Raw genomic sequence first — 72,089 nt, 5'->3', positions numbered from 1 at the left:
AAAGGGCATGCTTAAAATTATAGTCAGATAGAACCCAAAGCATCTTTAAAATGCATCTACAAATATAAACAAACATGGTTTGCAGCTGTTCTCTTCCTCTTTTAGGAATAAATTAAGAGAGAAAGAATTCATGTCCCACTGTGGCCTATAGCATTACAGGCTGTCCCCATCAGGAAATTTTTGTTTGAAGAGTTACGGCCAAGATGGAAGCATAGGTAGAATCTCTTTGCTTCCTCTCACAACTAAAAGGAGGGTAACAACCAACCTAAAATTAATAAATAACCAGAAGTGCCAGAAAATCAAACTGCATGGAACTTTGATACCAAGGAATTAAAGGGAAAATCAACCCGAGCAATCAGATCAGGAAGGCAGCAGACCTTGAGGGCTGGCTGAGAAAAACCATGGCAAGGTGGCAGACCATGCAGGTAGGGCTGGCTTAAGGCAAAACTGAGACTCAGGGTTGACTGTGGACTATGGTTGTCATGGTGGGAGAAACTCCCAGGCTCGCAAAGGAGTCCATTGGAAAGTGTGCTAGAGACAAGCAGGTGAACTGCATTGTTCCCTCTTTGGCTCCTCCATGACAGACAGTGTTGCAGCACAGCAAAGAGGGTTGCCCTGCCCAGGTGAATACCTAAGGCCTCACCCCTTACAATTTATCAGGTACACCAAGACAAAGAAATATAGCCCAAAAGAAAGAACAGAGCAAGACGCAGAAAGAGCACTAAGTAATGAAGAGATAGCCAACCTATCTGATGGAGAATTTAAAACCCTGGTAATCAAAATGCTCATAGATCTGATTGAGCTTGGTCAAAAAATGAAAAAATAAGTGAAAGATACCCAAAATTAAATAAAGCAAAATATTCAGGGAACCAACAGTGACAGGAGGAAAACCAGGACTCAGACAATGATTTGGAACAACAGGAAAAAAATAAACATCCAATCAGAACAGAATGAAGAAACAAGAATTTAAAAAAGTAAAGAGAGTCTTACAAACCTCTGGGACAATCTGAAATATTCCAATATCTGAAGAACAACAGCAAGAAATTGAAAACTTATTTAAATAAATAATGAAGGAAAACTTCCCCAATCTGGTGAAGGAAACAGACTTCCAGGAAGTCCAGGAAGCTCAGAGAGTTCCAAAGAAGATCGAACCAAAGAGGTACACACCAAGCCACATCATCATTAAGTTACCCCAAATTAAAGATAAAAAGAATCCTAAAAGAAGCAAGAGGAAATGAGTTACCTACAAAGGAGTGCCCATTAGACTACAAGCTGATTTCTCAAAAGAAACCTTGCAGGCAAGAACAGGCTAAAAAGAACTATTTGAAGTCATGAAAGGCAAGGACCTACATCCAAGATTGCTCTATTCAGCAAGGCTATTTAGAATGGAAGGGCAGGTAAAATGCTTCCCAGATAAGGTCAATTTAAAGGAGTTCATCATCACCAAGCCATTATTAAATGAAATGTTAAAGGGACTTATCTAAGAAAAAGAAGATAACAAGTATGGACAGTAAAATGACAACAAACTCACTACTATCAACAAATGAACCTAAAAGAAAAGAGAAACAATGAAAACAAAAACTATGCAAAGAATTAGAACAGAAACAGCATCAGAGAAATGGACATCACATGGAGAGATTTCAGTGGGGAGGGGGAAGGGAGGGATGGAGGGAAAGGCACAGGGAAGAAGGAGCATAATTGGTAGGCTTAAAATAGATGGGGGGAAATAAAAAAAATGGTACAGGAAACAGAAGACTCAAAGAACTCATATGTACAACCCATGGACATGAGCTAAGGTGGGGGGAATGTTGGAGGGTGGAAAGTGCAGGGAAGAGGGAGAATAAAGGGGGAAAAATTGGGAAAACTGTAAAAGCATAATCAATAAAAAATACTTAAAGAAAGAAAATTTTTGTTTAAGATGTCTTCCTCCATGAGTGCTCGATTTTCCTGATTATATGATGAGCATTGTTCATCAAAATATTTTTGTAGAAAAAATTTGAGGCTTAAATATGTTATTTTCTTCTGGATATGCTCTTTGCTTTGGTTAGGTACTCCTGGGTACAAGCAATCCTGGTGCTTAATCTAATTCCAGTGGAGTAAGCACCATAATCCAGTTTTTGAGTTTGAGATTTTCTTAGCTACCCAGATGATGTAAAGCTGAAAATGGCTGATGTACTTCTTATTTGCCTGTTCTCCTAGGGTAAGCATCTGGGGTCCAGGTGAGTGGAATAAGTGATTTACCAATTCCCTAATCTTGGTGGCCTTGGATGCCAGAGAGTTGTCAAAAACAATGATTAGCCTTGTAGACTTCTCTTTCAAACAAACAAACATCCCCAAGGCAGTACTGGAAATAGAAATCCTCTTATCTCTTAGATATATATCTTGTAATCATCTTTCTCTTTCTATTTCAGTCTTACCAAGTCCCCTGTACCATAACTTCCCTCTGGACCACTGTAGACTTCTAAGTACTTTGACTGCATTCAGTCTTGACTTTCTACAATCAGTTTTTCATACTGCAATCAGGGATATTTTAAAAGCATAATTTCTATTTCATTCATACTGATTATTTTCTTTTAGGTCCTCTCACTATTCATGGAACCTTTACACAGGTTCTTCCCTCTGATTAGGAGAGGACTTTCAACCTCCCCATTTAGCTCTCAGTTCAATATTCACTGATTTGAATAAGCCTATCCTGATTCATTATAGGTTTTCATAGCACCATTCACATTTCTTCCATAGTAGTCATCACTGCTAAAATGTTATTTAAAGAATAATTTGATCATTGGCCTCTAAAAAGGAAACTCTGTTTCTCTACTACACCAACTAAAGGAAATCTGTTTCCTTTCTACTCAAAACCAACACATCCGGCACCAAATGTGTGTGTGCATTTTCTCCCACACCAACTAATTCTCAAACACCAGCTGGAATGCTAAAATTCAATCTAATTCTGAAACTATTTACGTAGAGTTAATGTCAGATTCCACAAGTTAAGATCTCTGTTCCACAGTACTGCTTCCAGTTTAGAGGCCAATTGCAAGTCTGGGCCTTCTGTACTTCTGATTGACCCACTATAATCTGAGGGTTCCCATGACTCCCTCCTTGGGTTTGATAATTTGCTAGAAGGCTCACAGAACTCAGGAAACAGTTTACTTACTAGATTACTGGTTTATTATAAAAGGATACATATCAGGAATAGCCAAATGGAAGAGATGGACAGGGCAGTGTATATAGAAAGGGATGTGGAGCTTCTATTTTCAGGCATACTACCCTGCCAGCATCTCCATGCATTCACCAACCTAGAAGCTCTGAATTCCTACAGTTGGGAATTTTAAAATAGAGGCTTTATTATGTAGGCATGCACAATCAAATCATTAAACATTGATGACAGAACTCTATCTTCAATTTTTCTTCCATCCTTAGAGTTTGGGATGTGGGGGTTTAGGGAATAGGCAAGATGGGGCTGAAATTCCAAACCTCACATGGTTGTTTTCCTGGCAACTAGCTCACAGCCCAAGGTTATTCAGGAGCCTCTAGCTGCCAGTCCTCTCATTAGTACAAAAGACATACAACTTCAGTGATTCCAAGGATTTGGGGAGTTATGTGCAAGGAAACTGGGAGAAAGACAAACTAATCTTTCTTATATCACAGTATCACAGCCTGTCTCATTAGAATGCAACCACCCTGAGGGCAGAGACCTCTATTTGGCTCACTGCTATATTGTCTGGGTTCAGCAAAGTGCCTGGCACTTAGTGGTGCTTATTTAGTACTGCTGAATGTATGCATGAATGAGTGAATACTTGCCTGAAATGATACAGACACCTCCTTTTCTCCACCACTATAGTCTCTGTATTTGAGAACCTAGTATTTACAGCTCTGGGGGCTGCATGTGGTGAACTTTGATGTGAAAGGTAACTTCCTGACCAATCAAGCTAGTTCAAAAACCCTCAGTCACCACTTTCCTCCCTCTCAAACTTCACCCACTTTGAAGCTCCCCCAACTTCAAGCTTCCCTCTCTGAGGGGGACAAATCTTTTCCTCTGATCATGTTGAGGGGCTTCCACCCTTTCCCCCACCCCATTCTCACTCAGAGAAGGAACTTTCCATCCTTTTATACTGCACCCCCAACATGTGGGTCTCAGATTTTCCCCTCAGCCCTTCACAGTGGGCAATACCTATTTTCTCTCACTGAATGTTTTTTTAAACTTCATCCACTCCATTATGTAATACATTCTGTCAATGTAAGAAACACTCAAATGTGTAGAGAATTTTTGTCAGTTTATTTGAGCCAAATTTATGACAATTTCTGGCAAGATATTCTCAACAGATTAAGAAAATGCTCTTGAAAATGACAGTTTTGTACCTTATTTTATACATTACAACCAAAAGAAAAAACTTAAGTGGGTTACATGAAATCCACTGGTGATAGATTAGGGAGACAGGAGAAAGCAAAGTGGGGGAAACTTGGGGAGTGGATAAAAGTAAAATTATAAACACAATTAAACACAAACTTCTTTTACATAGGTGGCTACAGTATAATTAACATCAACAATTAACAGGATAACAATAACAATGAGAGGATCTGTCTCTGTTCTGTTGCAGAGGTTGTGCCCAGAGGTTTGGAAAAGGGAAGTTACCTTGACATTCCAAAGGTATGTTATCATAGATACAAAAAGACAGGCTCAACTTCCAGCCAAGATGGAGGTATAGGTAGACACACTGTGCCTCCTTGCACAGACAAGATAGGGACAACAACAATTTAGAAACAGAATAACAACCAGAACTGATAGAAAATTGATCTGAATGGAAGTTGGACAACCAAGAAGTTAAAATAGACATGTTCATCCAGACTGGTAGGAGGGGTGGAGTTGGGCAGCCAGGTGCCAGTCGTGGGGCAGAGAGCAGAGAGCATCGGGACCGGGCATGTAAGGCATCCAGGGTGCATAAGAACACAGCAGGTGGACCCTGAGTATGCAAGTGGCAGCTGGCAAACCCCAGCAGAAGGAAAGCAACTGGCAGACCCAGTGAGGTGACTGTGCACAACCCAGGATCCAGGTGCTGGGAAATAGAGCCTTGGGGCACTGATTGAAAACACCTGTAGGCGTTGAGGAGCTGGGAGATACTCCCAGCCCCACAGGAGAGGTCCTTGGAAAGTCACATGGCATGCACAAGCCCACCCACATGGGAATTGGCACCAGAGGAACCCAGTTTGCTCGGGGGAAGCAGCGGAGGGGACTGAGGTATGACAGAGAATGAGCAAGTGCCATAGTTCCCTCTTGGACCCCACCCTCACATACAATGTCACAACCTAGCAACTGAGGTGCTCCGTCCTGGTGAACACCTAAGGCTCTGCCCCTCATATGTAACAGGTGGGACCAGACCAAGGGGGGGAGAAAAAAAGTGGCTCAAATACAATTCAATGCCCCAGAGCCAGTACTTTGAAGCAACCAAGAGATAGCCAACCTATCAGATGCACAGTTCAAAACACTGGTGATCAGGATGCTCACAGAATTGGTTGATTTTGGTCTCAAATTAGATGAAAAAATGAAGGCAACAATAAGTGAAATGAAGAAAAATGCACAGGGAGCCAATAGTGATGGAATGAAAGCTGGGTCTCACATCAATGGAGTGGACCAGAAGGAATTAAAAAACATACAACCAGAAAAGAATGAAGAAATAATTCAAAAAAAATGAGGAGAGGCTTAGGAACCTCCAGGATATCTTTAAACAATCCAACATCTGAATTATAGGGGTACCAGAAGGAGAAGAGGAAAAGCAACAAGTGGAAAACTTATTTGAACAAATAATAAAGGAGAACTTCCCCATTCTGGTAAAGGAAATAGACTTCCAGGAGGTGCAGGAAGCTCAGAGAGTCCCAAAGAAGTTGGACCCAAACAAGCACACACCAAGGCACAGCTTAATTACATTAGTCAAGGTAAAAATGAAGGAGAGAGTCCTAGAAGCAGCAAGAGATAAGGAGACAGTCACCTACAAAGGAGTTCCCATTAGACTGTCAGCTGATTTACCAAAAGAAACCTTACAGGGAAGAAGGGGCTGGAAAGAAGTATTCCAAGTCATGAAAGGCAAGGACCTACATCCAAGATTGCTCTATTCAGCAAAGCTTTCATTTAGAATAGAAGGGCAGATAAAGTGCTTCTCAGATAAGGTCAAGTTAAAGGAATTCATCATCACCAAGCCCTTATTATATGAAATGTTAGAGAGACTTATCTAAGAAGAAGAAGATAAAAACTATGAACAGTAAACAAACAGCAAACTCACAGTTATTAACAACCACACCTAAAACAAAAGCAAACTAAGAAAACAACCAGAACAGGAACAGAACCACAGAAATGGAGATCACATGGAGGGTTAGCAACAGGGAAGTGGGAGGAGGAGAGAGGGGGAAAAGGTACACAGAATAAGTAGCATCGATGGTAGGTAGAAAATAGACAGGGGTCGGGCAAGAATAGTATGGGAAATGTAGAAGCTAAAGAACTTATGACACATGGACATGAACTAAAGGTGGGGAATGTGGGTGGGAGAGGGTGTGCAGGGTGGAGGGGAATGAAGGGGGGAATGGGACAACTGTAATAGCATAATCAATAAAATATATTTAAAAAAGACAGGCTCAATTAAGGTAAAGATTGACTTTTGTCAGGGAAGATTCTAGCTTAGGACAATGACTGCTTGTCATGACCTGCTTTTAGTTAGTAAGTTTTAATTTCAGACCATCCTTTGTGGTTACTTTAGTTTCTGAATTAGTAAGGCTGCCATGAAGTCCTCCCCTGAGCTTATCAGATTTTATGTGTGGCTTCTTTTCATCCACAATGCTTTCTCATTAAAGGTTATATTTTCTTATCCTCACTTGAGGATATTTTTGTTTGCTTTTTTAGAGAGAGGAAGGGAGAGAAGAAGGGAGAGGGTGAAACATCAATGCAAGGGAAATATCAATTGGTAGCCTTTGTATGTACCAGCCTTTGTATCCAGACTGGGGAACTGCACTAGGGCTGGAGATCATAAGTGTCTGGACTGAGGGTCACATGTAGTCATGCCCAGACTGGGGATGAACCTGCAACCTAGGCATGTGCTTTACACGGGAATCAAACTTTTCAGTTAATGGAATGATGCTCTAATCACTGACCCACACTGGCCAGGGCAAGAATATTTTGAAAATGTAAACAAGTAGAAGAAAGCCAAGCCACTTACAATTTCAAGCACCCCCCACCAAAAAAAGTCATGTTGAAATTTTTGTGTATTTTCTTCATACATAGGTATTTGAACTTATATGTATGACCCACAGACATGAACTAAAGGGGGGGAGTGTGAATGGGAGGGGGTGTGCAGGGTGGAGGGGAATAAAGGGGGGAATGTGGGATAACTGTAATAGTATAATCAATAAAATATATTTAAAAAATGAAAAAAATTAACAAGAGAAAAACAAACAGAAGTTCAATAACCTATGTACTTTTTGGCATAAGAAACATCTAAACCTGTAAATAATTTGTATGAGTTTGTATTAGCCAAACTGATAACATATGCTGGGGAGCAAGATTTCAAATGATCCTGAGAATAACAGTTTGCAGTTTCATTTATGCATTTGAGACTAAGGGGGGAATCTGAGAAAGATTACATGAGGTGGGAGAAAGCAAAACAGTGATCGCATTACAAAACAGTTAAGATTATGTGCTGTCTTGCACATAATGTACACTTCCCCAAAGACCTAAGCCACCACTGTGTATACTATTTTCGGCTAAAGACAAAAGAAGGATGTTGAGGAAGAGCCAATTATGGGAGGTTATCAGGGAGGTTACCTTTAGAAGAAAAGGCTGCTGGGGACCCAGCCTCAGCGGGGTGTCAGGGTCCCCGAAGGATGCACGGCTAAGGCAAAGTGAATGAAGCAAGACACCCAGTGGGATGCCAGAGGACAGCCAGGCTTTTTGTGCCCAGTTGACTCACCAAGAAAAATCAATCTTTATTTTTATAGGGGAGGTTATACAATATTCAATGCATAGTGTGATTATTAAAACAGAAATGATTACCATAGAAATAATTTCAAAAAATACAGAAGGTTTTACACATCAATCATGTTAAACAAAAAAAATAATGGAAAAGTACAGGAGGTCCTACAGATAAACCATATTAAACAAAGGTTATTTTAATCAAGAACGTCATTAATCAGAGAGCCAATTAAGCTATATGGGCACAAACTTTCAGGTGCCAATTAGTAACAAAGTGTCTATTAAGATTCTAGGGATTGGTCTGAATTAAAAGGGTGCAAGGGGTGATTTATAGGTTATATAGAAATTAGCTATTGTCCATTAAGATTAGATTTGTCTAGGTTAGGTAACTGGGTTTCTTTTTTTTCATAGGTTTTTTGATTTATACATCTTGGGGGTGGGCATGTTTTGTGTTTGCTCCCATATATTGAGATTATTATTTTCAACTAGAACCCTAGCTTCTTTACACTCCTGTCCAGGGTATGGGAGGGGTAGTGGCTCTGATAAATCTTAAGCTTTTAAGTGGTGACTCCTTAAGAAACATTCCTAGCAATAGCTTCCTTCAGCATTCTGGCAGTTGGTCTGCCCATAGTTTAATTTTGTCCTGAACCTCCCAGGTGAGGGAAACAGGCAGGAATAGGGTTGCTAGGGGTCTCTATTCTGTGGTCAGCAAGTCATTTCATGCAGAATCAGAGGCATCATGCAGATTTTTTGTTATAACACACAGGTATCTAAAAATCCCACCACCTATTGCTAGCAGGTGCAGGCATACAGGAAAGGATAAACAGGAGATCTGGCCACAGTCACCTCCGCTGTGCAAATGTGTCTCATCTGTCCCGATGGTGTCAAGGGTCCACTGTTGGATGGCTCCCAAGAAAAGGCTTAATAGGGGGTGATATAAAGATGTGTTAACTTACAAAAGCCCTGGACTGGATGATTTCACAGGAGAATTCTACAAAGCATTTAAGGAAGAGCTAACCCCTTTCCTTCACAGACTATTCCAAAAAAATCCAAAAAGATGGATTTTTTTGGATTTTGGAAGACTCCCAAACTCTTTTTATGAGGCCAACATCATACTAATCCCAAAACCAGATAAAGACACAACAAAGAAAGAAAACTTCAGGCCCATATTGCTGATGAACATAGGTGCTAAAATCCTCCACAAAATATTGGCAAACCACATCCAACAATACATTAAAAAGATCATACACCATGACCAAGTAGGATTCATCCCAGGGATGCAAGAATGGTACAATATTCACAAATCAGTAAATGTAATACATCACATAAACAAAATCAAAGACAAAAATCACATGATCACATCAATATATGCAGAAAAAGCATTTGATAAGGTACAACACCCATTTATGATAAAAACACTCGGCAAAGTGGGAATAGAGGGAGCATTCCTCAACATAATAAAGGCCATATATGAGAGACCTTCAGCCAACATCATACTCAATGGGCAAAAACTAAAATCTTTTCCACTAAGATCAGGAACAAGACAAGGCTGTCCACTTTCACCACTTCTATTCAACATAGTATTGGAAGTTTTTGCCAATGAAATCAGAAAAGAAAAGGAAATAAAAGGCATCCAAATCAGAAAGGAGGAAACAAAACTGTCATTGTTTGCAGATGATATGATAGTGTACATGGAAAATCCTATAGACTTGGCCAAAAAAAATTGCTTGACCTAATAAATGAATTTGGCAAAACAGTGGGATACAAAGTCAATTTCCAGAAATCAAAGGCATTTTTGTACACCAACAATGAAACAGCAGAAGCAGAAATCAAGAAAAAAAATTCCATTCAATATAGCAAAAAGAAAAATAAAGTACCTAGGAAAAAACCTAACCAAAGAGGTAAAAGACCTGTGTTCAAAAAACTACATAACACTGAAGAAAGAAATCAAGGAAGACAAAAACAAATGGAAACATATAATGTGTTCATGGACTGGAAGAATTAACATCATCAAAATGTCCATACTACCCAAAGCAATTTACACATTCAATGCAATACCTATTAAAGTACCAATGGCATATTTCACAGATAGAAGGAACACTTCAAAAATTTATATGGAGCCATAAATGACCCCGAATAGCTGTTGCAATTTTGAGAGAGAGGAGTAAAGTAGGAGGGATCACAATACCTGATACTAAATTGTATTACAAGGCCACTGTAATCAAAATGGCCTGGTACTGGCATAAAAACAAGCATACAGACCAATGAAACAGAACAGAGAGCCCAGAAATAAACCCAAGTCTCTATGGTCAATTAATATTTGACAAAGGGGGCAGCAACATAAAATAGAGTAACAATAGCTTCTTCAACAAATGGTGTTGGGAGCTCTGGACAGCTACATGCAAAAAAATGAAACTTAAGCACCAACTTACACCATACACAGAAATAAATTCAAGGTGGATAAAAGATTTGAATATAAACCATGACACCATTAAAGTCCTAGAGGAGAACATAGGCAGAAAAATCTCAGATATTTCAAGCAGAAACATTTTTACTGACATGTCCCCTAGACCAGGGGACATAAAGAAAAGAATAAACAAATGAGATCTCATCAAAATAAAAAAGCTTCTCCACAGCTAAAGAAAACAATATTAAAATAAAAAGAGAACCAACTGTATGGGAAAACATATTTGCCAATGATACCTCAGACAAGGGTTTAATCTCCAAAATATATAAAGAATTTACATGACTACACTCTAAAAAGACAAGCAACCCAATTAAAAAATGGGCAAAGGACTTGAACAGACACTTGTCCAAGGAGGACATACAGAAAATCCAAAGACACATGAAACAATGTTCAATATCGCTAGCTATCAGAGAGATGCAAATTAAAACCACAATGAGGTACCACTTCACACTGGTCAGAACAGCCATCATAAACAAAGCAACAAACAACAAATGTTGGAGAGGATGTGGAGAAAAGGGGACCCTAATGCACTGTTGGTGGGATTGCAGACTGGTACAACCACTATGGAAACCAGTATGGAATTTTCTCAGAAAACTGAAAATGGATCTGCCTTTTGACCCAGCAATTCCACTGCTAGGATTATATCCTAAGAAACCTGAAACACCAATCCAAAAGAACCTTTGCACCCCAATGTTCATAGCAGCACAATTTACAATAGCCAAGTGCTGGAAGCAACCTAGGTGCCCATCAGTAAATGAATGGATCAAAAAACTATGGCACATTTATACAATAGAATTCTATGTGGCAGAAAGAAAGAAGGAACTCCTACCCTTGCAACAGCATGGATGGAGCTGGAAAGCATTATGGTAAGCAAAATAAGCCAGGCAGTGAAAGACAAATACCATATGATCTCACCTTTAATGGGAACCTAATCAACAAAACAAACAAACAAGCAAAATATAATCAAAGACACTGAAACTGAGAACAGGGTGACAGTGACCAGAAGGGAGAGGGGAGGGAATTTCAGGGGATAAGGGGGAAGGGTTTGCAAGAACAAGTATAAAGGACACCTGGACAACAAAAAGGAGGGGTGGCAATGGGAGGGAGGTGGGGAGGGTTGGGGGATGGGCTGGTATAGGGGTAAAAAGGCAGAAAACTGTACTTGAACAACAATTAAAATAAATAAGTAAACAAACAAACAAACAAATAGTTTTATTGTTTAAGTACAGCTGTCTACATTTACCCCCCATCACTCCTCCCCCCGATCCCAGCCGTACTCACCTCCCTACCGTGATTCCACCCCTCCTTGGTTTTGTAGTTGTGTCCTTTATAGTTGTTCCTGAAAACCCTTCTCCCCTCCCCCCCATTTTTGTTTTTTGTTCTTTATTCTTTACACTATAAAAGCTCCATGACTTCTGAATGTAAACTCTTTGCTTTATTAAGTGTTAAATAACGTCTGTTTGTGTTATCTAAATTGTTTTCTTTAACCATTTGTTTACACCAAACAAGGCCTAACAACAAGGCCTAATTCTTGTTTTTAATTCTTCTGTACCATATCCTAAGTTGAATTTTGGGAAATGTGAGGGAGGGAAAATTTCTGTCTCTTTGTCTTTGTTCTTATGATTGGTGTTATTGGAGTTCAATGATTAAGTTTTCCTGCCTACATTCTTTGCCCAAAATATCCATGAGCAGGGATTGTAGTAAAGACAGAAATTATTTCATTGGAATTTGTCAATCCAGAGACAGATGAGCTAGTGCTTCCAAATACCTGATTCACTGATAGTATGCAGATTACACATTATATTGGACAAAATCAAACACAATGGACTAGGTGTTCAGACCCATGTTAGGAGCTGATTGGTAAGAGGTAAGATGAGGTAATAAATTATATTTTCATGTTTTTAAAAATATATTTTATTCTTTTAGTTGTTGTTCAAGTATGTTTGTCTCCATTTTTCCCTCACCACTCTCTCCCACCAACCCACCTCTACATCCTACCCTCAATCCCACCTCCTTTTGGCTTTGTCTGTGAGTCCTTTATATATGTTTCTTAACCACCATTCCTCTTCTTTCCCCCAATAATCCCCCTCCACTTTCCCCTCTGGTTACTGCTAGTTTGTACTTTATTTCAATGTCTCTGGTTATATTTTTGGTTGCTTGTTTGTTTTGTTAATTAGGTTCCACTTACAGGTGAGATCATATGGTATTTGCCTTTCACCACCTGGCTTATTTAACTTAGCATAATGTTCTCCAATTCCATCCATGCTGTTGCAAATGGTAGGAGTTCATTCTTTCTGCTCTGTAGTATTCCATTGCGTAAATATATCACCGTTTTTTGATGCACTCACTTAGGGCACTTAGGCTGCTCCCAGCACTGGGCTATTGTAAATCATGCTGCTATGAAAATTGGGGTGCATATGTTCTTTTGGATTGGTATTTTAGAATTCTTAGGGTATAATCCCAGCAGTAAAATTTCCAAGTCAAAAGGCAATTCCATTTTTAGTTTTCTGAGGAAATTCCATACTGTTGTCCACTGTGGCTGCACCACTCTGCATCCCCACCAACAGAGTACTAAGGTTTTTTGTTTTTCTCCACAACCCCACCAGCATTTGTTGTTTGTCGATTTGTTTATGATGGCCATTCTGACCAGTGTGAAGTGGTACCTCATTGTGGCATTGTGGTTTTAATTTGAATCTCTGTGATGGCTAGTGATGCTGAGCATCCTTTCCTATGTCTCTGGACCCTCTGTACATCCTTCTGGGAGAAAGGTCTGTTTGGGTTCTTTGCCCCCCCCACTTTTTTTTGGATTGTTTGTCTCCCTAGTGCAGAGTCATGTGAGTTCTTTATATATTTTGGAGATCAAACCCTTGTCTGAGGTTTCATTGGCAAACATATATTCCCATACAGTAGATTCCCTTTTCATTTTGCTTATGTTTCTTTTAGCCATGCCAAAGATTTTTAATTTGAGGAGGTCTCATTTGTTTATTCTTTCCTTATTATCCCATGCTCTAGGGGACATATTGGTGAAAATATTGCCTCATGGAAAATCTGAAATTTTGCTGCTTATGTTCTCCTCTAGGATTTCATGGTTTTGTTACTTATATTTAAGTCTGTTATCCATCTTGAGTTCATTTTTGTGTATGGTGTAAGCTGCTGGTCAAGTTTCATTTTTTTGCATGAAGCTATCTAGATGTTTTAACATCATTTGTTGAAGAGGCTACTTTTACTCCATTTTATGCTGCTGTTCCTTATTTTGAATATTAATTGACCATAGACACATGGGTTTATTTCCGGGCTGCCTATTTTGTTCCCCTGATTTATGTGTCTGTTCTTATGCCAGTACCAGACTGTTTTTATTACAGTGGCCTTGCATATAGTTTGATATCAGGTATTGTGATCCCTCCTACTTTGTTCTTCTTCTCAAAATTGCTGAGGCTTGCATGGTCATTTACAGTTCCATATAAATGTTTGAAATGTTTGTTTTATATCTGTGAAATATGTCATTGGTATTTTAATAGGGATTGTACTGAATCTAAAAATTTCTTTGAGTAGAATAGACATTTTGATGATGTCAAGTTTTCCAATCCATGACACGGTATATGCTGCTATTACTTTGTGTCTTCCTTAATTTTATTTTCTTCAGTGTCATGTAGTTTTCTTAGTACACGTCTTTTACCTCCTTGGCTAGATTTATTCCTAGGTACTTTATTTTTCTTGTGCTATAGCAAATGATAACTCCCCCTCAATTTCTATATCTGAAATTTTCTTGTGGGTGTACAAAAAATCCGTTCAATTTCTGAACATTAACTTTGTATCCTGCTGTTTGCCAGATTCACTTATTAGGTTGAGTAGGTTTTTGGTGGAAACTAGAGTTTTCTATGTACACTATCATGTCATCTGTAAACAGAGGCAACTTTACTTTTTCCTTTCCAATTTGGATACCTTTTATTTTTTATTTTTAATTTTTTTAATATTTTACTGTAGTTCTGGCCAAGATAGAGTCAAAGGTAGAGACCCTTACCTTCCTTGCACAACCAAAAGAAGGATAACAACCAATCTGAAATCAATAAATAACCAAAAGTGCCAGAAAATCAAACTGCATGAAACCCCAAAAACAAACGAATTAAAGAAATTATCAAGCAGAGAAATCAGACCAGGAAGGCAGTAGACCACATGGGCCAACTCAGAAAAACTGCTGCAATGCAGCAGACCTTGGGGGTGGGGCTGGCTGTGGAGCCTGGTGGGCTCTGTGGGAAGGGCTGACTTAAGGGGACTTGAAGTCGGCTATGCAGTATGCAGTTGTGGCAGTAGGAGAAGCTCCCAGTCTCACACAAGAGTCCATTGAAAAGTATGCTCGAGATGAGCAGGTGAGCCACACTTCCTTCTCTGGCCCCTTCTTCACAGGCAGCGCTGCATTTCAGCAAAGAGGGTTGCCCTGCCAGGATGAATACCTAAGGCTCTGCCCTTACAACCTATCAGCTGCACCAAGACAAAGAAATATGGCCCAAATGAAAGAACAGAGTGAAGCCTCAGAAAGAGAGCTAAGTGAGGAGGAGATCACCAGCCTATCTGATGGAGAATTTAAAGCCCTGGTAATCAAAATGCTCAGAGATCAGATTGATCTTTGTCAAAAAAATGCAAAAATAAAACAAATGAAAGATACCCAAAGTGAAATAAAGCAGAATATTCAGGGAACCAACAGTGACAGGAGGAAACCAGGACTAAAAGCAAAGATTTGGAACAAAAGGAAAAAAATAAACATCCATCCAGAACAAAATGAAGAAATTAGAATTTGAAAAAGTGAAGAGACTCTTACAAATTACGGGGACAACCTGAAATATTCCAACATCTGAATTATAGGGGTGCCAGGAGAAGAGGAAGACCAAGAAATTGAAAATTTATTTGAAGAAATAATGAAGGAAAACTTCCCCAATCTGGTGAAGGAAACAGACTTCCAAGAAGTCCAGGAAGCCCAGAGAGTCCCAGAAGTTGGACCCAAAGAGGAACACACCAAGCCACTTCATCATTAAGTTACCTAAGATTAAATATAAAGAGAGAGTCCTAAAAGAAGCAAGAGGAAAGGAGAGAATTACCCACAAAGGAGTTCCCATTAGACTATCAGCTGATTTCTCAAAAGAAACCTTGCAGCCAAGAACAGGCTAAAAAGAACTATTTGAAGTCATGAAAGGCAAGGACCTACATCCAAGATTACTCTATCAAGAAGAGCTTTCATGTAGAATGGAAGGGCAGGTAAAGTGCTTCCCAGATAAGGCAAAGTTAAAGGAGTTCACCATCACCAAGCCCTTATTATATGAAATGTTAAAGGGACTTATCTAAGAAAAAGAAGATAAAAAGTACAAAAAGTAAAATGACAGCAAACTCACAACTATCAACAGGTGAACCTAAAAGAAAAGAAAAACAATGAAAACAAAAACTAAGCAAATGACTAGAACAGGAACAGAATCAGAGAAATGGACATCATACAGAGGGATTTCAGTAGGGAGGGAGTAGGGAGAAACAGCGGGGAAAAGGTACAAGGAAGAAGGAGCATAATTAGTAGGCATAAGGTAGATGTGGAGAGATAAAAAAATGGTATGGGAAACAGAAGACTCAAAGAAGTTATATGTACAACCCATGGACATGAACTAAGGGCGGAATGCTGGAGGGTTTGGGGGGCAGGGTGGAGTGGGAATATAGGAAGAAAATTGGGAAAACTGTAACAACATAATCAATACAAATATTTTTAAAATTATTGAATTGTTGTTTAATTACAGTTGTCTACATTTACCCCCACCACTGCCCCCGCACCAGCCATCCTCATCCTCCTCCCTTGCTTCCAACCCCCTTGGTTTTGTCCATGTTTCATTTGTAGTTGTTCCTGAAAACCCTTCCCCACTTCCCACCATAATCCCCTCCCACCTCACCTCTGGTTACTGTCAGTTTGTTCTTAATTTCAATGTCTCTGGTTATATTTTGCTTGCTCGTTAATTTTGTTAATTAGGTTCCAGTTAAAGGTGAGATCATATGGTATTTGTTTTTCACCACCTGGCTATTTCACTTAGCATAATGCTCCCCAGTTCCATTCATGCTGTTGCAAAGGGTAGGAACTCCTTCTTTCTGCTGTACAGTATTCCATTGTGTTAATGTACCATAGGTATTTGATCCATTCATTTACTGATGGGCACTTAAGTTGCTCTGAGCACTTGGTTATTGTAAATTGTGCTGCTATGAACATTGGGGTGCATAGTTTCTTCTGGATGGGTGTTTCAGTGTTCTTACAACATAATCCTAGCAGTGGGATTGCTGGATATTTCATTGTTGGTGTACAAAACTGCCTTTGATTTCTGAGCATTGACTTTGTATCCTGCTGATTTGCCAAGTCCACTTATTAGGTTGAGTTGTTTATTGGTGGATTCTATAGGGTTTTCTATGTACACTATGTTGTCAACTGCAAACAATGAAAATTTTGCTTCCTTTCCAATTTGGATGCCTTTTATTTCTTTTTCTTGTCTGATTGCTGTGGCTAGGACCTCCAATACTATGCTGAATAGGAGTGGTGAAAGACAACATCCTTGTCTTGTTCCTGATATTAGTGGGAAAGTTATTGCTTTTTTCCCATTCAGTATGATGTCACCTGTAGGTCTCTTGTATATGGCCTTTATTAAGTCAGGAATGTTCCCTCTATTCCCATTGTCCTGAGTGTTTTTATCATAAATGGGTGGTGTCCTTTATCAAATGCTTTTTCTGCATCTATTGATGTGATCATGTGATTTTTGTCATTCATTTTGTTTATGTGATGTATTACATTTACTGATTTGTGAATATTGTACCATCCTTGCATCCCTGGGATGAATCATACTTGATCATGGTGCATGTTCTTTTTAATGTATTGTTGGATGCGGTTTGCCAATATTTTGTTGAGAATTTTAGCACCTATATTCATCAGTGATATTAGCCTGAAGTTTTCTTTCTTTGTGATGTCTTTATCTGTTTTGGGGATTAGTATGATGCTGGCTTCATAAAAAGAGTTTGGGAGTCTTCTGTCTTCTTGGATTTTTTGGAATAGTCTGTGAAGGAAAGGGGTTAGCTCTTTTTTAAATGCTTTGTAGAATTCCTCTGTGAAACCATCCGGTCCAGGACTTTGGTGTGCTAGGAGTTTTTTAATTACTGCTTCGTGTTTGTTGGCTGTTATTGGTCTGTTCAGGCTTTCTGCTTCTTCTTCATTGAGTTTTGAAAGATTCTATTTTTTCTAGACTTTTGTCCATTTCACCTAGGTTTTCAAATTTCTTGGCATATAGTTGTTCATAGTATTTTCTTACAATCCATTCTACTTCTGTGGTGTCACTTGTAATCTGTCAGCTTTCATTTCTGATTGAGTTTATTTGGGTCTTCTCTCTTTTTTTCTTGATGAGTCTGCTTAAAGGCTTGTCAATTTTGTTTATCTCTTCAAAGAACCAGCTCCTGGATTCATTGATCCTTAGAATTGTGCTTTTAGTCTCTGTGTCGTTTATTTCTGGTCTGATCTTGGTTATTTCCTTCCTTCTACTCTCTCTGGGCTGTCTTTGTTGTTGTTCCTCTAGTTCTTGTAGGTGTAGGGTTAGGTTATTTATTTGAAATGTTTCTATCTTTTTTAGGTAGGTCTGTATCACTATGAACTTCCCTTTCAGGAGTGCCCTAGCTGTCCCATAAGTTTTGGACTGTTGAGAATTCTTTTTCATTTGTTTGCAGAAACTTTTTGATTTCTTCCTTGATCTCATTCTTAACCCATTCATTGTTTAATAGCATTCTATTCAATCTCCATTAGTTTGAGTGTTTTTGAGTCTTTGTATTGGGGTTGGTTTCTAGTGTCAGTCCCTTGTGGTCAGAGAAACTGCTTGATATTTCAATTTTCTTGAATTTTTTTGAGGCTTGTTTTGTGTCCTATCATGTGGTCTATCTTTGAAAATGTTCCATGTGCATTTGAAAAGAATGTGTATTTTTCTTCTTTGGGAGGAAAAGCTCTCTATATATCAATTAAGTCCCTTTGATCTGTGATATTGTTGAATGGTGCATTATCTTTGTTGATAGTTTGTTTGGAAGATTTATCCATTTTTGACAGTGGGGTGTTGAAATCCCCTACTATAATTGTGTTGCTGTCAATATCTTTCTTGAAGTCCTCCAAGAGTTTCTTTATGTATTTTGGTGCTCCTTCAAATCAGCTCTGCAAGAGATGCTATAGAGTCTTCTTTAAGAAAAGGAAAAAATGAGAGAGAAAGGAACACAAATAGGAAAAATGGCACTGAATAAGTACCTATCAATAATAAGCTTACATGTAAACAGATTAATGTTCTTTTGTCTGGGAAACTCCTTCTTTCATTTTCCATTTTAATTGAGAGCTCTGCTGGATAGAGTAATCTCAGTTGAAGGTCTGTGCTTTTCATTGCTTGGAATATATCTTGCCATTCTCTTCTGGCTTGCAGTGTTTCCACTGAGAAGTTAGCTTCTAGCCTTATTGAGGCTCCCTTGTATGTTACTTCCTGTTTCACTCTTGCTGCCATAAGATTCTCTCTTTGTCTTGGAATTTTGCCATTTTAATTTTAATGTCTTGAAGTTGGCCTCTTCGGTTTCCTCTTGATTGGGACACTCTATGTGTCCTGGATTTGTGTGAGTTTTTCTCTCATCAAATTAGGGAAGTTTTCCATCATTACTTTTTCAAACAGGTTTTCTATTCCTTGCTCTTCTTCTTCTCTTTCTGGTATCCCTATTATATGGATATTATTACATTTCATGTTTCCTGCAGCTCCCTTTCCGCCTCTTCATTCTTTCTGAGTCTCTTTTCCTCTTCTTCCTCTTTCTGATATTTTTTCTAACTTGTCCTCCAGCTCGCTGATTCAATCCTCTGCTTCATCTAGCCTGCTTTTGGTTTCTTCTACTGTGTTCTTCAATTCAGAAATTGTATTCTTCATTTCCTCTTGGCCCTTGTTGATAGTTTCTATTTCCTTTTTCATGTTGATATAGTTTGCAGTGAGTTCATCATTGTTTTTCTGTAACTTTTGGTAATTCTCTGTGAGCTCATTGAGCTTCCTTATAACCATTGCTTTGAACTTAATATCTTATCGTTGACTTGCCTCTATTTTAATAACATTCTCTCTGAGGCTTCCTCCTTTCCTTTCATTTGGGGTTTGTTTCTTTGTCTTCCTATTGTTTGTGAGACTCTTTTTGTTAGCTTCTGCTTCCTAAACTGATCTGTTCTGACTCCCTGGGTTTGTGGTGTCAACTTCTATGGTAGGAGACCTGTGAGATTCAGTAGTGCAGTCTCCTTGATCTCCTGAACGTCCTGCTTTTGGGCTATCATTTATGTTGGCTCTCTGGATGTCTTTGGGTTTTGATTGTTGTTGGGTCTTTCCCTACAGCTGGTTAACTGAGGATCACTCCCCCCACAACATCTTGTAATCTGTTGTGCATGTGAAGACAGGTTGTGTTGAAGCTGGTTCTTCTGTCTGTCCAAGGTTTCGAGGCTTCTCTCTTGCTATTGTTCAGTTGCTTGTTCTGGGTAATTTCTACACCATTTATTTGTAATTCCAGATTGGTCCTGGGTGGAGGTTAGTGTGGCTTCCATTTTCTCCTTCACCTTCTTCTGTTATCATCTGTTTGTGGTTCCTTTGTTGGCGGGTTCTCTCTTCCAGCAAGTATACTGTTGTTCCCAGCTCCCACCTACTCTTTTTTATGATCAATTGGAGGGGGAAGGCAAAATGGATTAAGACAGTGGGAGTGTATTCTATGGGACTTAAAGTACCAACCTGAAGAGAAGAGATAGGATATTCTTTGGATAAGTATAGTGTTAACCATGATATTTCACCCAACTAGTCATTTTTTAGACAGAGTGGAAAAAAGATAAGACTCTTGTTGAATGGGGAAGGATTGTGAGTTGGATCCAGAAAACAGTGAGCTTGTGGGAGGTCAGGTTATGTGATATAGTAAGAGCAAAAGATGAGAAATAGGTGTAGTGTGTGAGAGCATAGAGTTAACCACAATAGTAATAAAGTTCCAGAAGACAGTGAAATGAGCTAAGATCCAGGAGGGGGGCTGCGTGGTATTTACAATTGTATGGAACAACAGTTATTTACAATAATAATGGAGTAACAATTACATGACAAAATCTATGTGATCTGAATAACAGGAATAGGAAGTACACGACTGTAGAGTAATGTGCTACTGGAATACAAGTGAAGTGAAAGAAGGGAAATTAAAAATACACTATGAAAGAGAGAACAAGGAAAACCAGTCAAACAATGCAATTAAACAAACAAAAGAAAACTAAACAGAAAGAAGATAAATTAAAAAATACTAATAAAATAAAAGACGCAAAAATAATGAAAAAATAATAATACAAATAAACAATAACTTGCAAGTTTTCTGGAATAGCAAAGTCAAATTTGTCTCAGTTTCTCAGTTGTTGGGATTACCCTTCTTTGGGTCTGATTCTGGTCCTTTCACAGCTCCACGTTTTTGGGTGTTTTTTTTTTTTTTTGGTCTCACTTGTAGGAAAAAAAAGAGAGAGAAAAAAAGAAAGGAAAAAAAAAGCCTCCTGCTTTCTTTAAACAGGCCAAGTGAGATTTGCTGGTTTTTCTGGCTGCAGCAGGCTGAGGGGGGTTTTGTTTAGCTTTTATCCCTTCCTGTGGTTTTGGGTGGATGGGGGCCAGGTCTGGACTGTACTCTTCACATTTGCCCAGCATCCAGCCCAGTTCCCCAGTTCGCTGCCGAACCCCCAGTGGCCTTCTGCACCTGGCCTATGCCTTTGGTCCACCAGTTGTGCTGTTGAGGTGCACCACTTACGGGCATCTCACACACCACCTTCTAGCTCTTTGTTGTCCTAGGTGCTAGGGACTCTCAAAGTCTCTTCAGGGTAGTTTGACTGCCCCACTGAGTTAAGTCTTTCTGGGGATTGCTGAATCCCTGAAACCTGCTGCTCTCTTCTGTGGGAGGCACCTCTGCCTTCCTCTTAGTGAGCCAGTCAGGCCCTGCAGGGCAGGAGCAACACTGCCTTGGCTGTGGTGGTGGATACAGGTATGCACTGCTGGGGTGGTGGGCCTGTGTGCATGTGGACTTCTCTGCTGCTGTGGCAGGAGCGTGGGGTAGGGTGTGTGTTGCTGGGGCCATGGGTGTAGGTGGGTGCCCTTGGCCACTGGGGCTAGGGGAGAGTAGGGGCATGGATGTGGCCTTGGTGGCAGGAGCAGGCCTGTGGCCAAGGCTGAGGAGGCTGCAGGGGAGTAGCAGGAGGAGGCAGGGGTGGCCACTATGGGAGAATTCCATTGTGGGAGAATTCCCTAAACAGCCACAGAGAGCTTGTTTTTTCTTTGTTGTTGTTTTGTTTTCTTTGTTTGTTTTATTTTTAATTCCTCCTGTTCAAGCCTGCCACTCCAAACAAATGCCTGGCCTCTCACACAGCCCAACTTTCCAAGCAGACCTGAGACTATCTGGGTCAGGGTCCATCACGGCCCAGCTTTTCTCCCTTCTCCAAGTGTCACCCAGCTCCCCAATTTCTCTGGTATTGACCCAGCTGGCATCCACAGTCTCAGAGGGTGCACACTGCCCCTGTGTGTTTGCTACTTCATCTTTATTCCCCGCAGTGACTTCAAGCATCCAGGTCCATCCTGGTGCTTCTCAAACACCCCTGTTTGTCAGGGAAGGGAGCTGTTTGTTTAACTGGTTCTCTTCCAAGAATCCTGTGGCTGGCCCAGCAGGTGCCAGGCCTGGGGCTGCAGTGGCTCTGGTCCCTGTGATGGTCCTAGGAACCTTATCGTCCCAAAGCAATTCCTTACAGTATGATTTTTTAATGTCCTCTACAATTTTGGTCTCCAAACCTCATATATGCTGGGATACCATTAGCTATTCACTCAGTTCCTCAGACGATCAGTTAGGTATTCCACTTGTGTGCAGGAGGAAGTGGACTCTGCTCCCACCTATCTTGCTGCCATCTTCCTCTCTCCTGCCTATTTCTTTTTCTTGTCTGATTGCTGTGGCTAGGACTTCCAGTGCTTTGTTAAATAGAAGTGATGTAAGCCTTCATCCTTGTCTTGTTTCTGATCTTAGTGGGAAAGCTTTTAGTATTTGCCTGTTGAGTATGCTGTTGGCTGTAAGTTTCTTGCATATGACTTTTAATATGTTGAAGTATGATCCCTCTACTCTCGCTTTGCTGAGTGTTTTCATCATAAGTGGGTGCTGTAACTTATCAAATGCTCTTTCTGTATCTATTGATTTGATCATGTTATTTTTGTATTTTTTTCTTTATGTGATGTATTAACATTTATTGATTTGTGAATATTGTACCATCCTTGCATCCCTGGGATGAGTCCCACTTGATCATAGTGTATGATCTTGTCCATGTATTGCTGAATGTAGTTTGACAATATTTTGCTGAGGACTTTAGCACCTATTTCATCAACATTATTGGCCTGTAGTTTTCTTTGTTGTGTCTGTATCTGGTTTTGATATTAGTATGATGCTGGCTTCATAAAAAGAGTTTGGGAGTCTTCCCTCTTGTTGGATTTTTTGGAATAGATTGAGAAGGATAAAGGTTAGTTCTTCCTTAGATGTTTTTGTAAAATTCTCCTGTGGAACCATCCAGTCCAGGACTTTGGTGTGCCAGGAGTTTTTTGATTACTGCTTCAATTTCACTAGCTGTTATTAGTCTGTTCAAGATTTCTGTTTCTTCTTCATTCAGTTTTGGAAGGTTATACATTTCTAGATATTTCTCCACCTCACCCACGTTTTCAAATTTCTTGAAATATAGTTATTCATAGTAATTACTTACAATCCTTTGTATTTCTGTGGTGTCAGTTGTGATCTCTCCTCTTTCATTTCTTATTTTATTTATTTGGGCCCTCTCTCTTTTTTTCTTGATGAGTCTGCTTAAAGGCTTGTCAATTTTGTTTATCTTTTCAAAGAACCAGCTCCTGGATTTATTGATCCTTTGAATTGTGCTTTTAGTTTTGATGTCATTTACTTCTGCTCGGGTCTTGGTTATTTCCTTCCCTCTACTCACTTTGGGCTGTCTTTCCTGTTGTTCCTCCAGTTCTTGTAGGTGTAGGGTTAGGTTATTTATTTTAAATGTTTCTGTCTTTTTTAGGTAGGCCTGATTTGCTATGAACTTCTCTCTCAGGACTACTTTCATTGTATCCTACCGACTTGGGGTTGTTGTGAATTCATTTTCATTTGTTTGCAGAAACGTTTTGATTTCTTCCTTGATCTCATTCTTAACCCATTCATTGTTTAATAGTATGTTATTCACTGTCCATGAATTTGAGTGTTTTTGAGTTTTTTTCCTTGAGGTTCATTTCTAGTTTCAGGCCCTTGTGGTCTGAGAAAATGCTTGGTATAATTTCAATTTTTTTGAATTTGTTGAGGCTTGCTTTGTATCTTATCATGTGGTCTATTCTTGAAAATGTATCACGTGCATTTGAAAAGAATGTGTATTTTGCCTCTTTGGGAAGAAAAGCTCTCTATATCACTTTAGTCTATTTGATCTAAGGCATTTTTCAATACTTCAGTTTTCTTGTTGATATTTTGTTTGGAAGATCTATCCATTTTTGACAGTGGGGTGTTGTAATCCCCTAGTATAAGTGTGTTGCTGTGTATATCTTTCATGAAGTCCTCCAAGATTTTCCTTACATATTTGGGTGATTCTATGTTGGGTGTATGAATGCTTATAATGTTTATGTCTTCTTGATGGGTCCTTCCCTTGAGTATTATGAGTTGGCTTTCTATGTCTCCTTTTATGTCCTTTGTTTTGAATGTTATTTTTTGTTATATGAGTATTGCTATCCCAGCTTTTTTTTTCCCTGTCCACTTGCTTGGAAAAGTTTTTTCCAACCCTTCACTTTCAGACTGTGTATGTCTTTTGTTCTGAGGTGGGTCTCTTGTAGGCAACATATGTGTGGATCATATTTTCTTACCCATTCAACTACCCTATGTCTTATGATTGGAGCATTTAAGCCATTTACATTCAAGGTTATTATTGATAGGTATAATTTATTTTTCCCCTTTTGTACCTGTGTTCCTTTCTCTCTTACTCTTTTTCTTCCTCTTCTTAAAATGGTTCTTTTAGCATCTCTTGTAGTGCTGGTTTGGTGGAGGTGTATTATTTTAGTATTTTTTTTCTGGGAAATTCCTTATTTCACCTTCCATTGTAATTGCGAGCCTAGCTGAGTAGTGTTGAGGTCTGCCCTGCCTGGTCTCAGGAAAACTGTAACCCCCCATGGCTAAGGCTGAGTAAGAGGCCTCCGAACCAGGAGACACTAAGGAGACAAAACTTATTTCCCTGGCATGGACGCTGCCTGTTCTGTGCCAGCCCTCAGTGCTTGTTCAGTTAGCCAATGACAGGTAAGATTTCCCATGGGGGAATTGTCTAAGACAGGCATGAGCACGTGGAGGCCTCAGGGGAGGACTTGGGGGGCTGTGGAAATGAAGGGGTGATCGACATCGACCCCTGCCCCCTCGGCTTTGCCAAAGCTTGAGTCCTTGAGAAATCCAAGTCTCCCAGCTGCCTTTATCTCCTCTGCCCAACTCAGGCCTGTGGAAATAACAGGGGCAGTGCAGTCCAGACCAGAGTAGGTGGACCCCCGGGGTAATTGGGCCTGAGACATAGAATATAAAAGATCCTATAAGATCTGCTTGCTAGAGGATGCTCTTTAATTAGAATATGAAGGCACTGGCAGGAAATGAAACTAGCCTTTTAGATTCTGTAGTCTTTTTAAATGGTAAAATCCCAAAATTTCAGAATTCCAGAGGGAGATCTGCCACTCCCTTTCAAAGTTAACTACTTGTTTTATCTTCCTTGTCAGACTGTAGTTCACAAACTGTATTGGTATGTTTAATAAAAGACTGTGTGGGTGGGAGAACGAGGCGCTCTCCACTAGAGAGGGTGGCTAAGGCGCTCTCCACTAGAGAGATTGGCCTTTTTGTACCTATTTCTCCACAGGACCCGGTTGTCCATGTGTTTTTCTCATGTTTCGACGAGTATCTGCAGCAGCGATGGATACGACTAGCTTTGTATCCGCCTCAGAGTAGAGTAGTCCTGGTTGTATGTCTTTGTTTTTCATTACATGTAATATATTTTGCCATTCCCTTCTGGCTTGTAGTATTTCTATTGAGAAATCATCTGTAACCTTATTGGAGCTCCCTTGTATGTTACTTCATTTCTCCCTTACCACCCTTACTGCCTTTATGATTTTCTCCTTGTCTTCAGAATTTGGCATTTTAATTTTGATGTGTCTTTGAGTAGACCTCTTTGGGTTCATCTTGATTGAGACCATCTATGCTTCCTGAACTTGTGTGGCTTTTCCTCTCTCCAGGTTAGGGAAATTTTCTGTAATTAGTTTTTCAAACAGGTTTTCTCTATCATTTGCTCCTTTTATTCTCCTTCTGGTATTCCTATGATTCAAATATTGCTGAGTTTCATGTTGTCTTGTGTTCCCTTAAGTTATCTTCATATTTTTTAGTATTTTTTTTGTGCAGGTGCTCTACCTGGGTATTTCTTTCTATCTTGTCTTCCAGCTCACTAATTTGGTCCTCTGCTTTATCTATACTGCATCTAATTCCTTCTAGGGTATTTTTTTATTTCAGAAATTATATTTTCCATTTCTTCCTGTTTCTTGTTTATAGTTTCTATTTTCTTTGTCATGCTGTTGTAGTTCCCACTTAGTTCCTTGTAGTTATCAGTGAGTTCCTTGAGCATCCTTCTAACTATTCTTTTGAATTCTATATCTGATAGTTTGCTTGCTTCCATTTCATTTAGCTCTTTAACTGGGGAGTCTTCCATTCCTTTTGATATGGGCTTTTTCTTTTCCTCCCCAATTTAGGTTACTCTTTTTTTGTTTGTTTCTGCAATTCCAGATGCTCTGCTTTTCCAGTTGTCTTCATAGGGTGAACTTCTGTGGTGGGGGTTCTGTGGGACTCAGTGGTGTGGTCTCTTTGATCTCCTTGTCTGGATGCCCTAGAACTGCCTTTTTTTCCATTTGTGTGGGCTCTCCTGTTGTACTTGAGCTTTACCTGTTTGTGGCTCCTTTGTTGGTGGGTTCTCCCCTCCAGCAGGTTTACTGGTATTCACAACACCCACCTTGTCTAGTATGTATGGTGTAGTACAGGTGTTGGTTAACAAAGAAGTGTTACCAGATAACCAAACCTATGCCAGCAAAAAGAATCCCCCATCACATCAGCAGTTTGAACCAAAATTGAATGAAGGTTAATAAAGCTGAACAGAGATTGCAGATATTATAAGATATGACAAAGGGAATATTAGATGGCTAAAATAGGGAAAATGTTGTGCAGTAAGCAGGAGGATGATTGGTAAGAGTTGGGATAGAACTGAGGCAAAGAAAGGGAGAGAGAAAATTTACAGTGTAAGTAAAACATGAAAGGGCAATGGAAACAATGGGGTAAGAAGAGGGACGAGTATACTATGAGGTCTGATGTAAAATTGGAAAGGTAGTGGGACCAATGGGAGCAAACTTTCAGGAAAACCACAGGAGGGTCAACAGTAACAACTGCTGAATGAAGTTTAATAAAGTTGGAACAGGAATAAGAATATTATAGAAAAGTGAAAATGAGATGTCTACAGTAAAGAAAAATGATTTTGAGAGGATGGAGGAAGCAAACTAATAAGAGTAAGGAGTTAAGCCTAGGTGGAGAGAGGGGGAAAATGGGGTGGGGGAGAGAAAACAATGAAACAAAATTTCTTAGATGATCAGGGGCAGATTGAAGGTAAAATGGAGTAAGACAGCATAATAGTATTCTATGGGGTTTAAAGTACAAACAAGTAGTGAACAAATAGGAGTTCCTTTGGAGAACAGCAATAACCATGAAGAAGTACAGCAATAACCATGAAATTTCAACCAACTAGTCACTGCTTATAAAAGGTGAAAAAGAATTAAGACTGTTACTTAGAAAGGTAAAAGAATATGAGCTGACTTAAGAAAGAGTGCTTATGTGAAGTTAGATGGAGGAGAAATAGTGAGAGTAAGGGATAGAAACTTGGCATAGTGTGAGAGAAAATAAAGTTAACCGTAACAGAAAATAAAGGTCAGGAAGATGGCGACATGGATTAAGACGAGGGAAGGGTGCTGTGTGGGATTTTTAATACCAATAGTGTGATAAAAATATATATAATCTGAATAAAAAGAGTAAAAAGTAAAAAAGCAAGAGTAGTGTTTTATTTGGAATACAAGTAAAGTGAAAGAAGAAAAATGAAAATGCCGTATGAAAGGGAGAATAAAAATCAAATCAAACAATAAAAACAAACAAATAGAACAACAAAAAACCCAAATAAATGGAAAGAAGAGAAATTTTAAAAAAAAACAGTAACAACAAGAAACAAAAACATGCAAGTTCTGAAAGATAGCAAAGTGAAATTTGTCTCAGCTGTTGGTGTTCCCTTCTGACTTCTTTCTGGATGTGTTTCAGGTCTTCTCACAGCTCCAGGTCATATTGCCATAGTCTTGCCAAAAAAAAAAAAAAAAAGGCTAATGCTGATTTTAAACCTGCCAAACTGTTTTTGCAGGAATTCCCCAGATCTTGCAGGCAGAGAGGGGTTGAGCTTGTTTTTTTCCCCTTTCCTGTGGTCTGGGCTATAATAATCACAGATGCCCAGTTTCCAGCCCACATCCTCAGAACGATGTGCAGCCTGCACTGTCTACTCTGTATATTAGCTCCAGGCCAGTGCTGATAATCCACCTCATTTTGCAACCCTTTGATCAGTCTGTGAGGTGCGCTGAGTGGGAAAAAATCACAGACCTGCCTTTGTTGGCCTGGCGACAGCTTGTGCTGATCCCTGCACTTCACCTTAGTGCCTCTATTGAAAGAAGCCTCTTTGGGCATCCTGCTGCCCGCCTTTGATCAGTCTGAGGCACCCTGAGTGGGAGCTAACTGCACCCCCACTCCTCCCTCTTTGCTGGCCAGCTGCTGCTAATGCAAGGTCCCTGCACAATTCAAGGTCCCTGCAAGGCAGCTAGTTCTGATAGGGGACTCAAGAGTTGGCATTTTAGTTTAAGGTAAATAGTTAATAAGCCTAGTAGGTAATGCATAGGTTAAAGATATTATTTCAGAAAACGCAGATAAAGCCCATCCTAGCCCCCAGAGAGACAGCCAATTTCCTGGGGCACAGCTAAAGATCACTGCCTGGGGATCAAGTGGAGGCATCCTGGCCATTGTGTTCCAGGGAGAGACAGATGACCACTTGCCGCTGGGAACAGCTAACGGCCCAGGGCAAGAATACTGCAGGGATTTTTAAAATCTAATTTTCCCTGAGTTTCAAAACCCCTCACTGCACTTTGTTTTCTGTTATAAAAAGGTTGGCTTGGAAGGAAATGTAAGATGGTCTGTCAGGGTATAAACCTGCCGTCTTCTCAGATCTCTGGCCATCTGAATAAAGTGCCCATAAAGTTCAATCCCTGTCTCTGCTTACTGGGTTTGGTGTGTGACAGGCAGCATGAAAGCCAGTCTTTTCTGGTTTCAGTTCCACTTTTGAGAAAAGTCCCCTTGGGTGCCACCTGCCACTCCTAATGAGCTCCCAGATTTTCACACAGTCCAATTCTCTGATCAGTCCACAGTCTAGCTGGGTCATAGCCAGTCACACCCATCTCTTCTCCCAGCTCCAGGTGTCACCCAGCTTCCCAATTTCTCTAGTACTGTCCCAGCTGGTGACCACCACCCCAGCCCTGGTGCACTGCCAGGTATGTGTCACTGCCTTTTTACACCCCCCTGACAACTTTATGTGTCCTGGTCTCTGCTAGTGTGGGTCTGAGACTTCTCCGCTGTGGGAGGGGAGGGAGCCATTAGGTTTCTATCACTGATCCAGCTCTCCTCGGATGCTACTGTGACTGCCGTAGCCTCCAGCACAAGGCCTGGGGACCTTCTCATTGACTTACAAAATCTCCTTACTGCCCTTTTTTAAGTGTCCTCTGCACACTTCGGCTTCCAAACTTCATATCAGCTGGTATTCAGTCAGCTGTTCACTCTGTTCTTCAGAAGACTGGCTAGGTGTCCCAGCTGGGTGCAGGAGCAAGTGGGCTCAGCTCCCACTTATGTGGCTACCATCTCCACCCTCTACATTTTTCTATAACCAATTTCTTCAGGTTTTGAGGACAACTTTGAGGTTAGCTCCAGAGGAGAGATAGCCAAGGGGGTCATCCCACCTTAGGGCTCAAATGCTAAAACATAACTTAGATTAAAATGTTATCTTTAAGATATTATGATGGCAGCATCTTTAGGTGAAAGTTACACTTACCTCCTCCCAGGAAAAAATTGGAATTATAACTAAATTATAGAAAAAATTATCCTGGATAATCAACTAAACACTAGCTGAATGGAAGTCTTATAACTAAGGGTAGACTTGTACCAAAGAATCCACATAGAGACTGATAAGGAAGTGTGGAGATAACAAAAATGGCTGGCTCTGCACCCACATGCAGCAGTTGAGAATCCAGAGGGATGTTTCAGCTGCAAATTCTCCTGTGAGGAGCTAGCAGTTTCCACCCCATGCAGTGTTCCCCAGCCCTAGAGCACCAGTGCCAGGAAGAAGAGACCACATAATATCTGGCTGTGAACATCAGCATGGATTCCATCTGTCAGGGTGAGATGAGAGACTGCGAGAAACCCTCTAAAAAGGCCAGTGCAAAAAAAATCTTATTTGCAGGCACTCACTATGGGCTCCTGGTGGAGGGATGGCAGCTCAGAGCTGACTGGAGTCATACAGGGAGAAATTGGTTTGTGTGGCTTTGGGGAGAGGTCTGGAAGAGCAGCTACCAGTGGCCCTCTGCTGAGTCCTTCTCCCACACTGCCCACAGATACCATCTCTCCTGGGTCAAACACTAGCCCCACCCTGCTGACTCCCTGTCGCCCTTCCCAGGAACCTTTCACCTTACAGAGGAATCAGCTAAATGTGACCATCCTGGGCCCACTGCAGTCTTTTATAAATGACTCTTGAGATGGTCAGGCAGACTCAGGGGCTGTGAGAAATGCACACAAGGTGATTGAGTAGAATGGCCTTTTGCCCCATGTACACAGCTGCTGCTACTACCCCATGGCATTGGCCTGGGGAGATGCACTAACCCCAACTTCCTGCCTCCTTATAGCCCTGCCCTGCTTAGCACCCCCTTCAGATGGCAAGGCTCAGGTGGGTGGCAACTGGCCTTGGTGTACCCTTAGACTTTTGCTGAGTGGCCTCAAACCCAGCACTGGTGCTAAGTTTAAATCTGTATCAACCTGGTAAACACTACTCACCAGACCTTGAGACTCACTGAGAACCTGCCTCATGCAACTCGTGTACTGCCAGAGACTCTTGCAGTGGCTGAGCCTAACAAATAGCTGGCAGGTAGAGGTGGCTTTCTGGGGGGCTTAGGTCTTTCTCTGACCTTCTCCAGGTTTAATATTTGTGGAAGCCAACCTCAGGATGCAGCATGGCCCCTCCCATGCATGCAAAAGCCCAGAAGAGGCTAATTCTAAAACCAGATAAAGACCCTACAAAGAAATAAAATTGTAGGTCAGTATCTTGGATGAACATACAAGGTAGGGCAAAAGTAGATTTATGTTGTTCATATGTAAAATAATGTAATAGTTAATAAATAACACAAGAATAAAGTCCGTGTTTTGCATGCTCAAAACTGGTAAATCTACCTTTGCCTCACCTTGTAGATACAACAATCCTTGACAAAATATTAGCAGACTAAATTCAGGAATACATTAAAAATATTATATACTCTGATCAACTTGGATTTATTTCTGAAATGTAAGGTTGGCTCAAAATTTGCAAATGAATTAACGTGGTACACCACATTTTAAAAATGAAGGATAAAAATCATGTGATTATATCAATAGATGCAAGAAAACCATTTTGTAAAATCCAGTACCCATTTATAATCAAAACTCTCATCAAAGAACACAGGACATATCTACATATCTCAAACAAAGGCCATATAAGACAAACCAACAGCCAACACATTACTCAATGGGCAAAAACTACAACTGTTCCCTTTAAGATTGAGAACAAGACAGGGATGTTGCTTTCACCACTCATATTCAACATAGTATGGAACTCCTAGCTGTAGCAATCAGACAAGAAGAATAAATAAAAGGCATCCAAATTGGAAGGGAAGAAGTAAAACTGTCATATTTGCAGATGACATGATACTGTATATAGAGAGCCCTACAGATTCCACCAGAAAATCCTTACTAGGACTGATAAATAAATTCAGTAAAGTAACAGGATACATACAAAATTAATATGCAGGTATCAGTTGTATTTTTATATGCCAATAATGAACTATCAGAAAGGGAAATTCACAATGGCTTAAAAAAATATAAAATACCTAGAAGTAAAATTAACCAAGAAAGTAAAAAGACTTATACTCAAAATAATATAAGACGCTGAAGACAGAAATTGAAGAAGATACAAGTAAGTGAAAGCACAAAACATATTCATAGATAGGAAAAATTAACATCATTAAAATGTCTATACCATCCAAAGCAATCTACAATTCAATTCCTATCAAGTAATTCCTATCAATTCCTACAATGTAATTGTAGGACTAGAACAGGACTAGAACAAATATTCCAAAAAATTTATATGGGACCAGAAAAGACCCCAAATAGCAACAGTGATCTTGAGAAAGAAGAACAAATTTGGAGGAATTATGCTACCTGATGTCAAACTATACTACAAGGCCATAGTAATCAAAACAGCATGGTACTGGCATAAAAACAGATATATAAATCAATGGAACAGAATACAGAGCCTCGAAATAAACCCACACTTTCATAGCTAATCAATATTTGATGAATGAGGCAAAAACATACAATGGGCTACTGATAGTTTATTCAATAAATGGTGGTGGGGAAATTGGACAGATATGTGAAAAAAAATAACCATGAAACTAGACCAGTGTCTTAAGCCACACACAAGAATAAACTCAAAATGGATTAAAGACTTAAATGTTAGCCCTGGCTGGTATGGCTCAGTGATTGTACACCAGCCTGTAACCAAAAGGTCGCCAGTTCGATTCCCAGTCAGGGCATGTGCTTGGGTTGAGAGCCAGGACCCCAGCTGGTGGTGTGCAAAAGGCACCTGATTGTTTCTCTTTCACATTGATGTTCCCCTTCTTCTCTTTCTCTCTATCCTCCCTCTTTCTCTGAAAATAAATAAATAAAATCTTTTTAAAGGTTATGAAAACTTAAATGTTAGACTCAAAACCATAAAAATCCTAGAAGAAAACAGGCAGTAAAATCTTGGACATTGCTCATAACATTTTTTTGGTTATATTTCCTTGGGCAAAGGAAACAAAGGAAGAAAAAATAAACAAATGAGACTACCTCAAACTAAAAAGTGTTTGCACAGCAAAGGAAACTGTTGTGGACCACTCTGTGGTTTTGGAAACTGTAGCCCTGTGAGAGCAGGCCTTGAAAGATACTAGTAAGTCTTCCTGGAAAACCAGGAAACGCAGGTGGCAGACATGACCCGACTCTTACATCGAGGGTTCCCATGGGAAATCAGGCCTGAAATATACATTGTTTCCACAGCTTGCTCTGCCTTGTCATAGCCCTGCTGATATAAGCCAGATGTTTAAATTCAAAGCATAAGGAGTGAACTCCCTGCTTCATGAAATATACCTTTACAACCATCTGGCATCAGCATGTCTCACAGACCTTGACGGATGATCTCTGTGTTTCTTCAATTATCATCTATAGATATTGTCAGGTTTTTTTTATTACTATAGTCTTTTGGACATTGATTGATAAGCTATGCATGTATGCCGTATTTCTCTGCACATCCCAATCCTAATAAAAGCCATGTTGGAGAAGCGCTTGGGGAATTCTCCACTAGAGGGAATCACCACCCCTTTTCCTGCCAGAACAACAGATTGTGTCAGGGAGAATTTATTCTCATCCATGACAGCTGGGAGAACTCTGAGGGATGGAGCACTCCCACAGGAAATCATCAACAAAATGAAAAGACAACCCATTGAATGGGAGAACATAGTCACTGATATATGTGATACAGGGCTAATATCCAAAATTTATAAAGAACTTGTAAAACTCAACACCAAAAAGACCCCAAATAATCCAATGAAAAAAATTGGTGAATGACCTGAACAGCCATTTCTCCAATGAGAACATAGATGGCCAATAGACATGTGAAAAGATGCTCAACATCACTAATCATCAGAGAAATGCAAATTAAAACCACAATGAGATATCACCTCACACCTTTAAGAATGTCTATCACCAATAAATCAACAAACAACAAGTCCCAGTGAGGATGTGGAGAAAGGGGAACCTTTTTGCACTGTTGGTGGGAATGCAGACTAGTGCGGCTACTGCAGAAAGCAGTGTGGCGTTTCCTCACTAAACTAAAAATAGAACTACCATTTTACCCAGCAACCTACTTCTGACAATGTAACCTAAGAATCCCAAAACATCAATCAAAGAATATGTTCACGCCAATGTTCATAGAGGCATTATTTATAATAGGCAAGATCTGGACATAGCCCAAGTGTCCATCAGTAGATGAGTGGATAAAAGAGCTGTGGTACATTTACACAATGGAATACTACTCAACCATAAAAAAGAAGATAATTTTACACTTGGCAACAGCATGGATGGACCTGGAGAACATTATGCCAAGTGAAATAAGCCCATCAGAGAAAGATCATTAGATCATATGTGGACTCTAATGAACAAACTGAACTAATAAGCAAAATAGAGACAGACTCAGAGTCGACTGATAGCTCATGGGGGTGGAGTACATGGGGGCTTGGAGGGATCAAGCAAAAAAGAAAAAGAAAAGGAAGAACTCATGGATGTGGACAACAGTGTGGTGATTGTGAGGTGAGAGGGGTGGGTGGAAGTGGAAGAGGGTGTAAGGGGGATAAATGGTAATGGAAAAAGTACAATTAAACAACAACAACAAAGTCTGGATCTGTTGACCACAGAGACAGAGTTTTAGTCAAAAACTGCATGGCTGACATCATGACCAGCTACAATGACTAGAGATCATGACCCTAAAAGAACATGTGTAAAACTGATCAATATTCTATTGAGATCCTCTGTTGGGAACCGTCCTGCCATCTGGTGTTTCAGAAGCTGTAACCCCACCGACAGGTGAAAAGGCCCCACAGCTAGGGGACCTTGGGACCATAAGCCACAAAACAGACAAAACTTATCTTCCCGGCATGGGTGCAGCCTCTGCTCCCTTTACTTCACCTTGCTTGGCCCCTGAAGGATGGCTGGATAGTCAAAGATGGGTAAGATTCCTCAAGGAAGGAACAACCCAAGACAGGCATAGTTGTGAAGGGGCCCTCAGGGAAGGACTTAGAGAATTGTGGAGGAGAGGCAAAAGACCCTCACCCTTCAGCTTCATCGTAGCCTGAGTCTTCATTCTATCTGTAAACAGTCTCCTAATCTCTTGGCTGCCTTTCTTCCCCTGTATGATTCAGTCCTGAAACAATGCTGAAGAGGGGTGCAACCCTATGTTGGAACCAGCAGTTCTCAGCGGGGGATGATCAGGCCTAAGAAAGAATGCATAAAGTCCTGTGAAATCTGCCTTGCTAAGAATGTCCTCAATTTAAATGTTAAGAGTCCAAGCACAAAATAAGCTTGTTTCCCAAGGTTTTACAGCCTATTGGCATCACCCTGTCTACCAGACCCTGATTCAAAAGGACCCCAATGACCCTAGAAATGTTATCTGTAAACAATACCTCCTTTCTTTTATATGCATCCCTATGTAAGCTAAACTCAGTAAAAGCCCATTGAGAGAGGGGCTAACTCCCTTTCTACTCTGAGAGACTGGTCAGCCTTACCTCCCCAAGAAGATCATGTCCTGGTAGACTTATTCTCTTCTGTGGCAGCCAGGGAAGATCTGCAGGCAGAGCCCTTAAGATAAAGGATCCGGGGTGTGCTCACACATTCTCTCTCTCAGTCTCTCTCACATGCCAATGCCTTTTTCCCAGTCCTTTTTTTTCCCCTCAGGCGTATTCTCTCTCTCTCACCCACATCTTTCCCCCCTTTCTTTCCATAAGGTGTGTACCTTTGCTTTCTCTCTCCTAAGCACCAAGAGCCTTTCCTTTGCCTCTGTAGCTTGTTTCCTGAGTCCACACAGCCCAGTTGGCTCACTTCTATTTCTGAGACTTTCTAAATAAACTTTTGCTTATATTTGAATTCTGAATTATTTTCTAGCCAAACTCAAGGATCAGAGTTTAACAATGGTGCCATATCATCATTAATAGCATCAATGTGGGACACATACTCAGTGTTGAACAAGTTTAGAGCCCTGGCTTCCACTGCTGGCTTCACTGCAAATTATTCTCCAAGTGCTATTACAGGCATGTCCCAACCCCTGCTACCTTTGTGAGAATTAGAAAAAAAACACACCTCTTTAAAGACATTTGATTTTATCTTTTAAAAAGAAACTTGATTTTCCTCTCTAAATAATAAATACAGGCAATTATAATATTTATTATGTGAATAACACTCCCTCAGATTCAGTACCTCAAGCAGAGCACATATGTGACAAGGCAAAGAATGTGTCACCCCAAAATATGCCACTTTGGCATAAGAATTATTTGAACTAATTATTTTTAAAAAAACAGTAGACAAGCCCTGGCTGGTGTAGCTCAGTGGATTGAGCGCGGGCTGCGAACCAAAGTGTCCCAGGTTCAATTCCCAGTCAGGGTACATGCCTGGGCTGCAGGCCATGGCCCCCAGCAACCGCACATCGATGTTTCTCTCTCTCCCTCCCTTCCCTCTCTAAAAAATAAATAAATAAAATCTTTAAAAAAACAATAGACAAAGAAAAGCCCTGAAAGTGAGCATAAGTTACCCTTTTGTAGGAGATATTAACATTTATATGGAAGATCTCCATTCATTATGGGGCTTCCTTCTCTGGACCAATAAGAGCAGGATGAATAAATCCTTATAAACTTCCTATTGATGGAGAAGAAGATGACTTAAATCTGCATAACAACCTTGCCCTGAGTTACTGAGTTTTGCTGTTAACCTCCCATAACTGCCCACCAACCCCAACATCTTATTTTGTCTTTAGCTGTAGATGATATTTAAACTGATGGCCACTTTGAGGAGTTACTCAGTTTTCCTGGTTATCTTCCATGTACACATATTTAAACATGTTTGTTTTACTCTTGTTAATGTGTCTTTTTATTACAGGGGTGTCTCAGCAAAGAACCTGATGGTTAGAGGGAAAATTATTTTTCTTTCCTACACCTGCACAGCTCCATGTGGAGGCCAGACCAGCTCTCCTCCAGGTTCCTTAGAATTAATGAACTGTCTCTTCTTACATTCATTTCCTCTCAAATCAGCAGCTTCAGACTGTTCTTTTGGTCCCTTTCTTCTTATTTTTTTTCTTAAAGCTCTATTATTCATTACCTTGACTGTATTATATACGAATGTCTTTTTTTATCAGATATTTTCTCTTTTCACAAGTGTTAACACACATTTCTGCACCTTACTTCAGATAAGTTAACTGGTATATCAAGACCCACAAAATGGAGATTGCTCCCGTGGCCCAACCCAAATCTAAACTTAATGCAAACCTAAGTCGGCCTGAATATAACAGGAAATGCCTGTCAAGGAAATTGAATGTACACCAATCACAATCCACTAAGCTCTAGCCACCTCACTTTACCTTAGAAGACTGGACCCACTGCCTGATGAGGAATCATCAACTTCTTAGTCAGCCTGCCTTTTTTTCTCTTCCCTTCTTCTAATGCTCTATAAAACTCATTCTTGCCCAGAATTCCTTGAAAAGAGTGTTCCACTGCTTGTGAGGCACAGTACTGCCCCAATCCATGGATAGTTTTCCCTTGTATGAAAGACATCAAATCAAAATTTTTTGGCTGTTATTTGACATTTCATACCCCCAGACCTGGGACATCACATCTCTTCCCAACATTTTCATTTAAGATTTGTATCCAGGATCACATCAAAACCAACACTCCTTTACCCCAGGCTTTTCATTTCATTCAAAAGAAAGTAAACCCTTCTTTTGATGTCTACCTTTCTTTGCCAGACTGACTCAGAGGTTCTCAATATATATATTGGTTGAATTAATTTATCAACTTTAAAGGTTTCCAAGTGACCACACCCTGACTCTAAGTCCCCAATAATGAATTTGTAATGTGTCTCCAGGCTCAGTTTCTCAACTGAAATGGGCTTCTCACTTGCAGCATAGAGTATAAATGAAACTGGAACGGTGGTCCTCGTCCTTGGGTCAGGCACACTTCTGAGTTTCCAAATCTAGTCTTCCATCTGGCTTCTCTGTGCTTTGAGCCCCAAGCCCTGTGGATCCACACCTGACTCCCTGGGTGCTGGGAATCTGTGGTCAGGCCTGCTGTGACTGCCCACAGCAATAGTCCACGAGGGACAAATTTCACAAGAGCAGAGAGCATGATTGGCCAAAATCTGTGTAAGCTCAGCACAGTGTCAGGCACATACTAAATTAATTGATTAATAAATCTATTTCTGGCTGTTATGTCTGCTGAGAACATCTGCTTGTTTTGATATTCTTGCCCTCTTGACAATCAGACCCTTGGAATATTCCTGACTTCCAAGCCCTGGGATGAAGCGATCATTCATTTGTGTGATACTGCACTGACATTTCAAAAGAGACACTTCTAAGCTCCTTGCCTGAGATTGGCTGATAAATTAACAATCACATATCCAGGAAGACATAGTTACATATTCTGAGTTTGAGGAGATTTCTCAACAGTGGAGCAGAAACAACAGTTATCCTGGAAGGAAGTCAATGTTCTTCAATCTTCCTCAATATTTCTTGTCAGTTCTGTGAATTCTTTTGACTACTTTCTTTGGGGTGAGATAAGAGGGAGTACACTACTATTTAGATGACATTCTTATAGATAAATTGCCTTGGTGTTTCTGGCGATGCAGGCAGTGAGTGAGTTTTCTCCATCTGTTAAGAAGACACAAGAACACAGAGTAGTGAAAGGGGGCAGGGCTCTGGATCCCCCACAAGTGACTCCCCAGATACTCTTCACTGCAATGATTACTCAACCCAAGCCTCCCATTGGGCTTGCTCCCACTGTTTAACCACTTTGACTTTGGAGAAACTATTCCATAAGATTAACCCATATTTATCTTGTTGAGTGCTTAATGAACTGAAATTTGCTTCTAATAATCCATCAGAACCAGACTTTTCTATTAGCAAACTGCTTTACCCATTCTCATCTTTTCTGATCTGGTTGGGAGGGGAGATAGGAGGCATCACTACTTCTGCCAAGTGTGATCTATGAAGAAATAAGCTTTAAAGGCTTACTACCTTAGTAGTTAGACTCTAGGGAGTATGCAAACTAAGTGTTACATACGTAGAATGTGAAAAAGAAAAGGAAATCTCTTCTGCTTCCAGTTTACTGGTGTGGCTCAGAAGCAGGTTGGAGTTTCCTTTACAACTGCACCTCCCTCCCAGGCACAGCCTAACTGTGGCCCTTTACCCCATCCATCCCCTTAGTCAGGATCCTGCTGATTTTCCTATTATTCCTACCTAGAAACTGTCTCCTACACTATTTGTTCCACATTACCCCCATTTGACCCATAAAACACAATTCTCTTCTATTCTCTCTAAGCAAAATGACTGGGGACATCCTGGGGACCTTTTATTTCCAAGCCAGGGAATATGAGGTCCCTGGGGCCCAAGGCACTATAAGCTAAGCTTGAACTACAAAAAAATGATGGAACAACTAAGATAAAACTGAGCTCTAATATTTCTTACCTTTTGGGGTAATTGTACCACAGAATAAACTGTATTTACAGAATTTTCTTCTGGAATTGTTTTCTATTAAAAACAAACAAAAACAAAAAAAGAAATCATACCCCTGAATCACATAGACAAGGCCAAATAGATGCCTAGAATCCAGAGAAAGGAAAGCAAGATGGGGAAAGAAGGCAAGAGAGTTAGAGGATTTTGGAACAGAAATGGGTAGTGGGAAGTGCTCTTGTAGATGATTGTTAGTATAATTATTAATAACTTGTATAAAGAAATAATTACATTATTTTAAAAGTGTGTTGTGTTTAAATAAATTTAAAAATATATAAGCCATATGAACTATGAGCCTCTAAGGTAACTAAAGGATAATTTGAACTAGTATTGCTAATATTGCAAATAAACTTTTCCATCAGTCAAAAGAGCCTTTGGAACAAATCACTAAGGATGACTGATGGTACTGAACAAAACAATATAACAATAATAACAATAACAAAAGCTCCTTCTGGGCCAGAGAAAAATATCCTGGGAAAATGAAGTATATTCCTGAACATCCAGGATATCCAATTGTGTGGTCTGGGAATGTGTCTTGAATGAGGTGGAGGTGGGGCATGAACATAAAGTGATCAACTTGGACAGAGGCCAGGCTGAGTGGAGCACAGAGCATTCTCCCTACAGGAGAAAAGGCACTCTTGGACACTAACTTTGAAGAATAAACGTAGTGTATCCTCTTGGAAAAGTTGTTGGTAAGAGTAGGAAGGTGCAACCTGATTGAAAGACACCAAGGGCTGGAGTAAAACTGGTATTTTGAGGTTCTAAAATATTCTTTTCTTTTTTTTTTTAACTAAGTAGGCCTATGCAGAAAAGTGCTCTCATTATGACCTCTAAGAAGCTATTCCAGCCTGGACTACAATGATCATTCCTGGGGAAACTTTTGAAGTTGTCTACATAGTTCATGTCTCCAGATTGCCTCTGTTTATTTGGCTAATTTTAAACTTTATTTTTATTCTCTTCAGAGTTTCCTTTGGATTAACCTTGTGTTTATTTACTTCAGCTTGATAACACACACTTGGGAAACTGAGTGTGGGCCCAGAGCCACTGTGGGCCATTTGAGTCCTTTCCTGATGGCTTTTTTATTTGCCTCATAGAAAAAGGCATCCCTAAATCCAATCTACTGACCCCATATGCTAAAGGGATCAGGCCTGCTGAGTGGCTGTTATGAACTGTGGAGGAAAAAGGTGATTCCATAGGCCATAGTGTGAGCATTATTGGTTGGATCTGAACAGGTCATCAACTCCTGCATGAGAGAGAATCCGTAAAGACCCAAGGGAAACACAAGTGCATTGGGTTTCAAAGGCTATTCATCCTCATCTCTCATGTTGTCCAAATACATGGGAAAATCTCAAGTAAAACAAGAAGGGCCTCAGATAGAAGGATAAAACTCCAGGAAAGATGGAAATGGACTCACATTAAGGTTAGAGATTGTATCATACTCTGAGGTCTCTCCAGATGGGGGATAGTAGTTAGGAATTTCCTGATGAGTGTCCATTTTCTTCTCTTCAATGGACTCTGTAACTAAGTTGGTAAAGAATCAGAGCTGGCCCTTCATTCCACTCACTATCCCCATTGACCCTCTACCCCATCTGACAACCTACTTAGGGTGACCAATTATCCTGGTGTCCCTGTAACTAAAGGATTTTCCAGGGCATGAGACTTTTAGTGCTAACCCCAGGAAAATCCCAGGATGAACTAGTTACCCTCATTATTTTACTCTCCAATCTCTGAAAGGGGTGGGGGCTAGAGAGAGAACTAGAAGGATCTTGGCCTTAGTTAAGGAATCAAATACTCTCTTTACTCCAGAACTGAGGGTGCAGGCTGATGTTGTTCTCCTTGAGGCAGATACTATGGCCCCTTCATTTCTGAATCCTTATGCCTAGCACCAAGTCTGGCACACAGTTAGCATATGTTTATTGAATAAATGAGGTGGAAAAGGCATGAATGAGGGCAAGACAAAAATGGTACATGCTCTACCTTTTCTGTTTTGTCTCCATGTAATGAAAATAATTGTCACCAGTACAAGGACACTGAGAAGTAAGAAAATCCACAAGAATTTCAGGGCCATGGTGGAATATAGGTCACCAACAACACCTTTAAAGAGAAAATGGATAGAGGCACAGGGAAGGAAAAACAGTCAGCTAGGGAAAATGACCCAACTTTTGAAGCAACTTCCACTTTTCTCCCAGTCTGGTGACTTCCCAGAGGTCTTCTGTTTTTACACAGGACCCATTCCCATGGGAACCAGTAGCTAAAAAAGTTATAGGTCCCAAGAATACAGGTTTTTGGAGAAAGAGGAGAGATGGTCACCTTCACAGAGCTTCCGGGCGAAGATGGGGTTTGAAGAGTTGCTGCTAATAGGGTTCCTGGCCATGCAGACGAAGGTCACATCCTTTTCCCCCAGCCTCCAGGATATGGGGAGGATGGAACCATGATGGGACTCATTGGTTGTCTGCCCCAAGGACTTCCAGCTGTAAGTTACATCCTCTCCTCCTTGTTCCATGGAACATGTCAGATTGGTCATGCAGGTGCCATTCTTATTGTTCTGCAGACCCATGGTAATTTTGGGTTTTGATAGGTGCTCTGTAAAGGAGAATGGATAACCAAGGGTGGAAACTATGCCTATAGCTCTCCTTTTCCTGAATTATTCTTATAACCCTGGACCTGAATCTCTTCGAGGTGCTACAGAGTAGAGAGGAAGCAGCAATTCAGAGCAGAATTCTCATTCTTATCTAGGAAAGAGAACTACCTAGGTCTGCTTTTCTACAGCTGTATAGCAACAACAACAACAATAGTAATAGAAATAATAGCAACCTAACAAGAATGCAGCTCCCATTTACTAAGCACAGCCATATGGCCGGAACTGTGTTAAATGTATGTTAGATGTTAGCTAATGTTATCTTTTTCACAGGCTCCCTATTTCCCTGTCCTTAGGCTACCTTGAAGAGACTCACTTTACTCTTCTGGTGGAATAACACTTTTGGTCTCCCTCCCTACTTGGTGTTTATTCCACTCCCTCCAAAGATGAGCAATTGGTTCATTGCTAAGATGATAAGAGGTTGACATCTATCATCTACATTTCTCTATTTGTGGGTTTGAACTGATAATATTGCTACTAAATGTGGTTTTCCTCCCCCTCAGCTCCCAGCTAGTTAGTTTTTCTGTAGAATGCATGTCTTCTGTTCCCTTCAAACACACACACACACACACACACACACACACACACACACACACAACACCTGGATCAATGCGAATGACCTACCTCTTACAAGCAAACTTGGAGGCCCATCTCCTGGTATCTGTGATATTACATCTCAGTGAGTGAGGCAGCTATTCTTGTAGCTGGCTGAATAATTGTTTTATAAATTCATCTTCCATGAATGGGCTCCAAGCTCTAGACTTAGGGTAAAATATTTCTCCTAGCTTGCTTTAAGAGAAAAAACAAAGCTATTTTTTATCTTCCTTCCAATCTTGTGTCTATTTCTCAATTGATTAGAGACTGTAGGGGAAGAAGTGTGATTGATGTTTATACCTGATCATTTTTCTAAAATAGGTATCACTTTCTTCCCTTTTATGGACATGGGAACCGAGTTTCAAAGATGCTAAGTAACTTGGCTAAGACCATGCAGCTAGTAAATAAGAAGCCAACATTAGACTTGTGTGATTTCCACTTATTCCACCCATCTGTTGTACCACACTACCTCTTACAGAATCTTGGAGTAGGAAGGGATCTCAGGGGTCAGCAACTCTACTTCATTCATGTAGGAGTTCTTTCTTTCACATTCTTGCCAAGTGTTTATCCTGCTTTTGCTTAAACATCTCCAATATCAAGGAGTTTACTACTTTACCAAGGCAGTCATTCACTTTTGGAACTGGTTCTACTCACCATAGACACGCAGCTCATAATTCTGGGTGAAGGGATGCTGGAGGGATGAACTGTATATCTGTACATGATAGGCACCTGAGTCATTCTTATTCAGTTTGCTGAGCTTCAGGGAGTAGTTTCCATGTGGGAACTCCACCCTTTTCTTGTTATGATTTTGAGTTACTATGACAGTATCTTGATTGTTTGCTGTTTTTGGCTGTATGGTGATAAGAGTAGTTGTGTTAAAAGTCCAGACAATGCTGTCAATCGAATTTATTGAGTGTGTCAGAGGGAAAGTCACAGACCCACCAAGGGCACCAACCAGCTCCTTCAGGGCTCTAGAGGCTGCTGACCCTGCAGACACAGAATCATAAAATAAATGTGAGTCCCTACCCTTTCCACCAGTTACTCACCCACTTTGGGTTCTAGGAAGGTTCCAAGAAACCCTCATAGTCCAACCCAAACATTCCCTGGGAATCCCTTTGGAACCTCACTCCCTTAAAAGCATTGAGGCCAGAATTCTTTCTTGAAAGGGGTGATGCCCTCACGAATCCACCCTACTCCCAGAGACCTCTGGCTGAAAAGATGAAGCTCTGAGGTAGACCACAGGAACCAGCTCCATCCTTGACAAATTCCTGCAGGAGAACAACTGTGAGTTTACTGTCCAAGCACCACTTAAGGCACCATCTTCCTATCCCCATTGTTCCTGGAAGAGCTAATTTAGATGCAGGAGCAGCTTGTCTGATATGGGGTAGTGGTTTCCAAACACAGCACAGAATATTGGGAGGTAAGTTATAAGTTCCTCATGCTAATGATAGCTTAGAAATTTGGGGATAATTTATTTTTCTATTTTATGACATAGAGGACTTGAGAAACCCAATTTCCCTTTTATGTCCTTTGGTGACCTTCCTTCAAGCATAAGCTGCTCTCCCAGTACTCCAGAGTAAGAGAATCTTATGTTGCCAAATGTTCACCTAGTCCCTTGATTACAGGTTCTTGATCTTGGCCAACTTCATTTTTAAATTTATTTTCAAAAGTACTGTTTTCAAAGCTGATTCTTGTGATCAAATATTATGCTCATAATTTTTCAGTCAGTGAATATATTTTTTGAGTCCCTCAGGCCCTTATGAAGTCATTCTGTTAAGGAATATGATTCTTCAAAAAAAACCATTCTCCCTGCTTTCTTAACACTAAGGTAGGATGGTTTTTCAGTTGCTCGTTGACCATCCCAAGGGGTATCAAAGTAGTCCCAGTAAATGTTACAAATGAAATCAATTTTTTTAACCTTTGATGGATCAGTTAATGCATGTATTCTTTCACTTTAACAACAGAGATGGAAGGAGTTAATACAGGGTCCGACACAAATAATGCACCCCCCCTTTTATTACAAAATCATATGCATGGGATTCTGTCACATAATAACATCCCACTCAAACACACCATATGACATTTTAGGTAAAATGTTCAAATTGCCGTCCATCTCATGGGAGATATTCACGTACCCTATCAACCACACTCAAGCAGGCATTACTTTTGCTGGACCCTGTAGTTTGCAGTCAAGTAAAGATTGGATATCATTTGCCTTCAAGTAGGTGTAACACTTGGATTTAGGGCAACTGAGTAATTTTGTCTACACATAAGGTTTGGGGGAGATATTCAAGTCAGGAAGGTGACACAACTTCCAGGATGTGGCTTTGGTGCTTTAGCATGTGTGCACACATTTAAGCTCTGAACAGTCATTCTTTTTCACCTCACACATGTGGTGCTACATCCTCAGGGTAAAAGTAAAAAAAAATGTGAACTGTGTGGTGACATAAAGACATGTCTTCAAATTTATAATTTTTTGTTAGAGTGAAACTGGAGAGTGATAGTGCAAATTGCCAGGGTGGGAAGCATGTCATGAAAGAAAAAAGTAGCTCCATGCCAGCTCCTAAATGTGAGTTCAGAAGATAGGGACAGGGTTGGTGAGTTCCAACATGTTTTGTTTTTTCTTTCCAGTTGACTGTGAAAAGGGATGCAGAAACAAGAGACTTCTCTTCTCAGCTGCCCAAGGCTGAACTGCATTTCCCCTTTCTGTGTTGGCTTCTCTGCCTAAAGCTGTGACTTTCTAGAGTTTTATTATGTCTGAGTAGGTCATGTTTTTCTCATTAGGTCCTTCCTTCCTTTCATAATAATTTATTTGGTTCCATATTTGTTCCAGGCACTGTTTTGGAGCTGAGGATATAACTGGGGGCAAGCTAGTCAAGATCCTTGCATTCATGGGATTGGGAGATTGTCATCAAATAAATAACTACATGTGTTATAAAAGGGGGAGTACCAGGTACTTGGGGAAAGTACAATGGGCATACTTAACATGACCTGTGGGATGAGCTGACTCTGGGAAACAAGTGACTACTAATGCCTACCTACAAAACCAGGGATGATTTGGTCCCATGAGACTCATCTACCCTCCCACCTAGATCAATACAGTGAGTGGCGTCCATTTAACCCATTCCTCATTTTGTCGTGTCCAGTTGGTTTGGGCACAAATGATGGGCACCCAGCACAGGTAGTGGTAGCCTTTCTCTGGAATGGTAATTAATTCAGGGGTATCATATGACCTGGGTTGATTGTGTATAAGAGAATCCCAGGACTTTTGCTCTAAGACCAGGATGACTATATGAGCCTGTGGGAAGATATGAACCCCAGAACAGCCACCCATTTCCTACCACCAGGGAAGCAGCCACTCCTCTCTCCTCACCTGGTCTCATTTACTATCTACCTCACAAACTTTTGTTTTGTGCTTTATCATTCTCTCTGCTTATCTAACTTCATTCAAGACCCATGAAGCCTAGGTCAAAGCCCTTCCTTGAGGAAGTCTCCAACTGTTTCACACATGCACCTTGTGACAATCCACCAGTAGTTTATTTTTTACTTTAAATTCTTCAGAAGGAGATATTCCCATGAGTAGTAATTGGACATACAATTTTGCTATGAATTAGCCAATGTCTATAGCCATTTTGTTCCAGATCACCTGGTGATGGGACCTGGGGTCCCACCCAAGGAGGGGTGGAGACAGCTTCTCCTCCCAGGATGCATGGAATAGTGTAAATGATTCAGAGCTCTGGCCTAACTGGTATTCAGGAAAGCTGGGTTTCATTCTGACTCATTCACAATAATAACTACACCGACAAACACTTGATGTCACACTGTAGTTTGTAAACTAGTTTAATGGGTATAATCTTTCTTGATTCTCAAAGCAGTTATGTGAGATAGCGGTGAAGCTCCACTTTATAGATGAGGACACTGGGGCTCCAGGATACTAAGTGATTTTCCCAAGTTCCCAAACTGGAAAATAGCAGAAGTGGGGTGAGAAGCTGATTAGTTCCTCTGTCTCAGAGGCCTGTGTTCCTTCCACTATTGCCTCACCCCTTAACACTTTGAGTTTCAGCGTGCTCAACTCTCATAGGAGAAAAAAATAACCTTTGTTTGCCAGGACTTAGAGGAAGATGAAGGGTGAATACTGATCTGAAAGCATTTTGAGAAGTACAGAGCAGTCTGTGACATGGTAGGAGGCAGGAGGGAAAGCAGAGAGTAGTGTTATGAGGAGCAGACCTTGAGAAAGCTTCCCATTATTTGTTTCATTTTCACAAGGATGGCTAAAAATGAGAAGCAGAGATTTCCCAAAACTTCCTTGGGTGGCTTCTTGGCAAGGTAAGCTTCCCAGAAAGTGGTTCGGAATCTAATGCCTGTAGACCAGTCACTCACACCACGCAGGGAATATTCAGCAAATATTCCCTGCCAACCTGCCTTTGGAAATTAAGGGAGCTGGGGCAGGAGATAATTTGCCTTCCTCTCTAGCCAAGATCCAGATATTTATGGTGTCATGGAAGTCAGCTTTAAGATGTCCTCCATAACAGAAAGGGACAACAGCTCCTCCACTTTGCTACTTCCCTTCACTTTGAGTTATTACCTTTGCCCCTTAACCTGTTTTCTCTAAGGCTCAAAAGCTGAGTAGAGGGAGGGAGCCAAATTAGGAGGAAGGGATATCATCAGTACCACTAGAATCAAGGGATGTTGACTTAGGAGAAAGACTTCAGAGTAGGGGAAGGTGTAAAGCCAACCTCCCTCTTGCCAGCCCAGTCCCTGAGCACCTCTCCCAGTACTCTGTGCTTCCATCAGAATGCACCACCATGTCATGGCACCCTTCTCGTGGAAACCAAGGATTAGAGCATTATGGAGCTAGGAGGACTCTTAGGGACTACTTAATTCAGTCTCATTTTATAAATGAGGAGACGGATGCTTTGAGGGTTTTGTAGTGACATATTTCAAGCCAGTGGAAGACCAAGATTAAGAATCAGGGCTCCTAAGGCAGGGCTTCCCAAGCAGTGCCTTCTGCCACCCTTGAGGTCTGTGGCAGTCCCTCAGTTTCTGCTCAGTCCCTAAGTCCCTCAGCTTCTGCTGAGGAGCTTAGAGGAAGCTGTAGGAGTTGGGGAATGGAGATAGGGATGATTGGCCAGAGTCCATGGAACTTCCCCTCCATCAGAGAGATTTCAGCTCCCTTCACTAGAGTCATTTACTTGTTTGTTTCTGTGTGAGATTTCATTTCAGAAAGAGGAAACACTGCTTAAAAAAGAAAAAAAAATTTGGAAACTACCTCTCTTTACCCAACTTCTTAACAAATGTACCCTGTAAAGAGCATTGTAAATCAGTGCTATGTACAGATGACCCTTCACTTATAATGGGGTTAGCCTGATAAAACTATCATAAGTTGAAAAATCGTAAAGTCAAAAATGCACTTAATACACGAATTTACCCAACATCAGATCTTAGCCTTGCATACATTGTATTCAGAACACTAACAGTAGCCTACAATTGGGCAATTATCTTGAGTTTTATCTCCAAATATTTCATCTCAAGAGTAATTGCTTTCCTCCTTTTCTCACCAGAAGCAAGAGACACTAATAGGCATTTTGTAGACACGATGAGATGCAAAAATGTAAAACTCAAAATCCAATAAACACTGGCAACACAGTACACTGTAGAGTATAGGCTCTAGACCTTCATGGTCATGTGCCTGACTGGGAGCTGTGGGTGACTGTCACTGCCCAGCATCATGAGAGAGCATTTTATTGCATATTGCTACCCTGGGAAATAATCAATATTAAAAATTTGAAGTTCAATTTCTACTGATACACACCATCATAAAGTTGAAAAATAGCATGTTGAGACATCAAAAATCAGGAATTGTCTGTACATGAAAAAGAGGCTTACAAACCTCCCAGTTCACCCTACAAGTTTACCACTCCTCCCACCCTAGCACACAATGTTCACATTCAAGCTACTACTGCTCTGACCCTTGCTCATCTCCTGTCTCCTCTTTCTTGTCTCTTCTGGTCCTTTCCAACACTTTCCTGATTCCCCCTTACCTGCTTTTTTTGTTTTCTTTTTTTACTTGTCTTACCAGCACTCCTGTATCACTTAATCATCACAATATCTTTGGGGGGCAGGTTATTGTACCCATTTTCCAGATGAGCATACTGAGGCCACAGAGCTGATCCTTAGCTCCTCTTAACTTGGCCAGCATGGGTCCCTGTTGGTGCATTCACATTCTGGAAACAGAGTTACTTGCTCTTCTTGGGCATTTCTAGTCCCTACTTTGGACTCACATACCTGGGAGGAGGGTGGAGAAGGAATCACAACAAGCTCTCTTGGGAAGAGTCAGGTTGAATATGCATTTATGGAGCACTTCCCTGGTGTTAGCTACAGTGTTAGGCAGGTTGGTGTGATAAAAAGAGCAACCAGCTTTGGAAATTCAGTTTCTGATCTCCCTCTTATTAGCTGTGTAACTTTGCCCAGGATACTTTGACTTCTCTAAGCCTAAGTTTTCTCATCTATAAATCAGGGATAATAATACCTATCTTATAAATTTGTGAGAAGATTGTATAGAAAATGCCTTAGAAATAAGAGGAACTTAACAAATAATGATTATTATTATCATTGTTTTGTCTTTGATATTTTATTTAAAACACCACAATACTTCAAGTTCAGTTTTGTTTTCCATTATATACTTGTGAAGACCAAGGTTCAGAGGCTGAGTTCAGAATGGAAACAGAATATAGCTACTAAGTCAAACCCAGGAGTCCTTGTCTAGGGCCAGCACTGTTCCCACTGTCCTGCCCACTGGAGGCTCTATGACAATCCTGCATGCCTTTCCGCTACGGGAAGTGTACCACACAGGCTGCCCATAGCCTTCTGGAGCACAACACACACTTGTGCCCTGATGCCCACAGTTCAGGTTTTGGGTGTGTACCTGCTATGTCCTCCCCCACCTCAGCTTCCCCAAGTTGCACTTTAATTACCACTTCCGTTCAGGGAAATGGCTTACAGAATGAGAGCCTATTTTAGGACCAACTACTTAGAACCAGGTGCTTCCTAAAAATACAAACTTTTAACGAACTAAAGGACAGTGAGAATCTGATGCTGAACATTTGGTCAGGCCAGGTGATGTGGTAATAAAAACTGGGAGTGCTGACTGACTGTGTGATTTTGAGCAGATCACTATAGGCAGGCTTGGGGCACATATAAACAAATTAGCTATGCCAGGTCCTCAAAGGGAGACCTCATGGAAGTACTCTAGGAGTTTGATGACTGGAAATATATTCCTGATTTCTGGAGCTCCTGGTTTGTTCTGAGATCCTTCAGGTTAGTAAAATGTCCAAAGATTAGATAGAGTTCCTGTAACAGGTGGAAGAAGTCTCCAGTCCTTCAGGACACTAATCATAAAGTACCTACAATATGAGTTGGCTTTCTACATAGAGGCTGATTAAATTGCTTGGGTTAAGAGATAAAAATGCAAACATTTCTTTTCACCAATATAATTGTTTTTGAATAATCATTTAAAATATATTTCTAAGTATAAAATACTTAGATATCTTATAAATGCATTTAAAGAAAATATTTTAAATGTACATTTGTGAAAAAAAAATAAACATACACCTGCATGATATCATTTTTTTTAAAGGTGTCCTCAAAGGGAGGGAGGCTAGGGTCCAGGAAAGATTATATTTTTTATCTAATTTGTGGCAGAAATTGTAATTAGGACATAGGTCATACACCACTTTTTCCAGCCCTTTTTTCTCTAGAACAGTCAGAAAGGGAGTTGGTCTCCAAAGTCATTCCTTCTCTTCTTTCTTCAGTCTCTTTTGGCTCTCAGTGATTCAGAAATTATGGTGTGACAGGATAGTAAAAAGCTAGGAATTCCTGAGTAACTGTAATAGGGAAACTGAGGCAAGGAAATAAAATAAGGCCAAACAGTTTGCCCAATTTACAGCCAGCTCATGAATTGCAAGATCTTATCTCCTCCAGCCAAAGACACTTGAGAGCAATGGTTTATATTTCTCCTCCCTAAGCAGAGAACACACAGCTTAAATCTCCCTAGTCTGGAAGCTAGAGAACAGAAACCCATTTAATGCCATTTGTGTCAGCCAAACCTTAGGACATATGAAGTCAAGGGAACAAATAACAAAAACCCCATTAAAAGTCAGACAGACCCAAGAAAAGAAAACAGTAAAGCAGACCAAAGAATAACCCCCCCATATGCTCATTTTTGATGCATCAGCATATTAAAAACACACCTGGAAAGCTGATAAATGTACTGCTGTAACCCTTCCTTAAGATTCTTACCTGCATAAGAGGGATAAAAACCCTCAAGACAAAGATTGGGTGTGGGCTCACTCTAGAGCATGCCTATGCCCCTTGCCCAGGCATGAACTTTTTACTTCCTCTGAAATTCTAAGGGGAAGGAGCAGTGGGAAGACAGCTTGCCCTGGACTTACCCTCTGGTCCTATCTCCAAGGCCCCCTTTTTTTTTTCAGACTTCCCAGTGAGCTAGAAGCAGCTCTGCCTTGGCTCACTTCTGTCACTGGGACCTTTACTTCTTAGTGACATAAGAGAAGCCCCATCTTGGCTTATTCCTTTTGTATAATATTTCTAGGGAGCCAAAGCAGAGCATTACCTAAGCTCTCTCCTGTTACTTCTTCTACCATAAGTTCTTCCTTTGTTTCACTGTCCTCAGTACTACCAAAGTCACCTGTACTCATGCTGTGAAATCTTTCTTCTACAGTCAAGAACCCACATACTACAGGTACAGTCTGGCCTGAGGCAGACATGCTCCAGTCTGTTCCCTGCACAGTAATAATAGGATGTAAAAAGAAACATTAAATAAAGAAGCAGAACCTGCTGAGTTGAGCCAGAGCTCCAGAGTGGACCCAGGATCCTCATATAAGGAAGGCAGTCAAGAGAGCAGGAAGATCTGGCTGGACTCACCTGTGAGCTGGTAGAGTAGAAAGATGAAGATAAAATGAACTGGGGAAACAGGCATATCGTTCTCTTGAGGTCAGCTGTTAAAATGAAACCACTTCTCTCACATACCACTCAGGTTTCTTTCCAAACTGAGGGTTTAAGTAGGAGGGGTCATGAGATTAGCAAGTAAGAATGAATCATATCTAATCTTCTTCTTTCATTTTATAAATATGTATTTGTTTATTATTGTATTTTCCCATTACCATTGATCTGCCTATATTCTTTTCTACCCCCACCCCCAAACCCCATCCCTGCAATCATGGTTGTCTGTGTCCATGAGTTCTTTGTCTGTTTTTTGCTCAATTCCTCCACTTCCCAACCACTTCCCAGAGCAGTCAGCCTGCTCTCTATGAGTCTGTCTCTATTTTGCTTGTCAGTTCAGTTTGTTCATTAGATTCCATATAGGAGTGAAATCATTTGATATTTGTCTTTATCTGATTGGCTTATTTCACTTAGCATAATGTTCTCCAGTTCCATCCATACTGTTGCAAAGAATAACATTTTCTTCTTTTTTATGGATGAGTACTATTCCATTGTGTAAACATACCATAGCTGTTAAGTCCACTCCTCTACTGATGGGCATTTGGACTGTTTACAAATCTTGGTGATTGTAAATAATGCTACAATGAACATAAGGGTGCATATATTCTTTCAAATTAGTGTTTCTGATTTCTTCAGATAGAAATCCAGATGGGGCTCCTGGCCCTACTAAGTCAATGCTTTTAACTGAGCCCAGATGGGACCCTAAGAAGAATGGCATTCCTCTCTTAGAGCATTGAAAGAGGTGCATATTTGAGGGACTGAAGAAAGGAGTCCTTAAGCAGAAAAGTCTGAATATGGTACAGGCAGTCCAAAAAAAGCTCACAGAGGACCCCTCTGAGTTTCTTGAAAAAATCTACCATGTCTATAAAAAATATACTGAATTGGATCCACCAGCCCCTGAAAGTATTAGAGTGGTGAATATGACCTTTATCTCTCAAAGTGCACCTGACATCAAAAAGAAATTTCAGAAGTTAAAGGGAGGAATATGCATGAATCTTTCCCAACTAGTAGACATTGCCTTCAAAGTTCATAATGACAGGGAACAGAAAAAAAACCCAAGAAGCCATTATTTTCTTGGAACAGGTTTCAGGGTAGTTCCATCAGTGGGCAAGGGGCACTAACCGCCATCTAAAACAGTCGCCACTGATCAATGCATGTGTTGTGAAGGAAAGGGGCACTGGGAAAATAAGTGTCCTATGTGAGGGAAAAGGGGGTCAGTCTGAGTATCTGAGAGTTATGCTGGGAAAAGCCTTAGTTCTGAAGATGAGTGATGGGGCCCAGAGGTTCAATTATTATAACAACCCATTAAAGTCACCCTCCCCAGGAATCTCAGATAAAACTAACAGTGGGAGGACAAATTGTAGACTTTTCAATTGATACCAAAATGACATATTCCATGGTCAATAAACCTCTGAGTCCTCGTGGTAGGCTGTAACTCTAAATGAAATTTCTGGAAGCCCTGAAAGCCAGTGTTACTTAAAACCATTGGAATGTACTGTGGGAGATATGGTTTCTACTCAAAAACTTTTATAAGATCCCAAGTGTCCAATTCCTTTAATGGGAAGGGACTTGCTGTCAAACTTCTTGCTGAGGTCATTTTCTTTCCAGAACAATAGCTCCACCTACAGGTCCCTTCAAAATATGCTTGGCAGCTCCTTATGAAAACATGGGAGGAAGAAAAATGACCCTGGTCAGAAGAAATTGAGAATGGGGTAAACCCTATTGTGTGGATTACTGGAAAGTCAGGGAGGGCTAATGAACCTCCCCTGTTAAAGTGGATCTTAAACCAGGGGCTGGGACTCCCAATAAGAGGCAGTATCCCTGTGGAAAGAGGCCCCAGAAGGAGTATGTCCAATAATTCAGAAGTTTCAGGAATATGGACTTTTTCAGACCTGATACTCCCCATTAAAAACACCCATATTGCCTGTTAAGAAACCCCACTCAAATGCATATCAATTTGTACAAGATTTAAGAGCCAATTTAAGATTTAAATAACATTGCACAGGACATTCACCCCACTGTCTTGAATCTTTATATTTTGGTGAACAGTATATTTGGGAACAGCCTCTGGTATTCATTATTGGACTTAAAAGATGTTTTTTTTTGGCATTCCAGTTGTACAAGAGTTTTTAAAAAATTATTTTAATTGTTGTTGCAGTCAGTTGTACAAGATTTTTAACCATTGTTTGCTTTTGAATGGCGGGACCTGGAATCTCAGGTCAAAATTCAGTACTGCTGGAAAGTCTCACCACAAGGGATCAAGAATTCTACGATTTTTGGGGAGACACTGATCCAGGACTTTGAGAATCTGAGACTAGAAGGAGATATGCTGTTACAATATGTAGATTACCTCTTAATTACTGGGACATAATTTTAACAATGTTTAGCTAATACTATAGCTACCTTGAATCACCTGGCAACTTGTGGCCATAAAGTATCAGCACAGAAGGCCCAGACAACAAGCAGTAAGGTGTCTTGAACATGGCAAAAGGAGTCTTATTTGGAAACAGAAAGAAACTATACTTGGGATAAGAGTTCCCAATACCAGGAAACAGTTAAGAGGATTCCTGGGTATAGCAAGCTATTGTCACTTTGGGATTCCAAACTTTGGGCTCATTGCTAAACCACTCTATGAAGCTCTGAGGGGACCAGAATATAACCCTTTAGAGTGGATGAAAGGGTATGCTCAGGCCTTTGGGTCCCTGATGGCACACCTGGCTTCTGCACTGGCCTTGGGGCTTCCAAACCTACTAAAGCCCTTTCAGTTATAGGTTCATGAAAGGCAGGTCCTTGCCCTAGGAGTCCTCACCCGAGTGCTTAGTGACATTCTGCAACCCATCACATGATCTAGTCAAGGAAACTAGATCACACTGTCCAGGGGTGAGCTTTTACAGGAAGCTGTGAACTTTTCCTTGGCATAGCATATCACTATTTATGCACCTCACCAAGTGTTGAACCTGATGGAGCAAAAAGGAAATTTATGGCTCACTGTTGGAAGAAGGGGCTGATATCAAGCAATTCTTCTGGACAATCCCAACACCTTTCTTAAAATTGTAAGTTAAATTCTGCCTCTCTTCTTCTGGAGGTGGACTCAGCTGTGCTACTACATGACTATTGATGAAGTTTATTCTAGAAGAATTGATTTACAGGACTACCCTCTAGAAGAGGCAGACTGGACTCTATATGCATATGGAAGCAGTTATATGGACAAGGAAACAAAAGGCTGAATATGCATTTGCAAATCTTGAAGGAATAGTAGAGGCCAGGGTCTTACTGCTGGGAACCTCTGCTCAGAAAACTGAACTAATTATATTGACAAGGGCGCTGGACTGTCACACAAAAAAGGGGTGAATGTGTATACCAACTCAGTGTATGCTCGCCTAAGTTTGCATACACATGGTTCAATCTGGAAGGAAAGAGGACTATTAGCCTACAATAAAAAGGAAATTAAGTGTGCAGTAGAAATTTTAAAATTATTACAAGCTGTCCAGGTACCTTTACAGGTGGCAGTTATGTACTGCCCTGGGGCATCAGAAAGAGGACACTGAAATGGCTAAAGGAAACAACCTGGCTGATGGAGCAGTGAAAGAGGCTGCTGAAGGAACATTTGTAATGCCTTTGGGACCTGTTTTAGACTTGTCACAATTTGAGCTGATGTTTTGATGAAATAGGTCCTAATAGTAAATGGAGAAAGACTAAACAAGGAGTTATACTGCTTCCTCAACATTTAGTAGAACCAGTCATGAAGTATTGTGAGGAGCATGAGGCCCTTCACTATGGAAGGTACTCATTAACCATATATATTAAACTATGGTTCATAGGTCCTGGAATTTCTAAAGCCATACAAAAGTTATTGCTTGGTGTGTTGTGTGCCAGAAAAACAACTCCAAGATAGATGCCCATCAAAAGAAAGAAGGGAAACAATACCAAGGACAGTGCCCATTTGAGGGCTAGCAAATAGACTGTTCAGATGCCAAGGGTCCAAAGGTGTAAATAGTTGCTAGTCTTGTTGATACCTTTTCAGGTTGGATAGAAGCCTATACTACTAGAACTGGGAAAGCCTCAGAGGTAGTAAAAGCCTTACTGAAGGAAGTAATTCCTTGCTTCATCCTACCCAGCAGCATCCAGAGCAATAATGGACCTGCTTTTGTTTCAGAAATTACACAGAAGTTTAGTAAATTTTTAGGAATCTAGTGGAGACTCCACATGGCATGGAGACCTCAGTCTTCTGGGAAGGTAGAGAAGATGAATTACACCTTGAAGAAGAATATACCCAAATTGTGTCAAGAAACTCATCTCCATTGGGATTGAGATTTACCTCTTGCCCTGCTCAGGATGAGGTTGGCACCTTGAAATGGGATTCAATTGATTCTTTAAGAAATCGTGTAGAAGTGACCATTTCAGGCTATGATTGGGGTGGGGATTAAGTATGTAAATCAAGAAGTGAAGGTAGGGACTTCCAGCCAAGATGGAGTCATAGGTAGATATACTTTGCTTCCTTGCACAACCAAAAGGACAACGAATTAAAAAAAAAAAAACCAGAGTTGTCAGAAAATCAAACTGTATGGATGTCAGACAACCAAGGAGTTAAAGAAGAAACTCATTCAGACTGGTAGGAGGGGTGGAGCCATGGAAACAGGGTGGAGGGGATGCACAGCAAGGTGGCAGTTGGTGGAACAGGCAGGTGAGGTGGCAACTAGCAGACTGGGAAGTCCCACATTTGTGTGTGGATAAACCAGGAGGAACAACTGGGGAGGGAGGCAAACCATGCAACCCAGGGTCCCAGCATGGGGAAACAAAGCCTCAAAACCTCTGGTGGTAAAAACCTGTGGTGATTGTGGTAGTGAGAAAAATTTCCAGTCTCACAGGAAAGTCTGTTGGAGGGATCTAAGTGGTCCTAGAAATATGCAAACCCACCCACTGAAGAATCAGCTCTAGAAGAGCCCAATTGTGGGTAGTGGGGCAAGTGACTGGAAGTAGGGTGAAAGCTGAGCAAGTGGCATTGTTCCCTCTCTGGCCCCTCCCTTGCAAACAGTACCACAACACAGTGAAGTGGCTTTCCCCACCCTGGTGAATACCTAAAGCTCAGACCCTTACAATGTAATAGGTGCACTGAGACAAAGAAATATGGCCCAAATGAAAGAACAGATCAAAACTCCAGAAAATCAACTAAGTGATGAGGAGACAGTCAACCTATCAGATGCAGTGTTCAAAACACTGGTATCAGGATGCTCACAGAAATGACGGATTACAGATGCAAAATAAAGAAAGAAGTGAAGGCTATGAAAAGTGAAATAAAGGAAATATACAGGGAACCAACAGTGAAGGGAAGGAAAGTAGGACTCATATCAATGTTTTGGAACAGAAGAAAGAAATAAACACTCAAGCAGAATAGAATGAAGAAATAAGAGTTAAAAAAAATGAGGTGAAGCTTAGGAACTTCTGGGACAAATTTATACATTCCAACGCATGAATCATAGGGGTGCCAGAAGGAGAAGAGGAAGAGCCAGAAATTGAAAACTTATCTGAAAAAATAATGAAGGAAAACTTCCACAATCTGGCAAAGGAAATAGATGTGCAAGTCCAAGAACCTCAGACAGTCCCAAAGAAGTTGGACCCAAGGAGGAACACACCAAGACACAACATAATTACAGTGCCCAAGGTTAAAGATAAGGAGAGAACATTAAAAGCAGCAAGAGAAAAGGGGAGTTATCTACAAAGGAATTCCCATAAGACTATCAGCTAATTTCTCACAAGAAACCTTGTAGGGACTGGAAAGGGACAAGGAGGAACTGGAAAGAAGTATTCACAGTCATGAACGGCAAGGACCTACATCCAAGATTACTCTATCCAGAAAAGCTATCATTTAGAATGGAAAGGCAGATAAAGTTCTTCCCTGATAAGATAAAATTAAAAGAGTTCATCATCACCAAGCCCTTATTATATAAAATGTTAAAGAAACTTATCCAAGAAAAGGAAGAAGATCAAAACTATCAACAGTAAAGTAACAACAAACTCACAACTATCAACCACTGAACCTAAAAAACAAAAACAAACTAAGCAAACAACTAGAACAGGAACAAAATCACAGAAGTGGAGATCACATGGAGGGTTATTAGCGGGGAGGTGGAAGGGGAGAATAGGGGGAAAAGTACAGGGAATAAGAAGCATAATTGGTAGGTACAAAATAGACAGGAGGAGGTTAAGAATAGTATAGGAAATGTAGAAGCCAAAGAACTTATACGTATGACCCATGGACATGAACTAAGGTGGAGGAGAATACTACAGGGAGGGGGACAAAGGGGAGAAAAAAATGAGACAACTGGAATAGCAAAATCAATAAAATATACTTTTAAAAGATTTTTAAAAAGAAGTGAAGGTAAAGAACTATGTACAACATTTAAGTCAGACTTTAGTTGTGATTAATGACCTTGGCTGTATTACAGATCTCTCCTCCACAGGTTTGTTACATTCCTTTGAGCCTACAGACAAGGTGCTATTCAAGACTTAGAAGACAAGATTCCTAGAAAGCCAAGTAGAAGAAAAGACTGGACCTTGGAATGTACTCCTCACCACCCCAACCATAGTAAAATTGGTGAGAATAAAACCTTCAACTCATCACACCAGAGTAAAGAGAGCACTGAGAGAACAATGGACCACTGATCCACAAGAAGACCTAAAAGTCATCTTTTTAAAACAGTGACATATTCTTTTTTAAAAAAATATTTTTTTATTTTAATTGTTGTTGCAGTACAATTTTCTATCTTTTACTCTCATTCCAACCCACCCACCCAGCCTTCCCCTCCTCCCTCCAATTTCCACACACTCCTAGTTTTTATCCATGTGCCCTTTATACTTCTTCCTGTAAACCCTTCCCCTTTTCCCCTGAAATTCCCTCTCCTCTCCCCTGTGAACACTGTCAGACTGTTCTCTATTTCAGTGTCTTTGGTTATATTTTGCTTGTTTCTTTGTTTTTTTGTTTAGGTTCCTGTTAAAGGTGAGATCATATGATATTTGTCTTTCACCTCCTGGTTTATTTCGCTTAGCATAATGCTTTCCAGTTGCATCCATGCTGTTGCAAAGGGTAGGAGCTCCTTCTTTCTTTCTGCTGCATAGAATTCCATTGTGTAAATGTACCATAGTTTTTTGCTCCATTCATTTACTGATGGGCACCTAGGTTGCTTCCAACACTTGGCTATTGTAAATTATGCTGAACATTGTGTATGAACATTGGGGTGCATAAATTCTTTTGGATTAGTGTTTCAGGGCTCTTAGGATATAATCCTAGCAGTGAAATTGCTGGGTCAAAAGGCAGATCCACTTTTAGTTTTTTGAGACAATTCCATACTGTTTCCATAGTTGTACGTATTCTTTTCATTGCTTTTTGTTTAACCTTATGTTATGGAGAACTTATTCCTTTCAAACGAGACGAAAATATTTGTGTATACTTAGCAAAAAATGTTCTAAATGTCTCTGAATTTTGTCTTGCAGGAGGAACCTATGTTAAACAAACTCCCACTTCATGTCTTGTAGGTGTTTGTACTCCCCTGGAAAACCTTTGAAATTATATTTTGTTTCAGCATATTAATAAGACCATAACCTATTCTGGTATGTATAACTGGGTGCCTGTGGTAAATCTAAAGGACAAGGGAATGTTTTCTTCAAAATTCACTAATGTAGCCTAAGCTGGAGAGTGTCAAACTTTTGTCAAATGTACTAAAAACTGTTTTATGTTTTCAACAGATATGTGGAGATGAACTGCACATCACCATTAATGTATCTTATACCTTTGGTCGTATGAAATTGCCTGCAGGATGGTTTCTAATATGTGGAAGGACAGTTTATTCCTATGTTCTAGTGGGAGGACTATTTATTTTTATGTTCAGAAATCCCACATTATCCAGGCTCAAGGGGAACTCTCCCTTGCACCTGATTGTAACAGTGATTTGCACATTTTTAGAGCCCTGCTTAACATATATATCTTTGACTATATTTGCAATGCAAGTTATGATAACCTCTTTGAATATAGAAATTAGTAGATTAGCCTATACTATGGTAAAAGCTTTGAATGCCACCTCTCAAGCCATTAGTGCCATCAGCCAAGAACTAGGACAAGTTAGAGAAGTGGTATTAGAAAATCAGTCAGCTGTAGACTACCTTCTTTTAAGTCAATCATGAATGTGAAGAATTTAAAGAAATCTATTTTAATCTGACTGATAATTCACAGCTCATAGAGCATAAAGCAAAGCAAGTAAATGAAGTAGTGTACAAGATAAAACAAATAGAGGGATTCTTTGGTATTGATTTGTCTAAACTAACCTTCTGGCTGCCTAGTGTTATTGATCTTACAGAGACATTTGTTGCTTTTATTTTTTTTATCTTCTTTTGGTATCATAGCTTGTTGTTGCATAAAATGTGCCCTCTTATGTGTATCTCCAATTAAGTGTTTTTCCTAAACTTTTTATACAAGACTTTCTAATACTAAGATGTATGTTCAACAGCAAAGTGATTATTTCCCTATGAAACAAATCTTAGATATGAGAGTTTAGACTAACAGTGGAATATGATGGGGGAACTCAAGAGTTGAAAATGTTTTAACTTTAAGTTATAGTTATTAAGTTTAGTAATTAATGCATGTAGAAAGCTATTGTCCAGGAACTGGAATTTATGACCAGACCTACCCTGACTTCAGGAGACCCACAGGCAATTCGACCTTTGTGCTCCAGGAAAAATGCAAGCCATCAAGATGGTATCTGAGCCATTGCGCTCTAGGAAGAGAACGTCCACCACCCAGATGCAGATAAAGAATCACTGGTCAGCAGATGAAGGGATGTTAGGAAAATTGCTGGAGTGCAGTGTTTATCTGAGTAACCTTTCCCCTGCATTAATAACCTCTTACCCTCACATTTCTTTTTACAATAAACGTCAGCTTGAGAAGAGATGTAAGATGGTCTTTTATGGTACAGAATCCACAGTATTCTCATATCTCCACCACCTAAATAAAGCACCTGTAAAGATTCCTTCTTGTTCTCTGCTTATTGGTTCTGGTAGTGACAGGCAGCACAGACACCAACATTTCCAGTTTTAACAAGGCAGTTCCATTTATAATTTTTTTTTTATGTAACTCATTATACTGCTTTCCTAATGGGAACTGTCTGTTGCACCTAATTGTAACTGTGGCTGCACTAGTCTGCATTCCCACCAATAGTGCACAAGGGTTCCCCTTTTTCCACATCCTTGCCAAAACTTATTGTTTTTTAGTTTACTGATGGTAGCCATTCTGACAGGTGTGAGGTGATATCTCTTTGTGGTTTTAATTTTCATTTCCCTGATGATTGGTGATGTTGAGCATCATTACATATGTCTATTGGCCATCCATATGTTCTCCTTGAAGTGTCTATTCAGGTCCTTTGCCAAAATTTAATTGGATTTTTTTTTATTTTGAGTTTTTAAAGTTCTTTATAAATATTGGGTGTTAACCCCTTACCACATGTATCAGGAAGTATGTTCTATTCAGTGGATTGTCTTTTCATTTTGTTGATAGCTTCCTTTGCTATGCAAAAACTTTTTATTTTGATGTAATCTCATTTGTTTATTTTTCTTTTGTTTCCTTTGCCTGAGGAGATATTTCAGAAAAAAATGTTGCTATGAAAATTGTCCCAGATTTTACTGCCCATGTTTTCTTCTAGGATTTTTATGGTTTTGAGGCCAGCATTTAAGTCTTTGATCCATTATGAGTTTATTTTTGTATGTGACATAATAAGGTGGTCTTCTTTCATTTTTGTTTGCACACATCTGTCCGTTTTCACACCATTTATTGAATGAACTATCTTTAGCTGTTGTGTATTTTTGTTCCTCCTTTTACAAATATTAATGGATTATAAAGGTGTGGGTTTATTTTGGGGCTCTCTATTCTGTTTCATTGATCTATAAGCCTGTTTTTATACTAGTACCATGCTGTTTTGATTACTATGGCTTTGTAGTATAGCTTGATATTAGGTAGTATGAATCCTCCAACTTTGTTCTTCTTTCTCAAGATTGCTATTGCTGCTCAGGGTCTTCTGTGGAACCATATACATTTTTAGAATATTTGTTCTAGTTCTGTGTTATACACCATTGATATCTTGATAGGCATTGCATTTAATCTGGTAAATTGCTTTGGGTAGTAGGACATTTTAATGATGTTAATTCTTCCTATTCATGAAGACAGTATATGCTTCCACTTATTTGTACCTTCTTCAATTTCTTTCTTCAGTGTCATAATTTTTTCAAGTACAGTTATTTTACTTTCTTGGTTAAATATATTGCTAGGTATTTTTTTCTTTTGGATCAATTGTGAATGGGATTGTTTTCTTAATTTCCCTAATAGTTCATTATCGGCATATAAAACGCAACTGATTTCTGGATATTAGTTTTGTATCCTGCTACTTTACTGAATTTATTTATCAGTTCTAGTAGTTTTTTTGGTGCAATCTTTAGGGCTTTCTATATACAATATCATGTCATCTGCAAATAATGACAGTTTTACTTCTTCCTTTCCAAATTGGATACCTTTTATTTCTTCTTCTTGTCTAATTGCTGTGGCTAAGACTTCCAGTCCTCTGCTGAATGAGTGGCAAAAGTGAACATTCCTGTCTTGTTTTTGATCTTAAGAAGAATGCTTTTAGTTTTTGCCCATTGAGTATGATGTTGGCTCTGGGTTTGTCATAATGGACTTCATTACATTGAGGAATGTTCCCTTTATTCTCACTTTACTGAGAATTTTTATTATAAATGGGTGCTGGATTTTATCAAATAATTTTTATGCATCTATTGATATGATTACATGATTTTAACCTTCATTTTATAACATGGTTTATCAAATTAATTAATTTGTGGATATTGTACCAAACTTGCATCCCTAGAAAAAAATTCTACTTGATCATGATGAATGATCTTTTTGATGTATTGCTGCGTTTGATTTAGATGTATTGCTGCATTTGTTTTTCTAACATTTTCATGAGAATTTCAGCATCTATGTTCATTAGGGATATTGGCCTATAATTTTCTTTTATTCTAGTGTCTTTATCTGGTTTGGGAATTAGGAAATTGCTGCCCTCCCAAAATGAACTTGAGAGTCATCTCTTGAATTTTTTGGAATAGTTTGAGAAGTAGAAGTGTTAGATCTCTGAACAGTTGGTAAAATTTATCTGTGAAGCCATATCTGGTCCAGGGCTTTTTTTTTGTTGTTGTTGGAAGTTTTTTGATTACTGCTGTAATTTTTTAGTTGTAATCTTTCTCTTCATGTTCTCCATTCTTTCTTATTTAGTGTTGAAAGATTGTATGTGTATACGAATTTATCCATTTCATTCATTTGTTCAATTTTTGGCATATGGTTGTTCATAACATTTTCTTACAATCCTTTGTATATTCTTTGGTGTCAGTTAGTTGTCTTTTGCCATGTATAAAGCATAACCACTTCTTGGGCCCAAGCTTTCATGAAAAAAGTATTTTGTTTTAATGTTTTCCTTTTTTTAATTGTTCAAGGACAGTTGTCCTCATATTTCCCCATTAAGCTCTTCCACCCTACCCACACCCACCTTTCACATTTAATCCTCACCCCCTTGTTGCCTTTGTCCATGGGTCCTTTATAAATGTTCTTTGATGACATTTACCCTTCTTTCTCCCATTATTCACCTCCCCCTTCCCTTCTGGTCATTGTCTGTTTTTTCTTTATTTCCATTTCTCTAGTTCTATTTTGCTTGCTTGTTTGTTGTTTTGTTGATTAAGTTCTACTTATAAGTGAGATCATATGGTATTTGCCTTTCACTGCCTGAATTACTTCACTCAGGATAATGTTCTCCAGTTGCATCCATGCTGTTGCAAAGGGTAGGAGTTCCTTCTTCTTTTCTGCTGTGTAGTATTCCATTGTGTAAATGTACTTTAGTTTTTTGATCCACTCATTTACTGATGTTCACTTAGGTTGTTTCCAGCACTTGGTTATTATAAATTGCATGGCTATGAACATTGGGGTGTATAGGATAGTTTTCAAACTGGTGTTAGTTTTCAATTGGTGTTTCAGGATTCTTAGGGTGTAATCCCAGCAGTGGAATTGCCAGTCCAAAGTCAGTTCCATTTCTAGTCTTTTGAAGAAATTCCATACTGTTTTCCACAGTGGCTGTGCCAGGCTGCATTCACACTGACTGACAGTGTACTAGGGTTCCCTTTTCTCCACAACCTCCCCAGCACTTGTTTGTTGAATTGGTTATGATGGCCAGTCTGACCAGTGTGAAGTGGTACCTCATTGTAGAGGGTAGAATGCTCCCTCTACTCCAACTTTGCTGAGTATTTTTATCATAAATGTGTCCTGTACCTTATCAAATGCTTTTTCCACATCTATTGATCATGTGATCTTTGTCTTTCATTTTGTTTATGTGATTTATGATGTTTATTGACTTCTTAATGTTGTGCCATCCTTGCCTGCCTCAGATGAATCTCACTTGATCATGGTGTATGATGTTTATAATGTGTTGCTGGATGTGGTTTACCAATATTTGTTGAGGATTTTAGCATCTATGTTCATCAGCAATATTGGCCTGAAGTTTTCTTTCTTTGTTGTATCTTTACCTGGTTTTAGAATTAGGATGATGCTGGCCTCATAAAAAGAATTTGGGAGTCTTCCCTCTTCTTGGGTTTTTTGGAATAGTCTGTGAAGGTTAGGGGTTGACTCTTCCTAAAGGGTTTTGTAAAATTCTCCTGTGAAACCATCCAGGACAGGGCTTTGTGTGCTGAGAGATTTTAAATTACAGTCTCAATTTAACTGGTGTTATTGGTCTGTTCAGACTTTCTGCTATGTCTTGATTCCGTTTTTGAAGGTTATATGTTTCTAGAAATTTTCCATTTCACCCAGGTTTTCAAATTTCTTGGCATATAGTTGTTTGTAGTAATTTCTTACAATCCTTTGTATTTCTGTGGTACCAGTTGTAATTTCTTTTTCATTTCTGATTTTACTTATTTGGGTCCTCTCCCATTTTTTCTTTTGGTTTGTAGGTTGGCATTCAATTCACTGAGCCATACCAGTCAAGGCCTCTGTTTTTTTCTTGACGAGTCAGCTTAAAGGCTTGTCAATTTTGTTTATCTTTTCAAAGAAGCAGCTCCTGAATTTATTGATCCTTTGAATTGTTCTTTTAGTCTCTATGTCATCTATTCTGCTGTGATATTAGTTATTTCCTTCCTTCTGCTTGCTCTTGGCTTGGTTTGTTTTTGTTCCTCCAGTTCTTGTAGATCTAAGGTTAGGTCATTTATTTGAAATGTATCTATCTTTTTTTGGTAGCCCTGTATTGCTGTGAACTTCCCTCTCAGGACTACCTTCAATGTGTCCCATAGATTTTGAACTTCTGTGTTTCATTTTCATTTGTTTCCAGAAAGTTTTTTATTTTTTCCTTGATTTCATTATTAACCCATTCAGTTTAATGGCATGCTATTCAGTTTCCATAAATTTGAGTGTTTTTGAGGTTTTTTTTTTTTGAGGTTGGTTTCTAGTTTCAAGCCTCTTATGCTTATGGCCCAAGAAAATGCTTGATATAATTTCAATTTTCTTGAATTTCTTGTGGCTTGTTTTGTGTCCTATCATGAAAATGTGTCCTATCTCTGAAAATGTTCCACGTGCTTTAGAAAAGAATGTGTATTTTGCTTCTTTCAGATGAAAAGTTCTATGTATATCAATGAAGTCCATTTGATCTAGTGTATTGTTCAATGCCAAAATATTCTTGTTGATATTTTGTTCAGGAGATGTATCCATTATTGACAGTGGGGTGTTAAAATCATTTACTATAAGTGTGTTGCTGTCTATATCTCTCTTGAAGTCCTCCACAATTTTCCTTATATATTTGGGTAATCCTATGTTGGTTGCATATATGTTTATAATGTTTATGTATTCTTGATGGATTCTTCCCTTGAGCATTATGAAGTGTCCTTCTGGCTCTCTTTTTATGGCCTTGTTTTGAAGTCTATTTGGTTGGAAGTAAGTATTGCTACCTTGGATTTTTTTCCCTCTTTGCTTGGAATATTTTTTCCCAACCCTTTACTTTCAGTCTGTGTAGTTATTTGTTCTGAGATGGGTTTCTTGTAAGCAACATATGTATGGGTCATTTTTTATGATCTATTCAACTACCTGTGAATGTCTTTTGATTGAAGCATTTAACCATTTACATTTAAGGTTATTATTGATAGGTACTTATTCATTACCATTAACACCCTTTGTATCTTTGTTACTCTCTTTCAGTGTTTTTCTTCCTCTTCTTAAAGCAGTCCCTTTAGCATATCTTGCAGTGCTGATTTGGTGAAGTTGTATTCTGTTAGCTTTCTTTTATCTGGGAAACTCCTTATTTTACCTTTCATTGTAACCAAGAGCATTGCTGGGCAGAGTAGTCTTGGTTGCAGGCCTTTGCTTTTCATTACTTGGGATATTTCTTGCCACTCCTTTCTGGATTGTAGTGTTTCTGTTGAGATTTCAGCTGCTGGCCTTATCAGAATTCTCTTGTGTGTTACTTCCTGTTTCTCCCTTGCTGGCTTTAAGATTCTCTCTTTGTCTTTGAGTTTTGCCGATTTAATTATGATGTGTCTTGGAATGGGCCTCTTTGGGTTCTTCTTGATTGAGACCATCTGCACTTCCTGGACATGCATGACTTTTTCTCTCATGAAATTAGGGAAGTTTTCCATCATTACTTTTTCAAACAGGTTTTCTAGCCCTTGTTTATATTCTTCTCCTTCTGGTATCCTTATTATATGTATATTATAACATTTTATCTTGTTCTGCAGTTCCCTTAGGTAGTCCTCTTTCTTTTTGAGTCTTTTTTTTGTGCTTGTTCTTTCTGGGAGTTTTTTTCTACCTTTTCCTCCAGCTCGCTAATTCAATCTTCTGCTTCATGTAGTCTGTTTTTCATTCCTTCTTCTGTGTTCTTCAATTCAGAAATTGTATTCTTCATTTACTCTTGGTTTTTGTTGATAGTTTTTGTGCCTTTTTTGATGCTGATATAGTTTGTAGTAAGTTCATTATAGCTTCCATGTAGTTTTTGGTAATTCTCACTGAGCTTATTGAGCTTCCTTACAACCATTTTTTGAAGTCAATATCTGATAGTTTACTTGCCTCTATTTCATTTAGTACTCTTTCTGAGGATTTCTTCTTTCCTTTCAATGACGTTTGTTTCTTTGCCTTCCAATTGTTTGCAAAATTCTTCTTATTTGCTGCTGCTTCTTAAATTGATCTGTTTTGACTCCTTGACTTTGTCATGTGAACTTCTATGGTAGGAGAACTGTGAGCTTCAGTGGTACAGTCTCCTTGATCTCCTGAACTTTATGCTCTTGGGATGCCCTTTATGCCATTTATTTTGGCTTTCTGGATATACTTGGGTTTTGATTTTTTGGAGTCCTTCTTTGGTGCATCCTTCCCTCTAGCTGGTTGACTGAGGGTCATTCCACCTACTACATCTTGTATGCTGTTGTGCATGTACTGCCAGAACAAAACCACAAAGCCCAAGAAACAAATCCACACCTGAAAAAATAAATGACCCCCACAATCACACTATCAACAGCAAACAAACCAAAAAATAAGGGTGTAAGGATATTAAGACTATTGTAAGAAAGGAGAGTGAATATGAGATTACCTACTGAAAGAAAAATGATTTTGAGAAAACAGAGGGAGGAGCACTAAAAAGAGTTTGGAGTCACAACAATGCAAACAGAGAAATTAAAATTTACATTACAAAAAGGGGAATGAAATAGGCAGAATGGAGTATGAGTAGAGAAGCATATAATTTTAGGTTTAAACAGAAATAAAATATAAAACATAAAATAAACATTGTTTTAAACATAAAATAAAATAAAGTGAGAGAAAGAAAGAAAAAGGAAGGATAGATAGATAGATAGATAAATAAATAAATAAATAAATAAATAAATAAAGGAGCTAAATTGGAAAGATCCACCACAGCGCTATCAAATACAAATGAGGTAAAATTAATATAGGGGGATGGCAATAAGAGGGAGGAAAGGAAGAGAGCAAAGCTTAAGAGATATCTAGAGTAATGGGAAGTGATTTTGAAATGATATAGGGAGAGGGAATACTAAGAACAAGGAATGAAAACCAGGTTAGGACAGGGAAAATTTAAAATTTGAGATGAAAAGAAAAAGCAAAAAGAGAAAAGAAGAATAAGGAAAAGTAAAGGGGCAGGATGAAAGTGTAAAAGAAGAAACAAAAAATGAATAAAGCAAGCTAACTCAGGGAAAAATTAAAAATTTGTGATAAAAAAAGAGTAGGCAATGGGACTGGTAAAATTTCAGACTTGAAATAAAAATTAATGAAGACCTAGACATAAAATTGAAAAAAAATGCAACAATTACCCTATCAACAACCAATGAGAAAAGATTGCTGAAGGTATAGAGAGAACACTGGTATTTTAAGGCCAGGGGAAAAGGATGTGAGATGTCTATTGACAAGAAAATTGGTTTTGTGAGCCTGGATGGGGGAGAAATAGTAAAAGTGTGAAAAGGAAACAAGTTGTAGCATGAGAGGAAAGAAGAAGGCAAAATGGGGGAAGAGAAGAGAGGGGCAAGAGACATGAATTGAAATAAACTATAATATAAAATCTGTTGACTTAATATGCACAAACTTGAAGGACAAGAAATAAATGTTGAAAAGCTATGCAGGAGAGAAAACATAGCAAATCATGGAGAAGACCACAGTGGATTTCATCTCAGTGGCTTCTAGTATTTACAACTGTTTTTTCTTTCTGGATCTGCCTCTGGTGATGTCAGATGTTGAATACATCTGAACTTAGGCAGCCTGTTCCAGGGATCTTCTGTTTGTGGCTATCTCCTTCTGTTGTTAATCTAGTCACTCTGCACTCAGCAGTCAGGCTTAAGCACCACACGGCATATCAGAATTTTTCCTGGGGTCAGAGCTATTGTTTCCCTGAGGCTGCTGCCACATGGAGGGGAGTGGTCTGCCTGAGCATGATGGCTGCTGCCATTTGGGGAATGACTCAGCACTGGGATTCCAGCGTCTACTCTTTCAGTTCTTTCCCCAAAGCTTCTGTCCCCAGTCTCTCCTCAGGCATCTCTATCCCACCCTGCCCCGCCGCCTTTGCCACAGTCCAGGGTAAGTGGCTGCCAATGAAAATTTGTGCATTGGCCCTTTTAATGGCTTTTTGCATCTCCAGCCATCTGTCTCTGGCAGAGAGCAACCCTGACACTTTTCACTGCTAGTTGTTTTTGGGCTCTGGTGTTCTAGGCTGGGGGTTCCAGTTTAGGATTAACACCCCACACTTCTTAAGGGGATCCAACTGGCTGCTTATTATCCCTCTACCACTGTCACCTGTAGGCTCCCAGCTGAGGCAGGAGACAGTATAGGAAGAACTCTGAGACTGCACTGCTGCTACTGGCCAGCGTCTGGCATCCTGGTTGCCAGGAAATGCCTTTTATCATTTAGGTGGGTTGAATAGTAACACAAGGCAGGAAGGAGGAGGGAGACATGTCTCACCCACTAAACCAGCAGTCCTGAGCTTGGTCTGATAATATTGCCAGGTGATCCAACATCACAAGAAACACTGTGTTAGCAAGGAAGGGGGGAAGTCCTTGAAATTCTATGTAGCATTTCCACTATCTGGGAAAGAAAGCCTTGAAACTGCTTTCATCCCAAGGCCTGAAATTCAGGAGATGGTCCATAGTGTCCAAAGAAGCAGCCCATAAATAACTTTGGGTAACTGCTCCAACTTTAATTAACTGTGTCCTGTCACGTATCTGTTGTGCAACAAGATGAGCAAATAGAGTCTGGAGTAAGATAAGGATTAGGGCTAATAGAACGCCACACATTCTTATGTTTGGGTAGTCATATCCCTCCTGGAAAGCTGGCACCACTTTTACCCATCAATCAATATCTAACTTCTTTACCCCCATGCCCCCAACTATGTAAGTCCTTAGAACAAAGGATTTGCTCTCTTGGTTCTTGGCGTTCTTGGCTCTCTTGTCTCTCTGGCCACCTGGCCTCAGACCACCCTGCATCTGGCCACCTGGGGCTTGCCACCCCAGCCTTTGGCTATCCTTACTTCTGCCACCCTGCTTTACCCTGTCCCTCTGCCTTTCACCCCTCCCCACCTCCACCACTGTAGCTAAGCCTCTTCCATGGGACTGGATCATTAATAAACTCTGATTGCATGCTAATAGATTTACTGATCTATAATTCTTTGCATGCATCAGTAAGAAGAATCAGGTCTCTCCCTTCAACACATCCAAGCTTCTTGAGTCTCCACTGCACTTCTTACCAGTCAGGTTGTGCTGAAGCTGATCCTTTGGTCTGCCTGAGGTTATAAAGCTTCTCTCTTGCTGTTGTTCAGTTGTTTGTTCCAGGTCATATCTCCACAATTAAGCTGTAATTCCAGATTGGTTTTGGGAGGAGGTTAGTGTGACTTCCATTCATTCTTCTGCCATGGTATGCCCATCTTGTTTTAATTTTTTAATTCAATTATTTATTTATATTTAGAAACAAAACCAATTATAATATATCAGGGTATTATTTTGCATACAGATATCATAATTACTTTCTGGAGTTACACTTTTAACCTATAAGCATGAATAAAAGAATTAAAAACACTTGTATAGGTATGGAATTAGTACTACTTCATTATAATGTGCATCCTTATTTTTCCCTCAAAAATTTGGGCAAAAAACTCATTATATATGGCAAAATATAATACTTCTCCTCTTTCATTTCTGGTTGAGTTTATTTGGGGCCTCTCTTTTCTTGATTAAAGTTTTGTCAATCTCATTTATCTCTTCAAAGAAACAACTCTTGATCTTTTGTGTTTTTTAAGACTCTATTTTGTTTATTTCTACACTGATCTTTATTATTTCCTTCTTTGTACTAATTTTGGGCTTTGTGTTCTTTTTCAAGTGCTGTTTAGTGTAAAGTTAGATTGTATATTTGAGCTTTCTCTTGATTCTTGGAACAGGCCTGTTATGCTCTGAATTTCCCTCTTAGAACTGTTTTCTCTGTGTCCCACAGATTTGGGGTTGTTACGTTCTCATTTTTATTGGTTTCAAGGAATTTTTTGATTTCTCCATTGATCTTATTGTTAACCCAATAAGTAACATGTTATTAGTAACATGTTATTTAGCTTCCATGTAGTTGCATGATTTTTTGTTTTCTTCTTGTGATTAATTTCTAGCTTCACGGCATTATGGTCAGAGAAGGTGCTTGATATATTTCAGTCTTCTTAAATTTATTGAACATATCTATTCTAGAAGACTTTCTGTATGCACTTGAAAAGAATGTATATTCTGTTGCTTTGGGGTAAAATTCTGTGAAGATTTCAATTAAATCCATTTGATCTAGTGTGTCATTTAAGGCCATCATCTTCTTGTTAAATTTTTGTCTGAAAGATTTATCCATTGGTGTCAATGGAGTGTTAAAATCATCTACTATGGCTGTATTTCTGTCAATCTCTCCCTTTATGTTCATTAAGATTTGTTTTACATATTTAGGTGCTCTTATATTGGGTATATAAGTGTTTACTAGGGTTATATCCTCTTGTTGGATTGTTCCCTTTTTTGTTACATACTGTCCTTCTTTGTCTCTTTCTATAGCTTTGGTTTTAAAGTCTATTTTGCCAGATACAAGTATTGCTACCCCAGCTTTTTTCCCTTCCCATTTGCATAAAATATCTTTTTTTTATCACTTTACTTTTAATCTGTGTGTATCTTTTGTTCTGAGATGGGTCTCTTAAAGAGAGCATATGGTCTTATTTTCTTATTCATTCAACTACCCTATGTCTTTGGATTGGAGCACTGAAGAAATTTAAATTTAAAGTGATAATTGATAGATACATATTTATTACCACTATATTTTTAATAATGTTCCTCTGGTTTTATTCTCCTTGTTCTTCTCTTCCTCGTTCATCTTCTCCTTCTTCTTGTCCTTCTTCTCCTCATCCTTCTCCTCTCCCCCTCCCCCTCCTTTCATTCATTCCTCCTCCTTCTCCTTCTCCTTCCTCTTCTCCTCCTCCTTCTTCTTCTTGTAAGCCCTTTAACATTTACCATTTTACTGGTTTCTGGTAATGTACTCCTTTAGCTTTTTCTTACCTGGAAAGCCCTTTATTTCTTTTTCAATTCTAAATGATAGCCTTACTGAGTAAAGTAGCCTTGGTTGTAGGTCCTTGCTTTTCATCATTTTGAACATTTCATGCCAATCCCTTCGGGCCTGAAATGTTTCTGTTGAGAAATCAGATGACAGTCTTATTGGAGCTCCCTTGTAGGTAAATAACTTCTTCTTTTGTGGCTTTAAAATTCTCTCCATGTTATCAAGCTTTGTCATTTTAATTATGATGTGCTTCAGTGTGAGCCTCTTTGGGTTTATCTTGTTTGAGACTTTCAGTGCTTCCTAGACTTGTGTGCCTTTCTCCTTCACCAGATTAGGGAAGTTTTTTGTCATTATTTCTTCAAATATGTTCTTGACCCCTTGCTTTTTTTCTTCTTCTTCTGGTACCCTTATGATGTAGATGTTATGCTTCACATTGTCCCTAAATTCCCTTAAACTATCCTCATTTTTATATCTTTTTTTTCTTTTTGCTGCTCT

The 72,089-nt window shown here is 39.6% G+C and overlaps 1 protein-coding gene across 2 annotated transcripts; it reads right to left on the bottom strand.

Moving 5' to 3' along the window:
• Window positions 1-36,136: 36,136 nt before the first annotated feature.
• On the bottom strand, window positions 36,137-51,526 carry SLAMF7 (SLAM family member 7). Of its 2 annotated transcripts, XM_045841451.1 has the most exons (7): window positions 51,407-51,526; window positions 43,121-43,453; window positions 41,545-41,817; window positions 41,212-41,328; window positions 40,649-40,755; window positions 39,190-39,252; window positions 36,137-38,373 (listed from the first exon to the last, which is right to left on the bottom strand). In XM_045841451.1, exons 1-7 carry the CDS (start codon window positions 51,459-51,461, stop codon window positions 38,302-38,304), a joined length of 1,020 nt encoding a protein of 339 aa, XP_045697407.1. In that variant the 5' UTR covers window positions 51,462-51,526; the 3' UTR covers window positions 36,137-38,301. The 2 variants fall into 2 exon arrangements, with proteins under 2 accessions (XP_045697407.1, XP_045697408.1); XM_045841452.1 differs by lacking the exon at window positions 40,649-40,755.
• Window positions 51,527-72,089: the final 20,563 nt, after the last annotated feature.

Source organism: Phyllostomus hastatus, unplaced genomic scaffold (assembly GCF_019186645.2).
Source record: "Phyllostomus hastatus isolate PE091 unplaced genomic scaffold, TTU_PhHast_1.1 phas_contig_36, whole genome shotgun sequence".
In the NCBI taxonomy this organism is placed as follows: Eukaryota; Metazoa; Chordata; class Mammalia; order Chiroptera; family Phyllostomidae; genus Phyllostomus; species Phyllostomus hastatus.
Note: the sequence above shows the minus strand (reverse complement) of the source record. Positions and strands in the feature narration are given on the sequence as shown.

Excerpts from the sequence above, each read along its gene's own strand:
- SLAMF7 (XM_045841451.1), bottom strand. The coding sequence starts at position 51,461 with ATGCCTGTTTCCCCAGTTCATTTTATCTTCATCTTTCTACTCTACCAG. Across the intron at positions 40,756-41,211 it reads ATGGAGACAAAACAGAAAAG|TTACAGAGTCCATTGAAGAG; the intron begins GTAGAGCATGTA and ends TTACCAACTTAG. Across the intron at positions 38,374-39,189 it reads TGGTACAATTACCCCAAAAG|ATGGAGAAAACTCACTCACT; the intron begins GTAAGAAATATT and ends TCTTCTTAACAG.